Raw genomic sequence first — 72089 nt, 5'->3', positions numbered from 1 at the left:
TTTCTCCCTTTTTTGCTGGGGAGCTGAGGCTCCAAAAACGTGAAGCAGCTTTTCTGGAGCTTACAGCTGGTCAGCAAAGGAGTTAGAGCTAGAGTACTAGTTTCCCTACCTGGTCCCAGCCCTGTAATGAATCTTCTGTCCCATCTGGTTAAACAGATGTGATTTACTAAGTCCATGCTTGCTACACCACTGGTTTGAAAAACATATCTCAGCCTTCTCTGATGAGTCACATGTGCTGAATTCTCTCCCTTCAGTTAAGATGCTTGAGGTTAGAGACCTTGCTTATATTATTATATCCTTATGCCTTTTTCTCAGGACACAATAGTTTATGGTCATTTAATTTGATTAGGTTGAACGTGTGAAAGAATGTTCATAAGGAATGTCCATGTCCTGTACTCTAGTTGAGAGGAGGATAAATGGAGACAGATGGAAACATTTCCATCAGGCCAAGGTGCGCACACAACACCTGCACACACAAACTGCCCCCTTAGAAGCCCCTCAGCTACACACACCCTCCATTCCTGGACACACAGATGTGTGCATGTTCACCTGTGACTATTCTACTATTTTTCAGCTTGTGAAGAAATATGGGAATGTTATTAGCCTGGATTTCGGTGGATTTTCTTCAGTTATTGTAACTGGATTGCCCTTAATTAAAGAAGCCCTTGTCCACCAGGGCCAAAACTTTGTGAACCGCCCCACAATTCCTATCCATGAGCGTGTCTTGAACAAAAACGGTAAGTTTCTTGACTAATGTAAGAGGTATGTGTTTGGTTTTCTCGTAGTCTCTGAAAGGTGCCTTTGTGACTGTAATTCTCCAGCACTCCCAGGGACCAGGCCCATCGTAAATGTCCTGCCCTTGCAGGAAGCTGAGTGCCCGCACTTCCCTGGAAGGCACCCACTCAGGGAACCTGGTGGCCCTAACGTCAGGGGTTTGGCAGATGCGGCATCCCCTGCATGAACTCACTCTGGCTGCTTTAATAAATAAGCGTCCTCCGCATTCAGGGACGTAACATGTCTTTTAAGCAGGGGAAAGGCGACGTGTTCCCTGGCTCTCCTTCTGCTTTTCCACTCCGGTCTCTCCCCTAGGAAGGTGGATGTGGACCTGCCTCCTCCCGCTGGTTGTGGGATCCCTTCTCGCCTCTAGTCCCTGATGCTCTGTTGTTAAGGCTGTGCCCCACAAGTTATCTCTAGCCTTCCCTCTCTGTTAGAAGAGTTTGGCATGAATACTTAACATGATCATTCAATAAACTTACACATTTAAAAATCTAAATGAAATACTCAAATATATTCTTCTACCAAAGTGCCATTTTTTAGATGCTTCTCAATTCCTCTTTGAAGTATTTCATCCTGTAACTCTAAAGCCATTCACTCTATTTATTATCTGCCATGTGAGGCCTGGTGCTAGGCACCAGGGACAGAACAGTGAGTAGGATGACAAATCCTTGTTTTTCTGTAACTTACATTCCATTTAGGAAAACAGAATCAATTACCCTAATAATTTAAGGCCTTAGTGTTATGAAGATAAAAGCAGGGTGCACTCCTTAGGGCTGTCTAATCTAATCCGGAGACTCAGAAAAAGCTAATGTAAGTGACAAATGGGAAGAAGCAATCAGTCAGAGGGAATAGTATATGAAATTCTCTGAGGTGGGAGGAAGAACAGTGACCTGAGGAACTGAAAGGTGGCCAGTGTGGCCAGCACAGGGATTAAATAGAAATAATTACATGGAGATGAAGGTGCTGAGTTTGGCCAGGAACAGTTCATGCATCTTCTTGTTAAGGATGTTGCTTTTTATCCTAACAACAATGGAAACTCTTGAATGGTTTCAGTACAGAAAGGAATCATTATACTTACAGGGTACATTTTAAAGACTTCTCTAAGCTGCAATGTTGGGAATGGAATAAAAGGAGCAAGAGACTATGGCAGCATTTTAAGTTAGAGAAGGTGGTGGCTTGGACTAGGGAGGTGGCCAGAAATGACCATCCAGCAGGTTAGACAAGGAGAGTGGCCGTGAAGATACGTGGATTTAAGATGTTCAGGAGGCAAAGCCAGTAAGACATGGTGACCTAGACAGAGGGAGAATGAGGCATTGGGGTCGACACCCAATGGGCAGCTAAAGGAAAGAAGGAACATTTGGAGGAGGACAAGGTGCTGGCCGGCCCAGCTGGGGAGCTGTATGGAGCAAACCATGACTTCAGTCATAGATATGCTGAGGCTGAAATGCCTCTAAGTCAGCAGAGTCACGGGGACGCTTGTATGTATGTCTGGAGCTGAGGGACAGGAATAGATGTTCACTATCAGTAGATGTCATTTAAAGTTTTAGCTGATGAGACTTTCTCAAAAATGGAGCATAGATTAAGAGAGAAGAGGCTTGCAAAACTTGAATGAAGAACTGGATTGTTTCAAAATTTAATAGAAGATGAATTAGCAAAAGATATGGGAAGTTCTGTGCAGTCAGAGAATTAGGAGGAAAATTGGAGAGTGTGGTGTCCTGGGCACCAATGGAAGAGAGTGTTTCAGGAAAGAAGCATCTCCTGCTGCTGACACATCAAGATGAGGTTGGAAAGGATCCTGGTATGGACAGCAGGGAAGGCCATGTCCTTGAGGTGATGGAGGCCAAAGGCAGGTATTAGAAGGAGTTGAAGAGTGTGCTGGGAGTGAAGAAGTGAAAGCAGTGTGACCTCACCTGTGCTATGAAATAAATGATGGTCTATTGAACATATGAAGATTTTTTTTTCCTTTGCCTGTGTTGTTTTTTCTACACAGATTGTTCACACTTTCTTGTTCTTGAGTGACTTATTTAAGATCATCTTAGATTAAAGCCTTTTCTCCTTATGACTATGGATTGTCTCTAATCCATAAATGCATTCTTAGTATGTAGCATAATAAATACTTAAATGTAACTTATTGTGTGACACGTCATCAAAGCATGGGCTTTGGACTCAGGCAAACTTCAATTTGAATGCCTGTTCAGCTGCTTACTAACTCTATGACCTTGCAAAGTTTCCTTTTATCTGTTATGCCTTACTTTCCTCAGCAACAAAACCTTGGCGGGGGGAGGTGGGGGACAGATATGATAGCATCTACCTTGGAGAGGTTCTGCTAGTACTCAAATACATAATGCATTAAAAATGTATCTGGCGGTCACTAGATGCTAAATTTTAGAGCCGTTGCTTTGGGATTATTTCTCTGAATAGTTTTCAAGTGCCTTAAAGCCCTTCTCCTTCCTTCCATCTGATACATTATCCCCCATGGGTTACTTGGCTTTGTTCTCATCATGTTGGCTTTCTTTTCCCCAGGCTTGATCATGTCCAATGGCCATATATGGAAGGAACAAAGAAGGTTCACCCTGACAACACTGAGGAACTTTGGACTAGGAAGGAAGAGCTTGGAGGAACGCATTCAGAACGAGGCCCACTTCCTCATCCAGGCAATTGGAGAGGAGAATGGTAAGCATGTTGTCGACTTAAAAAAAATGCACAACGTGAGAGTTACGAGTTAAGTTTTATTTGTGGCAAAATGTGGACTGCAGCCCAGGAGACAGCATCTCAGATAGCTCTGAGAAACTGTTCCAAAGAGGTAGGGGGGAAGGTCATTATATATGTAATCTTGGTGAAGGAGGAGCACATGCAATCAAACATATATTTTTGTAGAGGGTTTCTGCTAGTCACTAGGTGCAGACGTCACCACGAAGGGATTTAGTGCTTTTCTAGATATGAGGAGATGCAAGGATTGGTTCACAAAATCAGCTCCTGAAAACATCTAACTATCTGAAGGCATGACCAGCCCATTTTTCCAAAGCACAGAGTGCCTCATTTCTGATCTCCACTTTGAATTCCCTTCAGGGGATGTTACAGGTCAGCAGCAGGAGCACGTGTGATGTAATCCTTGTAGGGGTGGATGGCAAGTGTCCATCACAAGTGCCAATTTGTAGTTCACAGGGTCATAGGACAGGTGCAGGGACTGTGGCTCATTCATTCACTAACCAGGTGATTAATAAGAGCCTATGTGCCTGTCCAGCTCCCAGCACTGTGTAGAGCACTGAGGGGGTAACAGTGAACAGCTAACCATGACCTGCCCTCATGGAGCTCAAGAATTAAGTATAAGAAGATGGGTATTCACCATATTATTGGTTTTAAATCCTGGTCAGCAGTTTGACTTCCCAGGCATTGACTGAGTACTTGCTGTGTGTCAGACACTGTATAAGGTGCTGTGGGCACGGTCTCAGAGGTGGTTCTGTAGTCTGTATGTCCTATGTCATATAGAGTAGATTCTCAGTGGAAAAATAGAAAGTAACCAACCTGAATTATCTATCTCTTCTTCTGCCTCCAGGACAGCCTTTTGACCCTCACTTCAAAATCAACAATGCAATTTCCAATATTATTTGCTCCATCACATTTGGGGAACGCTTTGACTACCAAGATGAGCAGTTCCAGGAGCTACTGAGGCTGCTGGATGAGGTCTTGATTCTGCAGACATCAGTGTCGTGCCAAGTAAGGCAGTTCTCACCTCCTGTCTTGGATAAGGATACTGAGCTGATGCCAGACACAGATGACATGGGGTCTTCTATTCCTTTTTAGCTAAAATGTAGCCTTTTGTAATTGACTTCAACACAAACATGTTTGAAGTCAATCAGTTGACTTTCAGTGTTTTAGATAATATTGTTCAATATTTATTATAGACAAAGAACATTTCTAACAGTCAGGTAAAGTACAAAACTTTACATAATGTGCGTCAATAGACCTATGTTCTTTTTTTTATAAATTGCCATCACCTTTGAGTCTCTCATCCCCATGTCCCTCCGTGGCTCCCCATCTCCATCCTCCCTCAGAAGTACTCTTCTGTGCCTGACTCTCCCTCGGCACATTGTTTTCAGATTCATCTGGGTTAGTTGCTCTTTTTATACCTGCAGAGTTTCCCGAGTGTGAATATGCCACTGTTTGTTATTCCATTCTCCATTGATGAACCTGTGGGGGATTGCCAGTTTGGGGATCTGGAATGAACATTCTTGGTCAGTCCTTCATGTGGACAGATCCACTCATTTCTCTTGCATAAACACCAGGACATAAGAATACTTACACGTTTCCAAGTGGTCTCACTACTTACATGCCCTTCCACACTTGATATTATCAGTCTTCTAAATATGTAGGATGTGGATTTAAGGGATTCAAACCTCACTACTTCCTTGGTGGGCCCCGCCCTCCGCTTGTCCTGCCAGGGCTATGAGTCTGTCAAAGCCTCCGCTCAGCTACTTGGTCTCTCAGCCATTTTTCTGGATTTGGAAGACACTGGTAGGGGAAAATCAGCCCCAAGAGTTGAAGTAAATCCTTGGGTATCTAGAGGAGGATTTACTTTTATTCATTTTTAGCAAGCAACATTGCCTGGAGATTTATGGACTCATCTCACCAAAACTGATCAAACAGTTAGCATGCTTCCTGGCACTGTAAAGGGGCAGAGTGAATGGGAGCTACTATGATTATTCTTGTCAACAATAGTTTTGAATAGCATTCCTTACTCTTAGTTGTAAACATGGTAATCCCGCATTCAGTAATCCGTTGTATTCCCTCCTTTTAAGACAGAACCTAAGAAGTCTGGGACCTCAGTGGGTACCTAGCTGACTCTTCCCAAGGAAAAGAAATTCCTGGATGGCGCAGTGGGTCAGGGACAATAAGCATTTCTTAGAGACCCACATAGATCAGGCACTTTGATGGACAATTGCACATACTTTATCTCAGTTCATTTTTACAGTAATTTTTTAAAGATGAAATGAAGCATCCTGGTGTGTGCAAGTAGATATGGGAATGTGTAAGCGTATCCACACAGCGATCCACTGGCTCTGTGTTAAGTGGGGTGTGGATCTCATGTGATTCAATCATGAAAATAACCCTGGTGCCCCACTGGCAGCAGGTTAAACTAAATAGTAAGAAACTACATCATCTTCATCGTCATCATTATTATTAATGTTATTGATACCTAAGTCTTATAGCTAGAAAGCAGCAAAGCTGGTAGTCAAACCCCATCTGTTTCATTTTAAGCCTAGATAATTTTCCATTATGTTGTGCCATCTATTTTCTACCAAATATTCTTAGAGAAACTATATCCAAAAGCCACTTAATTTTATTAAAAATGTCTTACCCACATGGAGATTACATCATAGTGGGCAGATAAACAAATATATATCTATGTTTAACATAGCTAGCTGGATAGATAGACAGACAGTCATGTTCTACACATGCACAAAAATATATACACACACATGTAATAGTGATAATCACCAAGAGAAAGAAATAAAACAAAATTTCGGAATGGAAACGTGTGCCAGAGGGGCTGCTAATTATAGAATCATCAGGTAAGACAGGTCCAAGTAAGTGCCATTTGAGCAACACCTTAATGAAGGCGATATACGGATTTCAAAGGAAGAGCATTCTAGCTGGAAGGAACAGCAAATGCAAAGTTCTAAACAAGAACATTGTTGATGTTATCATAGAGACCAATATTGAGAGATGAAAAGTAAAATGATCTGATTAAACTGTTAAATGATCCCTCTGGCAGCTCAGTGAAAAATAGACTGGGAATGGGGTTTGTTAAGGAGAGAATCAGGAAACCTGTTGGAGGCTTTACAGCATCCAGGTAAGAAATGTTGGTGGGTTATACTAGGAAGACAAAGCAGTTGGAATGGTGAGAAGTGGTCTGAGACTGGTTATATTTTGGATGGAGAGCTGAAATGCTTTGCCAGAGGGGAAAGAAGAGGGTTGAGAGGGAGAAGAAGAGTCAAGGGTGACTCCAAGGGTTAAGTGTAAGCACATAGAAGAGATGGAAAGAGAAGATGGTTCTATATCTACAAAAGTGGAAAACTGGCACCCCCTTGTCTCCATGCCTGTTTTGGTTTCTCCATCAGCTCTACAATCTCTTTCCAAGCATAATGACTTACCTTCCTGGACAACACCAAACTCTCTTTAGTAAATGGGAGAAACTGAAAGTGTTTGTTGCCCGTGTGATTGAAAACCACAAGAGGGATTGGAATCCTGCTGAAGCAAGAGACTTCATTGATGCTTACCTCAAGGAAATGGAAAAGGTGAGGAAACCAGAGCTCTTTCCTGAGTTTTGCTCTTAAAGAGCATATGAGAGGATTCGGGTTTCTTATAGCTGCTGTACCAAATCACCAAAAACGTGGGGGCTTAAAACAGCACACATTTATCCTCTTACAGTTCGAGAGGTCAGGAAGCTGAAACCAGTTTCACTGGGCTGAAGTCAAGATGTGGGCAGAGCTGGTTCTTTCTAGAGGCTGTAGGACAGAAGCCATTGATGACTTTTCCAGTGTCTAAATGCTGCCTGTACTCCTTGACCCAGGGCCCCTTCCTCCATCTTCAAAGCCATTCATGTAGCATCTTCTCTGCCACCATCCTCATGTTTTTTCTTTATGCCCTTCTTGCCTCCCTCTTATAAAGACTCTTCTGATTATATTGGGCCCACTGGGATAATCCAGGATAATCTTCCCATATCAAGATCTTTAAGTTAATTATATCTACAAAGTTCTGACTGCCATATAACATTCATGGGTTCCAGAGGTTAGGACGTGGACATCTTTGTGGGTCACCAAATTCAACCTACCACAGGGGAGGAAAAATAGAGGCAATATTTCATAGGGTGTAGGAATAAACATTAACTCAGAATTGCTAAGACAGAAGTACAGATAGATGTTTAACAATATTTGATTTGAAATCTTTGGAGACCCCAAATACTTCCTTTTCATAGTCTATTCTCTATCCTCTACATATCAACAGGACAAATAAGTATTGTTTCACTATTACTTGGACCAATGCCCAGTTTCCTACCCCTTCCCCCAGCTCCCCAGTGCAGAGCACAAGTAAAGCTGAGTCAGATGCCAGAGTTTAGCCTCAAGTGGAAGGAACTTTGGCCTTCCTCCCTCATCTCCATGTCGTGCACTTTCCAAAATTATAGGAAAGAAACAAGAAAAAAGCCAAAATTGACTGAGTATCCTGTAACATAGTAACCCCTCCAGTTAACACACATCACTGCATTGATGTTATCATCTTTGACACGTCAGATTTTTGGTCCCTTCTCCTAGAGTTGCCAGAATGCTACATTACCTTCCAACTCCTCTCATTTCACCTTATTGGCATAACATTACTAGAAGCATTGATTACTCCTCAGAGGAGGAGATTTCACTTGCTATAAGATGTGCAGGTGTGGGACCATAGAGGGGGGAATGTTCACACATTGAAACTTCTGGAGGTAGGGGCACAAGTCATATAGACAGTGAATGGTGTGGGTGTGGTTAATATTGGAACCCAAGGCTGTATTTCCAGTGTACTAATAGATTCTCCAAAATTATGGGTGTAAAAAAATGACTCGTTTTGATTTTCATCCACCAAAGCTCACAAAAGCTCCCAGCGCTTGGGGGCAGAGGACGCTAATGATGCTGCAGTAAGGAGTCCCTGCCTCCTGCGATGGCCAGAGGGGAAGCGTCTCTCCTGGGCTCGCTCTGCCAAGGTCTCTCAAGGATGAAGCCCCCTGTGCTGTGGAAACCAAGAACCATCTGAATAAGCCAATGATCATTGTGTTTTCTAGCATAAGGGCAATGCCACTTCGAGTTTCCAAGAAGAAAACCTCATCAGCAGCACCCTGGACCTCTTCTTTGCTGGAACAGAGACAACTTCAACGACCCTGCGCTGGGGCCTGCTCTACATGGCCCTGTACCCCGAAATCCAAGGTGAGCACGTCAGTGGTGGGCATGGGCCAGGTCAGAATGGGATTCCCTGGCACACACTGCCCTGAGGTGGGGCCGGAAGACAGCATGGTAGGATGGAGAGAGAAGTAGGACAGTCACAGGACCAGGTGGACTGAGAACAGGCAACTTCTGCAGTTTTTCTGTCAGGATTGTGATGGGTCCTCATAACACAAATATAACAGAGAGTCCTGCCCTCAGGGAACTCGCAGCCCAGTGGGGAAAACAGTGAAGTTCTCTGACATTGTGGTGAGTTCTGGGAAAGAGCTCCATTCCACTTGCATATGAAATCTGGTGGTGGTCTTCCCTTCTTTTAAGCACTGTCCTCCATTGCCCTGTGGACAATGCCCACACTCCTGAGTCTGGTACATCATGCCCTCTGCTGTGCCTCTTTCTGCCTGTCCAACCTCTACTCTACCCACCCTGCATGGGGGCCTCACTAAATCCCATGTGATTTAACGTCACTGTCATTGTCTGTGCCTCTGGGACATCACACCTGCTCTTCCCTAGGAGGATAATACCACAGTGTATTTCCCTAATTTCTCTCCATGGTAAACCACTAGCTATGCCGAAGAATCTACTGAAACACAACCTCCTCAAAGTGTGTCCCCAACTTCTGGGAAAATACTGACATTTCCTTCCTTAAGAGATGACCTAATGCACGTTCATTTGCTTATCACACATTGTGTACCTTCTGCACAGACTGTAGTCCTTTCAAGGACAGTGACTGTTACAATCAGTTTTCTTTCTCCAGGTCCCAGAACAGTTTGAGCACATGAAGTGCTTTTAGGATACAGTTTCTCAAACTGTGGGTAGAAGTTCATTATCAGGACATAATATCTATTTAGCAGATCAAACCAACTTTTTTTCCTAAAATAAAAATAGATTAGAAAGGAACAGACCTCTTCCTGTGCTACTAAGGATAAGTTTTTTATCATGAAACTTTACTTCTTTCCCTATAAGTAAATATCTATGTCATATATGAATCTATGTTTCATACATGTCTATATTTATGTTTACGTGTCCTGAGTCTTGATGTAAAAAGCATTTTTAACTGTGAATTACGGTGGGTTTTTTTTTTAGCTTAGAAACACTTAGTATATAGATTTGGTTTCTATAACAGAGGCTCCAAAATAACAATGGCTAAAAATGACAGAAGAGGTGGAAACAAGTCAAGTGTCTATCAATGGATGAATGGATAAACAGAACGTGAAATGCAACAGAATATTATTTAACCTAACAAGGCAACATTCGGACACATGCTACACCATGAATGAACCTTGAGGACGTTATGCTAAGTTAAATAATCTAGTCATCAAAAAAAGCCATATACTGTATGATTCTATGTATATGAGGTAGCTGGAGTGGTTGAATGCATAGAAACAGAAAGTGAAAAGGTGGTTGTCCGATACTAGGGGCAAAGGAAAATAGGGAGTTATGGTTCAATGGATGTAGAGTTTCAGTTTTCCAAGATAAATATATTCTGGAGATTGGTTATACACAACAATGCAAATATACTTAACGATATTAAACTGCACACTTAAAATGATTAAGATGTTAAATTTATGTGTATTTTACCAAAATTATTTGTAAAAATTTTAACAGTCATTTATAAGTAAGTAGAAGTTCATTTCTCTCTCAAGTGAGAAACTCTAAGCTAAACTCTGCAGAACTCTTTGAGGTCCAAGCTCCTTCCAGTGTGTTGCTCTACTGTATCTGGAACGGCACCCTTGTTGGTGCTCTCACAGATGGCTCACCTCTAAGACTGTCTTTCCACCAGTAGGAAGGGAAGAAGGAAGCATACACCCTTCCTGCAAGGGCATGTTCCAAGTATCAACCATCCACTCTACTTACATTCTGTTGGCCAGAACTTAGTCATAAGGGAAATTGGGAAATGTAGTCTTTAGCTGTGCAACCAGGTATCCAGCTAAAATATCTATTATTGTAGAAAAAGAGGAAAATAGATATTGGGGCACAATTAAGGGCTTTGTTTTTTTTCATTTGTTGATTGCTTTCCTAAAAGCAGTTCATGTAAATCTCAAAATTCCTAAAGGTGAAAGTTGATTCATCCTCACTAATAAGAAGAGAAAACCGAGGCTCGAAGAGTTTCAGTAACTTGCAGCAGGATTGTTGTAGAGCAAGAGTTTGCCACCAGATCTGTCTCACACCAGGGCCCACTTTCTACTCACATACCCCCCGAGGAGCTAGTCTAGAGAGCCTACTATAACTTTAGCCATTTTGATCCTGGCTATTCCATTCCTTAGCTAACCGGGCTCAAGGAAAGTTATAGAATGATAGAATAACAGAACCTCCTCTGCTTTTCCAGAAAAAGTCCAAGCTGAGATCGACAGAGTGCTTGGCCAGTCACAGCAGCCGAGCATGGCAGCTCGAGAGTGCATGCCCTACACCAACGCTGTCATCCACGAGGTGCAGAGAATGGGAAACATTGTCCCCCTGAATGTGCCCAGGGAGGTGACAGTCGACACCACCCTGGGTGGATACCACCTGCCCAAGGTAATTAGGGGCTCGCTCGCAGCCTCAGATCTCCAAGCTCATGTTGGTGAATGGTGGGGATCTCAACTAGAAAAGTGACGTGTATTCTTGTCCTAGAGAATCACTTAAATGGGGAGAGGGATATATTATACCTGATGTCATATTAGTTTTTGCTCCACGTCTGGTCTTGAGAACATTATTTCGACTAGATATTAATAAGTGTTCTGGATAGAAGAGAGATTCCTAGGTCAACTGTATTTAGGCAAAGCCTGGCTTTTCTTTGCTGTGAGATTGCTCAGTTTTCTTACTGTATGATGTGCGGTGTGAATATTTCTGGGGGTACAGCAAGCAGCAGTTCTCAGTCAGACTTTGCCATGAGGTCCTTTTATTCACCTTGGGAGAGCTTCTCACAGGATGGAGACCTGCCAGGGTTACTTGGGGAAATTCTGCTTCATACTCCTGGGCTTGTAGAATGTTGACATAGGAAGGGACATTTGAATCCTCCTGGGCCAACATCACATTAATGCTGGTGTTTCTAATGTAACATCCCCATAGCTGTATTTCCAGCTGTGACGTACAGCCCCTTGACGGGACTGTCTCACAAGGGAAAGCAATCCAAGCATGCGCAGTATTAAGTATCAGAAAAGGAGGGAAAAGAACCCATGCCTATTAGGCAGTGACTATATACCACGGGCTATATGGGTTCTTCCAAAATGTCTTAATCGGTCCTCAGAATAATTCTGTTATCCTCATGTTACAAATTAGATGTCCAGCCTCAGAGAGGGATTCAGCTTGCTTAAGAATTCTCAACTACAGCGGCTTCCCTGGTAGCACAGGGGTTAAGAATCTGCCTGTCAATGCAGGGGACATAGGTTGGGACCCTGGTCCAGGATTATCCCACATGTCACGGAGCAACTAAGCCCGTGCGCCGCAACTACTGAGCCTGTGCTGTAGAGTCTGTGAGTCACAACTACTGAGCCCATGTGCCACAACTACTGAAGCCCACGCACCTAGAGCCCATGCTCCACAAAAAGAGAAGCCACCTCAATGAGAAGACTGTGCACCGCAACGGAGAATAGCCCCCACTCACCAGAACTACAGAAAGCCCAAGCGCAGCAACGAAGACCCAAGGCAGCCAATAAATTTAAAAAAAAAAAAAATCTCAATTACAAAGTGACAAGAGTTGGGTTCCAGAAACAGACCTGTTCTGATTCCCAGGTTCACCTTTTTTGCACTACACCATGTTCTTTCCACAACAGTTGCTTTACTTTGACTTTAGAACAGTTTCCCTGCAGTTGTTCTCAGTGGGTCCCTGTTAAATTCCCTGTCCCCTCAAAGGAAATTCTGCTCTCACTCTGCCCACCACTCTTAGGGTCTCAGCAGACACCTTTCCTGTGCCCCCTAGTGTCCTTTCTCCACACTGCACATTTACAGTGCCTTTGCTTTCTAGCGGCCTTGGTGGGCATCTGTGGATCCACTTCAGTTTGTGTAAGTTCCTCTGTGTTTGTTGTACCTGGGGATGATCTCAAGAGGCAGGACCAGGGGAGCTTCCCCATTGGAAGGACATTCCATGCAAGGTGAATAGGATATAAAAAGGCATGGAAATGAGTGGGAACATGAGGCATGTTTGAGAAACTGAAAGAAGCTTGAGGTAGTGGGAGTGCAGGCAGAAGGAGGGTGGCTCAGACAGGGAGCAGGTGATGTTTCCTTAATCTAAAAGTGATGGGAGCTATTGAAAGGTATCTACCAAGTTCCAGGTGTGGTGGGTGGATGGGTGTGGAATGATTAAATCTTGTTCAAAGCTAACGCTGCTTTTCAGTGTTTGGAGCACATTGAAAGGAAAGAGAGCATATGGGCGAAGTTAGGGCTACTGTAGGAGTATAGACCACCAAGCTAGCAACTAGAACAGGTGGCAATAGTGGACATAAAATGGAGGTGACAGAATCAAGAGAAATTTCAAGTAAAATTGACAGGCCTGGCAAAGGATTGGATGAAGGCAGAATGAGGGAAAGGGAAGCACTAAGGAGGACTCCTGGGTGTCTTGCTATGTATCTGGAAGGATAGTGGTTCCTTCCACTGTGTGATCTGATTCTATTATTAAACCTTCTGTAGAATTTACTAGATAATGTAGGGAAGAGAATGGGAGGAACTTAAGTGAAAGAGTCTTTTTTTACCTCGGCAGAGCTGCCATAGTTATCACTTCACTGAGCAGCTGAGTTGATTTTGGTACAGAACTGACTGGCCACTGTCACGTTATTCTCTCATTGATGCATAAACACTCCCTCCCAAGTTCTACACTGAAAAGTCCCTGCAGAGATCCATTCTGCAGTCAAGAGTAGTCACACTTCCCCAGTGAAATTCCCAGCAGACAGTTCCAGTCCACCATTATAAGCTGTCTCATGGCAAAGAGCAGAGTCCTAAGGGTTGGGCTCAGAGGGGGTGGGGTGGGGAGGCTGAGGGAGTTCAGGATGCTGTCCACCTTGGTGTGGGAGCCCGGGGACTGCTGCCCCTCTGCACGTGTGTTGTGTGGGTCAAGCCTTGCCTGAGTCTTTGCTGCCTTCTCCAGGGGTGCATGGTCGTGACCAACCTGACTGCCCTGCACAGGGACCCCGCAGAGTGGGCCACCCCCGACACGTTCAATCCGGAGCATTTTCTGGAGGATGGACAGTTTAAGAAAAGGGAAGCCTTTCTGCCTTTCTCAGTAGGTGAGTAGCAAGAAAGGGCAGTGTGGGAACCCAGAGTCCCTCTCTCAGCCCTTCCCTCCTCTTCTCCTTGTCATGCTTTGCTTTCCCATAGCCCCGCCCAGGGTGGCTCCCTCTTGCTGTTGGCTGCAGCTCAGGACTCCCTGGGCGGAGCATCACCAGCACTCATGCTCTTACTTCCTAAGCCCTGGCTTGACTCTGATGGAGATTTCAGCTTCACGTTGCTCTGTCCCCCAGAACACTGGGGACAGAAGCTGAGCCTCGGCCTGTTACCCTTAAAGAAGGTTGGACGCTTGCCATGTTTATAGAGTTTTCAATGTTCCAAGATCTTTTAAGGGCCCCCTATTCACATAGAACTAGAGCCAATTCCTAAGAAGGGGGTGGGGGGCAAGGGACTTGGCTGCTTCCTTGTCACTATGGGCATGACGAATGAATGTAAGTGCCACAGGCTTCACAAGATGGGATTCTACCCTACAAGTGCCTCCTGAAGATGTCCTTTTGTCTTTTTAAATCCAATGACCCCTTTAAAATCTAGTCAATGCATTTACCTGGTGCACAACTTGAAAAGTATGAAAGAGGATGCAGTGAAAACTCTCTCATGTTTTCAAGCCAGTCAGTTCCAAAAGGGTGTTTTAATTCATAACGTTGTAAAATGAGTGAGAAAATTTCTTAGTATATTCCAGTTATTCAGTTAGGTGTGTTGCAGAATCATTTCAAGTAATTTCCCCAATTCCTTAATGCTATAAATATTTCCTGATCACTGATTATGTGTTGAGCATTCAGCCCTCAGGATATGACAGTGAACTCAGTAGCAAAAACAAAACATCTCTCATGGAGCATGTGTTCTAGTGTAACCTTACAAGGTCCAAATTCCTATCACCACGTTGGCTAAGGAAGCTGAGGCTTAGCGGGGTGAATTATGGCATCAATAGTTAGAAAGCTCACGTGGCAGAGCTAGAACGCAGTGTTAACCAGGTTTACTGAACACTACAGCCTGTGTCCTTCGTAGAAGTATCTCCTAAGACAAGTAAGTAAACACTGCACTGAGTTGACACTCAGAAATCATGATAGTTTCTTACCATTAGTTTAAATTAAATATAGATGGATTTGCTGGGACAGTGTCATTTTGCTGATGTTGCCACTAAAGCACAGAAAGGGCGGGACTGGAATTTGAAACCATGTAGGTGTGATCCAGGGCCCAGGCTTTCCTGCTGTAGGACATGGTCCTGCGTGTATCTGACCTGCCTCTGACTCAGTCTTCTTTGTCTTTCTTCCTCTGGTTCTTTGCTCACAAGTCACTTGCTAACATGAAACCAGACTTGAGATATAGGAATACCTTCCACTCTTTCGTCTACAAGAGCTTCAGTTTTCCTATTATAGTACAATGGTTCAGCTGTTTATTTTAAATATTATAATTATTCTTGCCTCACTGGATGTTTTGTTGTTGTTGTTGAGAATATAAAACACCCTTTTAATTACAGACTTTATTTGCAAGCAAATTATCTCATTTAATCCTTACAACAACCGAGTTATTAACAGGTAGACAGGAAATGGAGCAGTATCTCCTTTCTTAATGTAAGGAAACTAAGAATAAGAGAGAGTTGTTTCTTATCCACATCATGTGCCAATTAAGAATTGGCAGAACAGTGCCTAAGACTCAGGTTTGCCTAATTCTCATCTAGTGCTCTCTCTAGCACAATTAGAATGTAAATCATTTTCCCACTTAAAGGCCCTTCCACTTTAAGACTCACTGAGTTCATATTGAGGTAGGAGGTAGATGGGCTCCAGGCTATGCATTTACAACTGGCCTCTTCACACCTCTGGGGTGAGAAGAAGATGAGCTCCAGGCCAGACATCCATTACCAGCTCCCTGTTTATATTTCCTAAGGCAAGAGACAACTGGGCTCCAGATTACATATTTGTGACTGGACTCCTGTCTATATTTTGAGATCTGCACCTCGATATAAGAAACAGCCACAGAAATAGGATAAATAACTGGACATTTGGACACTATTATGGCAGGGACAGAGAGGAGCTAAACCCTGTTAAGAGATCAAGAGGCCATACACTCCCCATCCTTGGGACAAGGGAGACACTACACATGCGCAAAAGCCTTCATGGGGTCAAAAAGGCAGGGGATGCCAGGCCATAATAAGGCCTGCTATCTCCCTCCCAGAGGCCTTTGCGATAGGATCCATCTTAATTGAGGGGTGCGTGCACACCCAGGGGAGGGTCCAGAGGCAAATTAACCCTGGGGTCAAAGCAACATGATTGGCCAAGAAGAAGACAGAGAACCAGAAGATTACCCCTTTATAAACAATTTAAACTCCCCAAAGGCGCAACTCTGGGGACTCTCTCCCTGACCTCACCTGTGCGTCTCTCCACATGTACATTGTTTTTCCTAAAAGATTTTTTACTTTTCTCTTTACCTTCTGCCTCCTCGTCTTAATTCATTCTTGACAAGGCAGGCAAGAACTAGGGACCCAGGCCCTAGCCACTGGCCCCTGTGGTCCAGTGGTTAGGATTCCCGGTCTGGGAACTAAGAATTAAGATCTTGCTTCCAGCTATTGCTCACTGCTGCTTGCTGCAAGCTGCCGCTTACTGCTGCCTGCATCCAAAATCAATGTCACGTGGCTCAGTTATGATATTGCTGCATAATAAGCAGTCCAAAACTCAGTAACTTAAAACAATATATACTGTTACAAGTCTGATCTTAGCTGGGCTCTCTTGCCTGTTTGGAAGGTCAGCTGGCTGCAGGCTGATCTAGGATGACCTCAGCTGGGACAATGGGGCTTTTTTGCAAGTTCTCTCGCATCCTCCAGCAAGCTAGCCCAGATGTGGAAGATAAGACCCAAAGAGAGAGAACGGAAGCACACAGTGCCTCCTCAGGGCCAGGCTGGGCACGGGCAACCATCACTCCCACTGCATTCTATTGCCCACGTAAGTCATAAGCTGAGCCCCAGTTCAAGGGGAAGAGAAAATGCTACAGTTTTTATGGGAAGGGTTTAGAAGTCCCACTGTTAATGATGTAGTACAGGCAGACGGGGGAGACTGGAGCCATTGCTACAGCCAGGTCTTCTCACTCTTTGGCTTCCTGCCTGAGAAGAAGGAAATTCAGAGAAGGCAAGCAATGTGGGGACGCCCTCAGCTGTGACAGAATGAGGCCTAGCTAAGCAGAACAGGAAATAGAAAAATGAAAAATGCACTGAGTTAAAAAGTCTGCTTTTCCCCCACCACACTCCCACCTTTGGTGCACAGTTGCTTTGCCTCATTCTTGATCCAGCACTTTGTAAAGACAGCTTCCTTGAAGGAATGGAATGTGGACAGGTCCTCCCATCTCTTGGAAAAGATGATCAGGTGTGCACCTAGGACACCTGCACAACCAGGGCAGATGACAAAGGTATTATTGCAAATTGATATTTTCTTTTCTTTAACTTTCTCCCATTTGATCCACCAGTGATGCACACAGCTTCATGAAAGGCAAGAGGATGAGTCCTCAATTTTCAAAAAATCACTGGTTCATAGGAGATTAGATTAGGAGGATACTTTCCCCAAAATCGTAGGTCAGTGCTCTCATTTTACTAATGAGGTAATGGACTTGGTTAGTTAGTGATGGTCAGTTAGTGAAAGCACCAAGGAGAAGGTCCATGTTTCCCTTAATCCAGGATAAAGCTTTGAAATCAAGTAGCCCTCATTTTCATGATTTTAAAAGCAAAATCAGGGAATTCTCTGGCAGTCCAGTGCTTAGGACTCCAAGCTCTCACTGCTGAGGGCCCGGGTTTGATCTGTGTACAGGAAACTAAAATCCCACAACCCACACAGTACAGCCAAAAATAAATAAATAAATAAATAAATAAACTTAAAAAAAATCAAATTCATATCTCCTGCTTTACTGGTATCATTGCCCAGCCACATAACTTAGCTAGAAGAGAGATTATTTCACAAGTGAGAATTGTTTAGGTCTGTGAGAATAAAAAGTTTACTCATAGCCCAGAGCTGCTTACTAATGGAGTCACTACTTTAACCCTGTCTAATTAGTTCCCAGACAACTGGTTGCAGGCAGAGGACAAAATGGAGGCGTGCATACATTAACGATTTTCCAGGAATATTTCATGACACGGGGAAATATAAAGTAGCAATAGCAGCGCATAGAATGAACAACAGAGTAGTCCCAGTGACGGTGTGCAGGAGAATCTTTACAATGACAGTGAGGAATTATGTGGAAATGCTAACAGCAGTTTTGTCTGGATTGTGGGATTACAAACAGCTTGTATTGTCTTTATACTTTACGGATATTTTTTTTTTCATGTTTCCCATGAACATCATTCCTTAGGGAGAAAGTAAGGTATTAACACACACCAAACAGAGATGGTGGCAGAGACCAGCGAGGGGTGTTGTACCCAATGGGGCGAGGAGGGCATCACGAAGGGGAGGGGGGAGCCTGGGGGAGGGGAAGCACAGGTGGGATGAGGTGGGGTCTGCCCTGCTTGGGTAGCCACGGCAGGGGGATTGCCAGTCATTAAGGAGGGAAACCCAACATAGAGAAAAGATACTTGAGAAACCACATTCTGAAGTCTACTTGCTTATACTTTTCGACAATTTTCTTTTAAATTTTGAAAAAAAGTAAGCACAGAGTTTTGGTTTTTGTCTGTTGTTGTTATTACCATTTCCTAATGGATTTTTGAAAGATACCATTTTCTCAGTCAAGCCAGGCCTCTGACTTCTCTCATCTACACCCTGAACCTTCACACCTGTGCCTCACCTGCCTGACCCCTGAAGGCACTGGAGTGTGTGATTGTGTGTTTAGCTCATGGGCTTTGGTTAACCCAGGTGATCATGATCAAATAAGCCAAGGACATAAAGCCCCAGGGCCCTGCAGGCCCTCCCTCTGCTCAGGTTTCACAAGACATTGGAGAAGGTTTCAGTCCTTTCAGGGCACTGACAGCACCTGAGCAGGTAACTCATCTTATATTTTTCTTTCAGGTAAGCGGATGTGCCTTGGAGAGCAGTTGGCCAGGACTGAGCTGTTTCTTTTCTTCACTTCCCTTGTGCAAAAGTTTACCTTCAGGCCTCCAAACAGTGAGAAGCTGAGCCTGAACTTCAGAATGGGCATGACTCTCTCCCCAGTCAGTCACCGCCTCTGTGCTGTTCCTCGGGCATGAAGGGGTCGGGGAGGGGGAGGGGAGGAAAGCAGGAGGAATGGGCACGTCCCCCCAAGGCAGGGGTGCTGCTCGGAAGTGAGGGGACAGCATGCAGTGCCTCTGAGGACAGGGCCTAGGAACTGGCCTCAGGGGAAACTGGATCCAAACCCCAGCTTTGCCATCTCCAGTGGAGCCTTGAGCAAATAGGCATGTTGTGAGTGACTTGCCTTTTCATCCAGGAAATGTAAAGAGGACAGTGATTCCTTGTTTAAAAAAAGAATTGGTATAAAAATCAGAGCAAATAAAGGGCTTTAAGTGGCTTGGAAACCATAAAGCACGTCATGAAAGTCAGCTGTGGTCTGCCTGCTTCCTTCCTTAGATGGGGACTTGCTTCTGACCTGTTGAGAAGGCCTGGGTCAAAATGGTGCCAAATGGTGGATAAGAGTTAGAAGTTGGGCCCCAGGGCAGCCACAGAGGTCGGCCAGAAAGGCCCTCACACTTGGTAGCACTGGGCAAGCTTATCCTGCTTCTGCCTCCAAATGGCCCCTGGGAAGTCAGCAGGGCAGGTAGGATTCCTGATTTATAGGCAGGTTTCTATGGAGAAATTTTCTCTGGTTTACCTAAGGAAACACTACCTTGGCTATGGACCGGGGACCAAGAAGAATGTGGCTAAATTAACCAAACCTGGAAGGCAGGTATGGGGAAACAGACCTGGAAATATTTATGTCTGTAAGGTACCTCCTTACCTTAAATCCCCGCTCAGGCATTCATTCCAAGCCCCTTATTGGTGTTAGTATGTGTTTTTTTGTAAGGGGATCAAGTCATGTCTCCAGGCATAGTATTTAATATATTTGGTTTGATATTTAAATATTTATAAATATAAACTTATATTATCATCTATTATACTTAAATAATACAGTATATAAACATTTTACTATTGTATAATTATACATATAAAACACATCTGTATTAAACCAAGTAACAGTGTACTTGGCATATAATAGATTAAAGAGAAGTTGTAATGCGGTTAAGGCTATTCAGACAAAGCCTCTACATATTTCTGCACCTTTTTTCCTAGGCTATTTGATCTTTTCCTCAGTGGGTGCACACAGCAATTCCTCTCCTCCCTACTGGCCACAGGATTGTTACAAATCCTTTATCAGGGTGCCCCACGATGAACCCCCAGGAAGCCCTCACTGGGGTCTAGGTGAACAGCGCCCTCGGGAGGTGGACCGTGTACAGCCCTGTGTGTGTCTGCTCCTTTGCTGGGCACGTGGTAGGCTTTGTGATCTGACACCTGCTCACCTCTTCAGTCACATCTCTTAGTACTTCTCATGCCAAACTGCTGGCCTCCTATCAGTTCCCTCGTGGTCAGGTCCTTTATCCTATTCTTGTCTTTCTATATTTTTCTGTAAGAAATGTCTAATTACATCCGGCAGTCCCTGCTTAAATGCCAAGTCTTCAGTGACGTGTTCTGGAATCTCTCCGCCAGTGAGTTGATCCCTCCTCCATTCTCTGAGAACTTCATTCAGAAGTTTCAATTTCCTGTTTCCATCTGATCTCCCAGCTGTACTGAGCTGTTCAGAGGTGACAGTGCCTTGCTCCCTTAGGCTCAGTAACCTAAGTAGTGCATAACAGACATTCACCAATCTTTGCAGAACCTATTGGGGGTGGGGTGGGGGTGGGGGAGTAGCCCAGTGACTGGGGCAGAGCAGACAGATGAGTGCTGCAGTGAGTCGGAGATCTCTGCTCTGTGTAGCAGGCCTTTTACCCTTCACGTCACACTCTGAAAAATGTGGATCTCAAAGCCTGCTTGCTAAGATCTCTTCTGTTTCCAAAAATGTGACTCGTGGTGAGAAGAACTTCTGAAATGGCAAAGATTCAGAAAGCCACTCCTCCATAAAAACACTAAGAAAACTTGTAACAGTTGTCAAGAGCCACATTTCCAGATTCTGGACATTAACCAGAGTTTGTGCAAAACCCCAGTTATTGCAAACAAAGTCTTGGAACAACCTGAGCTTCTGTTTAAGGAAAAACAAAAAGACACACAATAAGAGAGCTGAATCCCAGCCAGAATAGTGAGCTCTGTGGCATGTAACATGCCCTGCTCCAGTGTTTCTCTCTCCAGCTCAGCAATCTTCTTGAAAAGCAACAGTCAGGCAACTGTGATAGCCAAGAACACCAGTCCTATGCAGCCACCACAGGGAGCTCCCCAAATGCCCGGAGCCCAGACAAGGGCCACTGGTCTATCTGGCTGATCCCTGCAAAGCCCCACTTGCAGAGCTTGTCTTTACTTGACCTGCCTCCAAGTCCAGCCTGTGTGAACCACACTGCAAGGCACGTGTTCAAAAATATCAAGGACAGTTGGACAGCAATGTAGTAACCCGAGGGGCCAATACCAGGCATGCTACCAAGAGGATTAAGAGGGAAGACTGGGGAAGGAGGTGTCCACTGGGGCTTCAGCAAGCTCGGCTGTATTCCTGGGAATCTAGAAGGCTACACACCTGCGAGGGCCCTGTGTGTGCCCAGGAGGGACCCGGGAAGCACTAATCTCATCTCTGGCTGACCTGGAGGCTCTGCCCAAGCAGGCAATTAAGCCTCAGGTAGAGTGTGAACTACCTGCTTGAGTGTTGAAGGTGTAACCCAACTCCCATGCAGAGCCCTGAGAGACCTTAAGGTTCAAGGCATGTGAGGAGCCCTCTGGGCACACATCAACTGAAGGCAAGGCTGACAGCACGGCATTCAGCAGCCTCGCGTGATGAAGAACAGGGATTTTACAGAATTAGTCCAAAAGTCACGAAACAAGAAGCAAAAGAGCAATGGCAGTAACAATAACAGACCTGGGGAGGTTCCTGATGTCCAGGGTTTCCACGCTGTATCATTTCAAAGGTCAGATTTCCAAAATAGTTATGAACCATGGAAAGAAACAAGAAACTAAGGCCCACACACAGGTAAAAAGCAATCAGGAGAAATGGTCTCTGAAAAACCCAGACCCTGGAATTACTAAACAAATACTTCGAATTAGCAATTTTTAACTACATTCACTGTTAATAAATGTTCATTAAGATTTAAATTATTTCAACTTAAAAGACTTTAAATTGAGATATTTTTGTATATTTTTAAGGAGTATAACTTGATATTTGTATATGTTAAGTACCTAATGTGAAAGATCACCACAATCAAGCTACATAACTTTTCCATCATCTCTATAGTTACCCTTGTATGAGTGTGCATGAGTGTGTGTGTGTGTGAGTGTGTGTGTGGTGAGATTTCATCTAAGATCTATCCTCTTAGAAAATTTCAAGTGTACAGTGCAGCACTCACTGTTGTCATCATGCAGTACATTAGATCTCCAGAACTTCCCCCACACACTGAGCCCTCGCATCCATTGATGAATATCTCCCCACTTCCCCCACCCTCCAGCCACTGGCAAACATGGTTCACCTCTCTGTTTTTATGAGTTTGGCATTTTTTAGATTCCACATTTAAGTGAGATAATAGAGTGTTTGTCTTTCTCTGTCTGGCTTTATTTTATTGAGCACAGTGTCTTTTAGGTTCATCCTCTTTGCAAATGGCAGAATTTCATGCTTTCTAAGGCTAAAAATATCCTGGTTAGTGTGTGTGTGTGTGTGCGTGCACGCGCGTGCGTGTGTGATGGGATAATGTGTCTGTATATATACATATACATACACACATTTTATATCTTCTTAACTCACCCATTGACTGACATGTAAGTTGTTTTTTGCATATCTTGTCTTTTATGAATAATGCTGCGATATACATGGAAGTGCAGATATCTCTTCAATACACTAATTTCCTTTCTTTGCATATTTACCCAGAAGAGGGATTACTGGATCATATGGTAGATGTATTTTAAGGAACTTCTCTACTGTTTTCCGTAATGGCAGTACCAATTTACTACCCCAGCAACAGTGTATCAGGATTCCCTTTATCCACATACTCTCCAAGACTTGATATTTTTTGTCTTTTTGATAATAGCCATTCCAACATTTGTGAGGTGACATCTCACTGTGATTTTGATTTACATTTCCCTAATGATAAGTAATGTTGAGCAGTAACTTTTTGGCCATGTGTGTGCCTTCTTTTGAGAAATGTCTGTTCAATTCTTTTGCCCAGTTTTTGATTGAGTTATTTGGAGTTTTGTTGCTATTGACTTTGAGATATGAGTTCTTCATATCGCTATATACTATATGGTAACACTTTATCAGATATATACATATATATGCTTTGCAAATATTGTCTCCCTTTCTACAGGTTGTCTTTTTCACTCCGTTTCCTTTGCTGTGCAAAAGCTCTTGAGTTTGTTGTATTCCCATTTGTCTCTTTTGGCATTTGGTATCTATGCTTTTGGTGTCATGACCAAAATATTGTTACTAACGCTGATGTCAAGAACTTTTCCCCCTCTATTTTCTTCTTATATTTTTGCTGTTTTGACTCTTAAGTATTTAATCCATTTTGAGTTGGTTTTTGTATATGGTGTGAGCTGAGGGTTCAAATTCATTCTTCTGAAAGTGGATTCCAGTTTTGCCAATACCACTTATTGAAGAGACTGTCCTTTCCCATTGTGTGTTCTTGGGTCTGTGGCTGAAGAGCAGTTGACTGTAATGTGTGGATTTATTTCTGGGTTCTCTATTTTATTACCCTGGTCTCTATGTCTGTTTGGATTACTATAGCTTTGTAATACAGTTTGAAATCAGAAAGTGTGATGCCTCCAGCTTTGTTCTTCTTATTCAAGATTACTCTAGCTGTTCAGAGCCTTTTGTGTTTCCATACGAATTTTATATTTTTTTTTCCTATTTCTGCAAAGAATGCCATTGGGATTTGGATAAGGATTACATTCAATATGTAGATGACTGTAGGTAGTATGGACATTTTACAAATATGAATTCTTTCAATCCATGAACATGGAATGTCTTCTGATCTATCTATGTCTTCTTTAATTTCCTGTCTTTTGTAATTCTCAATGTTTAAGTCTTTTGCCTCTTTGATTAACTTTATTCACAAGTATTTTCATTCTTTATGTTGCTGTTGTAAATGGGATTGTTTTCTTACTTTCCTTTTTGGATAGTTCATTGTTAGTGTATAACACACTGATTTGGGTTGTTGTTTTTTTTAACTTTTTATTTTATATTGGAGTATAGTTGACCAACAATGTTGTGATAGCTTCAGGTGTACCTGAACCAACCCCACCACACATATACATGTATCTATTCCCTTTTCAAATTCATTTCCCATTTAGGTAGTCACACAACACTGAACAGAGTTCCCTGTGCTATACAGTAAGTGGGTCCTTGTTGGTTATCCATTTTAAATACAGCAGTGTGTACATCTCAGTCCCAAACTCCCTAACTATCCCTTCCCCCCACCCTTTCTCTCTGGTAACCATAAGTTCATTCTCTAAGTCTGTGAGTCTGCCTTTGTTTTGTAAATAGATTCCTTCTATCATTTCTTTTTAGATTCTGTATATAAGCAATGGCATATGATATTTCTCTTCCTCTGTCTGAGTTACTTACAATATGACAATCTCTAGGTCCATCCATGTTGCTGTAAATGGCATTATTTCATTCTTTTTAATGGCTGAGTAATATTCCACTGCATAATTGTACCACATCTTCTTTGTCCATTCCTCTATTGATGGACATGTAGGTTGCTTCCACGTCTTGGCTATTGTAAACAGTGCTGCAGTGAACACTGGAGTGCATGTATCCTTTCAGACTGTTTTTCTCTGGATATATGCCCAGGAGTGGGATTGCAAGATCATGTGGTAGCTCTATTTGTATTGTTTTAAGGAACCTCCATATTCTTCTCCATGGTGGCTGTACCAATTACATTCCCACCAACAGTGTAGGAGGGTTCCCTTCTCTCCACACCCTCTTCAGCATTTATTATTTGTGGAGTTTTTGATGGTAGAGATTTTAACTGGTATGAGGTGATATCTCACTGTACTTTTGATTTCATTTCTCTAATAAGTAGTGATGTTGAACATCTTTTCATGTTCCTCTTGGTCATCTGTATGTCTTCTTTGGAGAAATGTCTATTTAGAGCTTCCAACCATTTTTTGATTCTGTTGTTTGTTTTGATGATATTAAACTCCATGAGCTATTTGATAATTTTGGAGACTAATCTTTGTCAGTTAAATCATTTGTAAGTATTTTCTCCAAATCTGTGGGTTGTCTTTTCATTGTGTTTATGGTTTCCTTTGTTGTGCCAAAGCTTTTGAGTTTAATTAGATCCCATTTGTTTAATTTTGTTTTTATTTCCATTACTCTGGGAGATGCTTCAAAAAAGATATTGCTGCAATTTATGTCAGAGAGTGTTCTGCCTATGGTTATCCAATATGCTGGCATATAATTATTAATAATAGCCTTTTGGATCCTTTTTATTTCTGAAGCATTTATTGTAATGTTTCCTCTTTCATTTCTGATTTTGTTTGAGTCATCTTTCTTTGTTCTTAGCAGTCTATGAAAGGCTTTGCTAATTTTGTTTATCTTTACCAAACAAACAAACAAAAAACAGAACCATCTCTTAGGTTTGTTGATTTTTTTTCTGTCATTCTTCTATGCTATATTTGGTGTATTTCACTTCTAATATTTAGCCAACTTAGGATGAATTTTTTTCTTTTTCTGGTTTTTTTGTTTCTCTTTTGTCTTATTTGGTTTTTGTTGTTCTTTGAGGTGTAAGATTATTTGAGATCTTTCTTATTTTCTTCATACATAGACTTTTACAACTAGCATAGAAATCAATTGGTGGTTAATTTTTAACTTCATTATGAAATTGATAACTGGCCATATATTCCCAAAGTTAGGCTTTGATCAGCTTGATACTCACTAGTCAGGTGACAAACACTTTAAGGATTGGTTCTAGAGATCACTCCACAAGGGAAAAATTGATATCAGTCCTCAAACACTCAGTCTTTGAATTGACCTTTGATGTTTGGGCAAAATTACAGTATTTATTCCAGGTAGAAGGACTGGAAAACAACAACCATAACTAGTAGGGTAGAGCAAGGTACAAAATACAGAGAGTCAAGGAGGAGGTAGGACTTAAATTGGGCCTTGAAAGATATCTATGATAATTACAAGGACCAGACAGGGCACTCCAGGCAGGTGGTATAAGGCAAGCATGTCCAAAGGTGAAAATAAACATAGTTTATTCAGAGGAAGGTGTGATGTCAGGCCTGCCTAGAACCAAAATGCACCTTTAAAAATAGAGATTCAATCACATAAATTAGGCTGGGATGGAAGGAAGCTGGAATGAATTTTGAGGCTTTAGAAAGTAAACAGGTGTGTTCATAAGTGACACAGGGAAAAGAAATGCACTGCTGATTTACGGTTGAGGAAAACAGCACTAATTCTGCTCTTGAGTAGAGCAGGGTTTGAGTGTTTGTTTTGCTAAACTCACTGGCAATTTGAACTTGAACCAAGTGATTTCACATTTATAAACTGCAGTGTCCTAATCTGCAAAATGGAGACAACAGCACCTACATTTCAAGACTCTCGGAAGGATTAAGTGAAATAATACATGTAGAATGTTTCAGTACTGGTGCCATTTAGGAAACAAGAAGATTGAAATTCCTATCTTGGGTATAAGAAGAGATTTTATTCTGTTTGGAAGTGAAGTTTCTCCCACTGAAGATTTGAGAATTCAAGGGCATGGTGTACCCTTGTAGTCCACTCCCAAGAGTGGAGTCGCCAAGTTTCTTTTGCAAAGATGTTCATCATTCTCAGATGTTAGCTCACATCTTCCAAGTGAGAAGTGCAGGAGCCAAGGTGACCAACCAGAATCTGAAGAAATTATGTGAGGACTGCCAAGGGGACAGACACTGGCGATGATAAGGACAATAAAATGATTCAAAGTAGGGAAAAAAACTAGATCTAAAACCATCTAAATCTTTCCTGGAACTCTGGTTCCTGAGTGAGGGCAGGAAGAATTCATCTTGATTCAAAAGCATGTATTAGACAATCCAGGGTCTTATAAATCAGGGTAGAGCTTTAACCCTGGGTGAGGGATAATGCCTGGAAAGAGGCACAAGGCAGATTGCTGGCAATATTCTATTTTCTGTTCTGTGCATTAGTCATACAGGATATATTGAATTTATGCATTCACTGAGCTGTGTCCTTACAATATATGCACTTTTCTGTGTGTATGATATACTTCAGTAAGTATTTTAAATCCTTTTTACACTGTAATCACAGGGCAAAAGGGTGTACTTGTCATAGATGTGCATAGATTTTATTGTGCCTTTGCTGTAGAAAAAGAGCAGGTTTGTTTCTGAATTTAAAAAAAAGTTGAACTTGAATCCATTAGAAAGTGTGGGTAAATTAAGGGCATCATGGAACATTGGATGGCTGGATCTTTAAAGAAATTGTAGCTACTCGTTGTTTGCAAAGAAAAGACAATAAAAACAATTTATTGGCTCCACTCAAGACGGCAGATTGGAGGTCGTGGAGCTTATCTCCTCCCACAAATCCATCAAACATATAGTTACTGCGGAGAAATTAATGCAGAATTCCTATTGAATGCTGGCAGAAGACCTGAGAAACCTGAAAGTGCAAGAAAGATCTCTGTGTGACTGGGTAGGTTGAAAAAAACAAAACAAAACCAAAAAAGGAAGTGGGACAAGACCTGTCCCTCAGGGAGGAAGCTGTGAAAGAGGAAGTGTTACTGCACTCTGGGAAGCCCCCTCACTAGCTGGGAGATCAGCCAGGATCACAGGCTCACAGGAGAGCTCAACAACTTGATTGTGGCAGGCAGAACAGAGAGAGACATGCACAGACAGCTTGTTCCACTGCCCTGCACACCCCAGCCTGAGACACATACCCACTAGTGCAGGCATGGGCTGGGTACTGAAACTTGGGCTTTAGAGGACAAACCCTGAGAGAGGACTGGGATTGGCTGCACAGAGACAGCCTGAAGAGGCTTGAGTGTGGTACAGGGGCAACCGGCGGTGTACTGGGAAGAAGCCCTGGTCCGCCATAGAAGTGAAGTGCTGTTGTTAAGGGGCACTCAAAAGAGGCAGCGGGGACTGCCATAGCAGCCTCTTTCTCTGCTATGTCTCAGCCTCACAGCACTGCCTCTGCGAGGTCTGGGAGCATGCTAGCACCACCAGTTTGCCCACACACAGAGGTGAGGTTGAAATCAGAGCTAAGCATGGATTTATACCACCACAGCTGGCTTTGTAAACTCAGCACTGGCAGGGAAACCAAGTGGACAGTGAGTGCTCCTGCAGCTGGGATGTGTCTGGCCTTAGCAGCTGTGGCCTTTGTGGGCACGAGCCCATGAAGGCTGGGACAGGCCAGGGTCTGGGGTGAGTCCATAACTCCCACAGTGGGTCCCTGAGTGGGCTACTCTGGTCCTGGTACCTGATTTCAAGTGATCTGTGCTGGTGGCTTTGTGAAAATATCACCTGAGGGACACCAGGGCTGACTGCCAGCATACCAATGTTGAGGCAGGGCCTAGGGTAGTACCAACAGTAGTGTATTTTGTGAACCCACACAGCAGGTGCCAGGTGATACAACAGAGCACACTCCACAGTATACAGACCCAGCGGAGGAATACTCAGTGGCTCCTCTCCCAGTGGGAGCACTCCAATCGCACCTACATTACACTGTAGGTCAGTAATGGATCTGGGGCTTTCTACTCTAACATCTAGGGGGCAGACCATGCCCCCAACAAGTATATGGTAAAGAACAAAGAGAGAGTCCCACTCAGCATCCAGTGCAGGCTCTAGTAACTGAACACCAGTCATACTACCTATCAAGGGGCTAATGGCCAGCACACACTGAGGAAAGAAGCAGCAGTCATCCATACTAAAAACAGCCCTCACAACAAAACTATTAAACCCACCCAGGCTATACAGGGAAACACTCATATAAAAATTATAAAAATAGCCCTCCAAGAACACAGTAGATAATTTTTCCCCTAAAGTCAGAATAAGAGAAAAATAAGTAAAATGAGAAGGACAGGAACCACTCCCAATGAAAAGATCAAGAGAAGTCTCCTAATAGACACTGAGTTCCAAAAGGAGATAATGAATATCCTGAATGATTTAAGGAAGGCTATCAAAAAGGCAGATTACTGGCAAAAGAACTAGACACTATGAGGAGGAGCAAGAAGAATGAGAAAACTCATTTGCTGAATTGAAAGCTGAGCTAAAGGCAATGAATAGCAGATTGAACAAGTAAGGGATATGGAAGACAGAATAATGGAAATCACCCAATCAGAACAGAAGATATACAAATGAAAAAGAAAAAACAAATTTAAAAAGGAGGCAATATGAAAGACCCTATAAAGCATGTCAATCAATGCCTAATTAGGATTCCAGAGGAGAAGAAAGAGAAAAGGGGATCAAAAAGGTATATGGAGTAATTATGGCTAAAAACTTCCCAAACCTAAAGAAGGAAATAGGTATCCACGTACAGGAAGCATAGAGGGTTCCAAACAAGATGAACCCAAACAGACCTATACCAAGACATGTATAATTACAAGGGCAAAAGTTAAAGAGAGGATTCTAAAGGCAGCAAGAGAAAAACAAAGTGTTAATTAAAAAGGAACCACCTTAAGGCAATCAGCTGATTTCCCAGCAGAAACTTTGCAAGCCAGAAGGGAGTGGCAGGATATTCAAAGTCCTGACAGGGAAAATCTGTAACCTAGGATACTCTACTCAGGAAGATTATCATTTAGAATAGAAGGAGAGAGAAAAAAATCTCTCAGACAAACAAAAAATAAAAGAATACAGAAATACTAAACCTATCCTAGAAGAAATATTGAGAAGTCTCCTCTAAATATAAAAGAAGTAAGAATCTAAAGAAACAGAAAATCACAGTTGGAAAGTAAGTCACTTAAATAAGCCAATATACAGATAACAACAAAAAAATTTTGTGAACGTGATGATGACCACAATGAACAGCAAGGGGATGAACATGCAGATATAAAAGGGGACAACAGCGTTGTGCCATGTGTGGGGTGGGGATAAGAAAATGTAGGGAGTTTTCTGGTTTGTTTTGTTTGTTTTTTAGAATGTGTTTGAGCCTATATTACTACCAGTCTAAAGCAAGTAGATATAGGAAGGGGTTAACATATTTTAAAGACAAGGTAATCATAAGTCAAAATATACATTAGACTCACAGAAACTAAAAAAAAGAAGAGTACAAGCATAAAACAAAAAATCATCACAGCACAAAAGAAAAAACAAAACAGAAATGAAAGAATCAAATAGGAAATACAAAACCAATGGGAAAACTAGGTTTCAACTGCAATAAATACATATTGAATGTCTATCAATAATTACCACAAATGTCAATGGGCTAAGTGTTCTAATCAAAAGACATAAATTGTCAGATTGGATAAAAAAAAAAAAAAAACAAGAGCCTACAATAGGCTGCCTACTAGAGACGCACTTTAGTGCAAATGACACTCATATATTGAAAATGAGGGGATGGGAAAAGATATTTCATGCAAAGAGAAATGAAAAATGATCAGAGGTAGCAATACTCATATCAAACAAATTAGACTTTAAAATAAAGGCTAAAAAGAGATAAAGAAGGACACCATATAATGATAAAGGGTCAATACCCTCACCAATATTATGCACCAGTACAGGAACCCCAAAATACATAAAACAAATGCTAACAGACATAGAGAAAGTGATGGGAATACAATAATAGGAGAATTTGACACCCCACTCACAGATCTTCTAGACAGAAAATCAATAAGGCAGTAGAGATCCTAAAAGACACAATAGAACAGTTAGACTTAATTGATATATTCAGGACAATATATCCCTCCCCCACCCAGCCAACCCCCAGTGCCAAAACAGAATACACATTCTTTTCAAGTGCATGTGGAACAATCTCTAGAACTGACCACATACTAAAGAACAAAATAAGCCTCAACAAATTTAATAATATAGAAATTATTTCAAGTGTCTTTTCTGACTAGAAAAGAATGCTTTCTGCCACTAGAAATCATTCACAGAAAAGGAAGTGAGAAAAAAAAAATTACATGGAGACTAAATGACATGCTACTAAAAAACCAATGGGTCAATGATAAAATCAAAGAGGAAGTTAAAGAATTCTTGAGACAAATGGCAATGATACCACAACCATAGAAAGTCTATGGGATGCAGCAAAAGCAGTTCTTAGAAGGAAGTTCATAGTGATACAGGCCTTCTTTAAGAAACAAGTAAAACCTCATTAAACAACGTAACCCACTACCTAAAATAAGTTGAAAAAAAAAAAAAACAGAAACTAATATCAGCAGAAGAAAGGAAATAAAGTTCAGAGGGGAAATAAATAAAATAGGGATCAAATAATAATAGAAGAAAAATCAATAAAACCAAGAGCTGGTTCTTTGAAAGGGTAAACAAAGTTGACCAACCTGTGGCCAGGGTCACCAAGAAGAAGAGCGAGGGCACCCAAATAAACAACATGAGAAGTGAAAAGAAAGAGCAACCATTACCACAGAAATACAAAAAACCACAAGAGAATACTACGAATGATTATATGCCAACAAATTCAACAACATATAAGAAATGAACAAGTTCCTAAAAACATACAGCCCACCAAAACCATCAAGAATAAACAGAGAGGGACTTCCTAGGTGGCACAGTGGGTAAGATTCCACCTGCCAATGCAGGGGACATGTGTTCAATCCCTGCTTCAGGAAGACCCCACGTGCCGTGGAGCAACTAAGCCCATGTGCCACAACTATTGAGCCTGTGCTCTGGAGCCTGTGAGCCACAACTATTAAGCCCATGTGCCACAATTACTGAAGCCCACACCCCTAGAGCGCATACTCCAAAACAACAGAAGCCACCGCAATAAAAAGCCCGTGCACCACAATGAAGAGTAGCCCCCTGCTCACCACAACTAGAGAAAGCCTGTATGCAGCAACAAAGACCCAACACAGCCAATAAATAAATTAATTAAAAATTTGCCTACCTACTTCCAATGTTGCATTTAAAAATAAAGACTAATTGAACAGGCCAATCACTAGAAGTGAAATAGAAACTATAATTTAAAAACAAATAAACAAAAACCTCCCCACAAACAAAAGTCCAGGACCAGATGGCTTCACAGGCAAATTCTACCAAACACACAAAGAACAGCATATACCAATCCTTCTAAAACTCTTCCAAGACTGAAGAGGAGGGAACGTGTCCAAAGACATTCTATGAAGCCATCACCCTGATACTAAAACCAAACAAAGACGCTACCAAACAATAAAATTACAGGCCAATATCTTTGATGAATATGGATGCAAAAATTCTCAACAAAATATTGGCAAACGGGATCCTACAACACATAAAAATGATCATACACCACAACCAATTTGGATTCGTAAGGATGGTTCAACATGCACAAATCAATGTGATATACCAAATCAACCAAAGAAAAGACAAAAACCACATGATCATCTCAATAGATGCCAAAAAAGCATTGATAAAATTCAACATTCATTCATGATAAAAACTTATCAAAATGGGATTGGAGTGAACAAATGTCAACATAAGAAAAGCTATTTATAACAAACTCACAGCCAATATACTACTTAATGGTGAAAAGCTAAAAGCCTTCCCACTAAAATCTGCAACCTGACAAGAATGGCTACTCTCATCATTTCTTTTTCTTTTTATATTGGATTACAGCTGAATAACAATGCTGTGTTAGTTTCAGGTGTACAGCAAAGTGATTCAGTTATTCATATACTTGTATCTATTCTTTTTCAAACTCTTTTCCCACTTAGGTTAGTACAGAATACTGAGCAGAGTACCCTGTGCTATACAGTGGATCCTTGTTGGTTATCTATTTTAAGTATGGCAGTATGTGTATGTCAAACCATATTGGAAGTCCTAGCCACAGCAATTAGATAAGAAAAAGAAATAAAATCTATCCAATTGAAAGGGATGAGAAAAAAATGTCATTATAGGCATATGACATGATACTATATATAAAAAACCCTAAAGATTCTATGCAAAATCTACTAGAACTGACAAACAAATTCATCAAGATAGCAGCATACAAGATTAACAAACAGAAATAAGTAGCATTTCTTTACACTAACAATGAACTACCAGAAAAGAATGTATAAAAGCAATCCCTTTTAAAATCACATGCAAAAGAAAAATAAAAGACTTAGGAATAAAGCTCACCAAGGAGGTGAAAGACATACACTGAGAACAATAAGACATTAATAAAGGAAAATGAAGATGATTTGAAGAAATAGAATGATATCTCATGCTCTTGGATTGGAAGAATTAACACTGTTAAAATGGCCATGCTACCCAAAGCAGTCTACAGATTTAATGTAATCCCTACCAAATTACCCATGACATTTTTTCACAGAACAGAAACAAATAATCCTAAACTTATATGGGATCATAAAAGACCCAGAATTGCCAAAGTAATCCTGAAGAAAAAGAACAAAGCAGAAGGCACAACTCTCCCAGGCTTCAGAAAATATGACAAAGCTACAGTAATCAAAGCAGTGTGGTAATGGCACAAAAACAGACATATGGATCAATGGACAGAATAGGGAGCCCAGAAATAAGCCCACACACATATGGTCATATGCTGAATTAATCTTCAACAAAGGGGGCAAGAACATACAGTGAAGAAAAGACAGTGTCAACCAGAAGTGATGTTGGGAATGTTGGAAGCCACATGCAAATTAGTGAAGTTAGAACACTCCTTTACATCATGCATATACAAATAGAACTCAAAATGGCTTAAACACTTAATTATAAGGCATGACACCATAACACCACTAGAAGAGAACCTAGGGAAAACATTCTCTGACACCAATCATACCAATGTTTTCTGAAGTCAATCTCCCAATGCAATAAAAATTAAAGCAAAAATAAACAAGTGGGACCTAATTAAACTTATAAGCTTTCGCACAGCAAAGGAAACCATAAAATGAAAAGACAGCCTACGGAATAGGAGAAATATTTCCAAATGATGTGACTGACCAAAGGGCTTAATTTCCAAAATATACACAGAGCTCATCCAACTCAACACCAACAAAAAACAAACAGCTCAACTGAAAAATGGGCAGAAGACCTAAATAGACTTTTCTCTGAAGAAGACTTACAAATGGCCAAAAGGCACATGAAAAGATGCTCAACATCAACAATTATTAGAGAAATGCAAAGCAAAACTACAGTGAGGTACCACTTCACAGTCATCATTTAAATATCTACAAATAACATATGCTGGTGAGGGTGTGGAGAAAAGGAAACCCTCCTACACTGTGGAAATGTAAATTGGTGCAGCCACTGTGCAAAACAGTATGGAGGTCCCTTAAAAACAAAATTAGTGTTGCCACATGATCCAGGAATTCCATTCCTGGGCATATATCTGGACAAAACTATAATTCAAAAAGATATATGCACCCCTATTTTCATTGCAGCACTATTCACAATAGTCCAGATATAGAATGCATAAAGAAGATGTGGTATATATATACAATGGAATACTACCTAGACATAAAAAAGAATGCCATTTGCAGCAACATGGATGGACCTAGAGATTATCATACTCAGTTATGTAAGTTAGAAAAAAAGACAAATAATATACGATATCACATATGTGGAATCTAAAACATATCACAAATAAACTTATCTATGAAACAGAGACTCACAGACATAAAGAACAATCTTATGGTTGCCAAAGGAGGAGAGGGGAGATATGGAGTGGGAGTTTGGGATTAGTAGATGCAAACTATTATATATAGAATGGATAAACAACAAAGTCCTACTGTATACCACAGGAAACTGTATTTATGTCTTGTGATAAACCATAATGGAATAGAATATGTAAATGTATATATGTATATGTATAACTGAATCACTTTGTTGTTTAGCAAAAATTAACACATTGTAAATCAGCTATACTTCAATAAAATAATTTTTTAAAGAGAACAATTTATTAAGTGGTATGTATTATGGGTCCATCTTTATTCACCTAACTGTGTTTTCTCTGAGGACCCATGGGATCATAGACTTTCACAGTTGGAGAATCTTAATGCCCTTCTAATCCTGCACTCCTCCTCACATATAAATTTCCTCCACAGCAATCCTATTCTAATTCTCTTTGAATGTCTCCAGTGACAATTCATTAGCACCCTGTTCTATCGCTGCTATACTCTATTTTCTTATGTCATATTTGAAAATAATAAACACAGGTCTGAATAAAAAACTAGGGTTCTTATTTTGACTATGTCACTTATTCTGCCTTTGTGAACTTTGGCAAAACACTTCACTCTGAACTTGTTGGATCATCTGTATAATGAGAATGATCATTTCAATTCATAAAGAGGGTTGTAAAAATTAAGTCAGATTCAGGCAAACATTCTGAGATGTCTGATATCTACCAGGTTTTCAGCAAGAGTAAGGAATCTTACCTATTTTGATCAGTCTCCTCTGGACACACTCCAGTAGAAATTCTTAAACACAGTAGTCTGAACAGCTACTCTCTGAGACAAATATGGCATGCCCTTCCCTAATTCTCAAAGTGCACTTTCAGATAAGTATGAAGCTTTTAATTTTTGAGTTCAACTTTTTTTTTTCTTGGGTGGAATATGCTTTTGGCATTGTATCTGAAAAGTCATTGCGAAGTCCAGGGTCATCTAGATATTTTACTATGTTATCTTCTAGGAGTTTTATAGTTTTGAGTTGTACATTTTGATCTGTGATCCATTTTGAGCTAACTTTTGTGAAAAATGTAAAATCTGTGACCACGCTCATGTTTTACCATGGGGATATTCAGGTGTTCGAGCACCACTTCTGCAAAAGACTATCCTTTCTCCGTTGAATAGCTTTTGCTCCTTTGTCAAAGACCAGTTGACTGTATTTGTGACTCTTTTTCTGGAGTTTCTCTTCTTTTCTAATCATCTGTTTGTATATTCTTTCACCAATACCACACGTTCTGATTGTGCACCTTTATAGTGAGTCTTGAAGTCAGATGGTGTCAGTCCTCCAACTTTGTTCTCCTTCAATAATGTGTTTGCTATTCTGAGTCTTTTGCCTTTCTTTATAAACTTGAGAATCAGTTTGTAGATTTTGTTTTAGAGTTACGGGAAATTTGAGTGGAGAGTAAAGAGAGTTCCATATACTCATCCACTACCCTCCCCATTTTCTCATATTACTAACATCTTGCATTTGTTATAATTGATGAGTCAATATTGATACATTATTACTAAAATACATCTTTTATATTAGTCTTGATTCTTGCTGTTGTACATTCCAAGGGCCTTTTGTCTTTCCATAATCTTTAGAATCAATTTGTCAATAGCATCAAAATCACTTGCTGGGATTTTGTCTAGGATTTCATTAAATTATATATACATCTACATATTTTTTTCATCTGTGTATACATTTGGGAAGAACTGACATCTTGATAATATTCTTCTTCCTACCTATGTCCATAGGATCTCTCTCCATTTACTTGCTTTTTCTTTGGTTTCTTTCATTATAGTTTTGTAGTTTTCCTCATGTACATATTTTGTTAGATATACAACTAAGTATATCATTCTTTTCTGCTTTTGTGCTAATGTAAATGATTTGAGTTTTTAATTTCAACCTCCAATTGTTCATTGCAGTAATTAAGAAATTAACTTTTCTATATTGATCCTTTTTTACTAATACTATTATAATACAATCCAAGAATCTTAGTTGTGTATCTAACCTGGACAATTTAAAAATACTGTCTTCCTGTTTGTGAACATGGGGTATCTTCCCGTTTACTTGCGTCTTCTTAAATTTTGTTCAACAATACTTTATCATTTTCAATGTATAAGTCATTTGTCTACTTGGTTAAGCTTATTCCTAAGTATTTTGTTGATTCAGTGCTGAGATAAATCTATCTCTGTCAGTGACATTAGCTTATATCATGTTCACTACTGTGTTCTCTTCATTGCTCTTGATTTTTGTTTCTTTTCTGTCTTCCACTCTTTTACTGTCTTCTCTGGTTTTAATTGAGTATTTTGTATAATTCCCTTTTCTCTTCTGTCTAAGCAAATCCAACATACTTCTTTTTTAAAACTTCAGTGATTTCCCAACAGTTCACACTATATATTTCCAACTAATTCAAGTCTACTTTCAAATAGCATTAAACTGCTTGATTGGTACTGCAAGTACCTTATAACAGTTTTCCCAATTCCTTCTTTCTGCCCCTTCCAACATTGCAACCTTCATATCACTTATCTATAAGCTATAATCACTGAATAAATTATTGCTGTTTTCATTTTGAACAGACTCTGATCTATCATATCAATTATGAAAAAGAAAATAAGAAATTTAATACACCTTTATTTTTTCTCAAATGGTCTTTATTTAGATCTGTGTTTCTGACCTATATATTTTTCCTACTTTCTGAAGAACTTTAACTTTTCTTGTAAGGCAGGTGTACTAGGAACAAATTCCCTCAAATTTTGCTTGAGAAAAACTTTACTCTTCTTTAACTACTAGATGGAACTAAGAACGGCATCTGCATAATTTTGCCATTGAAGCAATTTATGTGAAGAGGCGAGTGTCGTGCCTGGCATGTAGTAACGACAAGAAATGTCAGGTGCTGCTGTTTTCCTGATTGTTCACCAGGCTAGGTTCCAATCATTTGGTAAAATGGTGATTGAAAAACACAAAGCCCAATTGTCTACTGTGCTCTCTGAGATGCATTGAAACCATGAACCTTACAGACCCCTTCGTCTCAGAGAAACACACACACACACACACACACACACACATACACACACACACACACACGTGCCCTAGCCTCTTGGCCTTTTCCTAGACCCAAGCGAGTTCTCCCAGGAATCCCCTGTCTGACATCTAGTGAGCAGTAGTCAGGCTGGGTGGTGGCAGAGCGAAGGAGGGGAGCCGATAAGGGCGCGTTGGGAAGAGGGCGGGGCAGGGAGGGCAGCAGGAGGCGGGCCCTGAGGAAGAGCCAGGACGGGTCCGGCGGCTGACCACGGGGAGCTAGGCGGGGCAGGCGAGGGGCGCTCAGGAGTGGGGGACTGGGAGTGGGGAGGGGGAGGGGCCGGGGGCGGAGCCTGGCAACGGGGCGGGGAAGACGGGCGGTGCTGAGAGCAAAGAGGAAGAGACCCGCGGGGACCTTCCTTGGCTCCGACCGCGGAAGAGGGACCAGACGTCGCAGCCATGCTGGAGGCGATGGGCTCCCTGGCGGCGGCCCTCGCGACCGCGCTCGGTCCCCGCACTCTCCTGCTGGGGGCCGTCGCCTTTCTCTTCTTTGCTGATTTCCTCAAAAGGCGGCGCCAAAAGAACTACCCGCCGGGCCCCCCGCGCCTGCCCTTCGTAGGCAACTTCTTCCATCTGGACTTTAAGCAGTTGCACCTGTCGCTGCAGCGGGTAGGAGCGGGCGAAGGTGCCGGGGCCGCGTCCTGATGCTTACCTGCAGGACAAGGGCCATTCCGGGTACCGAGGGCGGGAGGATGGGGGGCTCTGAGGCTACAGCGGGCACCCGGGTGCACCCTCCTTTGAGCCTCGCTCTCCTCACCAGCAACTGGCTTGATTCCACCTGCCCTTTCCAGGGATGAAATATTGTTCACTGTTTACTATTTAAGTGTGCGAGACACCATACGTTCTTTAAGTCATTTGTGTGTCTTGTTATATATTATTGGGACATTCTATTTATAATATGATCACCTTGTCTGTTTAATATTATTATCCTTGGGGGCAGGGAACGCTATACGTGCCCTCTTGGAGGCTCCGTGTCCCATGTGTAAAATGATCATACCACTACCTAAATCCTCACCATTTTTCATCAGAATTGCTCCCATCCCCACAAGGACTGAGCCTCTCATCTTCCGGCTCCTTGACCTGCAATTCACGCTCACTAAAGTAATCATTTTAAAATGTCTTTCATCTGCTTAGATGTTCCTAGCGTTTCCTGTTCCTTCCCACTCTTCACTCTCCTAAGGAGCCACCTGGAAACCTTCTTGTAGCCTCTTTCCTCTTCTTTATAATCATCTCCCATCAGGGCTCCCTAACTGTGGCTGCTCTGAATTCCTTGAAATTCCCTCCAACCTCCAACACTTTCTCAAGCATCTCAGCTGCTTCCCTGGCTCTCAGCACAGGTATCTTGCTGACAGATAGCACTGGGATATGTGGTTGTGATGACTAAATAAAGCACTGAATGTTCAGTGTTAACATAGCTTACAGTTAGTGCTCAACAAATAATAGTTCCCCTTTCTCTAGAAATGCCTGGAGTGCTTTAAATACAAGCAAGCCTATAATATAAACTCAAATTCACGTGGAGAAGGCTTCATCACTTTCTGGGAGAAACACTCAATCGGTAGCACTAAGTGACAGGATTAGTGTATGGAATTTGAAAGCTAAGATCCTAAACCTGTTCTCTTGTTTAAGAAATGTGTTGTTTAATTTCCAAGTGTTGGGAGAGTTTCCTTTCTTTCTGTTATTGATTCCGTTGCACTCCATTATGATCAGAGGACATATACTGGATGATTTCAATTTTGAAAAAAATATGTGAAAGTTGACCCCAGATACAGTCCATGCATACTTGGCAGCTTTTTTATTTGGCACACACATATTAAAATTGTTACGTCATCTTGGTGAATTGGCCCTTTAATTATTCCATAATGTCCCTCATTATGGCTGATGATTGTCTTTGCCTGAACTTTATTTCATCTGATAAGAGAGAGTCATGCCATCTGGCTTTTGATTAGTGTTTGTATAGCATATGCTTCTCCATTCTGTCACTTTTAACCTACTTATATGGTGATATTTGAAATGAGATTTTACCCATAACATATAGGTGGGTCATTTTTTCATTCTGCCAATATCTCTCTTTAAGTTGGTGCATTTAGATCATTTATATTTAGCATAATTTTTGATATGAGAACACTTCAGTCTGCCATTTTACTATTTATTTTCTATTTTTCCACTTTGTTTTTTATTTCTCTATTTCTCCTTTCTGGTCTTCCTCTGTGTCACTTGAACATTTTGTAAGAAATCCATTTTAATTTATATATACTCTTTTTGAGTGTATCTCTTTGTATGGTGCTAATTTAAGTGCTTGCTGTAAAGATCACATGCTATACATACATAGCTAATCTTGTTTCCATTTTAAGGCTGAGGAAACTGACTGAAAACTGTCAAGTGATTTGCCTAAGTTATTCAGAATTGACAATGGCCAAACAAGGACTTGAACCCAGAACTATTGGAATCCTGCACCCAGTCTCTACTTATGCTACCTGACTTTTCATCATGTAGTCAGAAAATAATTGACTTATTCAGGGGTTCATTTCTCCAACAGACATTTATGAACGGCTTGTCATATGACAGACACAGCTCAAGACAGTGTATGATGAAATGTGTGGTATATACTTTTGGTAACCAAATAAGATATCATCACGTGGGATCACTGTGAATGGGAAACCATGGGAATGAGCTGTATAGTATGTTGATATAAACTTGGCTGACGTTGAACAGAATGGTAGGCAAGTGGCTATGTAGAGTAAGGTGGACAGGAGATTTTTAGCTAGGGGAAAGTGGCAAGAGCAAAAACAAGAGGACAGTGCAGAAACTGGCCTATGTGTACGGCATAATGGGAACATTTCCCCCCATTTTCTAAACTTTCTCTACCAGAGCTATATGGCTTATAGGAACATTTATGTAAATAAGAAAAAAATCTTATTGGGCTAAGGTGGGGAAATGATAAATAAGGTGGATAAATATATTCACAAGGACATATATTGAGCTCCTTGTAACAAAAAGATCCCAAAATATAGTGGTGTAAAATACACTGAAATTGATTTCTCTCTCACAAATCAGTTGAGATGTAGGCAGGAAGACCAGGATAGGAAGGCTGATCTGTACCACAAAGTCACCCAAAACCTGTAGTGCTTCTATCCTTTTGCCCTGGTCCTGCAACACTATCATATGTGGGTTCTGGACCATGAAAAGGGGCAACTGGGAGGAGGTGAGAAGCAACTTTCCATTAAGGACATGTCCCAGAAGATGCACATGTCACCAGTCCTCACATCCCATTGGCCACATCAGAAAGGTGGCTTTTGATTGGGAAGTCATGTGGCCAGTTAATTCTTAGGGAGTTCCTTCACTTAGAAGAAGAGAGAGAGAATATCTTCATGCTTTCAGTTAAGGATGAGACACACAGAGTCAGTTAAAAAGAGCGCTACTTTGTGCCCATCAGCTACGCACTATATCTCTCTGTCTGTTTTTCTGAAAACAAAGAATACATTATAGGTTACTGTAAAAACCAAATAAGTTCATAAATATCAGTTTACTGCCAGAGTGCCCAGCACCTAGTTGATGCTTCTTTCTGTATCTACCACCCTTCCACTCTCTTCAAAAATTTATAGTAATAAACTCAAGGAAAGGCAGTTGTAGGTTGCATACCAGGCATCATGTGACTGGCCCTTTCTTAGAATAAGACATGTACTTTAGAGGCAGATCAGCATGAGATAGAACCTTGGCTCTGCTCTAACAAGATAGGACTTACTGAGCTAGTGATGAACAAACATGGATGGAGGACTCTAGACCAACAAGACAATGGAAGGATAGTGTACAAGCTCAGTCTTTAATGTGGGAGCAGGGTGGTGGGATGAGACTAAATCCATGATATTTGCTCTGACGGGCTCACACAGTCCAGGGAGCTTGAGGTGACATGGGAGAGCATAAGTGCTTGGCAGTTGGGGAGGTGGGGCCACAGACACCTGGAAAAATGAGTGCTTCTGTTTGATACCACAGCCTTAGCAAGACACAGCCTGCAGACTGGAGGCGGGGGCAGGGGCTAGCTAGAGTTCTCTCTTGAATAAACATGTCAGGTAGACTTGGATTAATGACCATTGACAGCCAGCTAATCCTTACTTCACATAGCTGCACCTTTGTGTACACGCGTGACACACCCACACACTCTTCCTCTCTCTCTCTCCCCCTCTCCCTGGCCCCCTTAATCTCATTCTCACGTTCACTTTGTCACGCCTACTAAACTCTAAGGTCCTAGTGCCATCTCAGGTTCATGTCTTTGCCCTCAAATCTTACCTAATGCCTGCCAGATTCCCTCCAACCCCCAATAGCTTTGTCACCTTGGCTAAGTTACTTCTGCGGTGACTCATTTTCCTTGAGAGAGATGCTGACCTTCATGACTCCTATAGGGTGGTGGTGAGGTTAAGCGCGATGAAACGTGAAAGGTGCTTATCATGGCACCCAGTGCATGTGGTTGTCTGTGACCACGAGTGCCTTTCTCCCGCACATCATCCCGGTGCGCTCGCCTGTCACCAAGAGCACAAGCATCCACGTCCGTTTGCACACGGAGGCCGTTCGTTCCTCAGCGTCTCGAGTGGATGTCTGCTGTCCAGAGAACAACCTTTCACCTTGCTACTCTCATTCTTCCTCATGGAGCCTTTGCGGAAGGAATATTTTTCTCCCTTTATTGCTGGGGAGCTGAGGCTCCAAACAAGTGAAGCAGCTTTCCAGGAGCTCACAGGTGGTCAGCAAAGGAGTTAGAGCTAGAGTACTAGTCTCCCTACCTGGTCCCAGCCTTGTAATGAATTTTCTGTCTTCTGGAACTTCTCGAGGAAAGGGTTGTTCTCACCTGGTTAAACAGATATAATTTACTAAGAAGTCCATGCATGCTACACCACTGGTTTGAAAAACATATCTCAGCCTTCTCTGATGAGTCACATGTGCTGAATTCTCTCCTTCATGAGGCCCTAAGATGCTTGAGGTTAGAGGCTTGTTTATTTTATTATGTCTTTATGCCTTATTCTCAGGACACAGTGATTTTTGCTCACTGCATTCATGTAGGTTGAGCACATGAATGAATGTTTATAAGGAATGTCCATGTCCTGTACTCTAGTTGAGAGAAGGATAAATGGAGACAGATGGAAACATTTCCATCAGGCCAAGGTGTGCATACAACACCTGCACACACAGACTGCCCTCCACAAAAGCCCTCTCAGCTACACACACCCTCCATTCTTGGACACACAGATATCACAGACACGTACATATTCACCTGTGACCATCCTACTATTTTTCAGGTTGCAAAGAAATATGGGAACATGATTCGCTTGGAAATGGGTCAATATTCTACTGTTCTTATAACAGGATTGCCCTTAATCAAAGAGGCTTTTGTCCACCAGGGCCAAAACTTTGTGAACCGCCCCGTAATGCCTATCCACGAGCGTGTCTTTAACAAAAACGGTAAGTTTCTTGACTAATGTAAGAGGTGTGTGTTTGGTATTCTCATAGTCTCTGAAAGGTGCCTTTGTGACTGTAATTCTCCAGCACTCCCAGGGACCAGGCCCATCGTAAACGTCCTGCCCCTGCAGGAAGCTGAGTGCCCGCACTTCCCTGGAAGGCACCCACTCAGGGAACCTGGTGGCCCTAACGTCAGGGGTTTGGCAGATGCGGCATCCCCTGCATGAACGCACTCTGGCTGCTTTAATAAATAAGCCTCCTCCGCATTCAGGGACACGACGTGTCTTTTAAGCATAGGAAAGGCGACGTGTTCCCTGGCTCTCCTTCTGCTTTTCCACTCTGGTCTCTCCCCTAGGAAGGTGGATGTGGACCTGCCTCCTCCTGCTGGTTGTGGGATCCCTTCTCGCCTCTAGTCCCTGATGCTCTGCTGTTAAGGCTGTGCCCACGAGGTATCTCTAGCCTTCCCTCTCTGTTAGAAGAGTTTGGCATGAATACTTAAGATGATCATTCAATAAACTTACACATTTAAAAATCTAAATGAAATACTCAAATATATTCTTCTACCAAAGTGCCATTTTTTAGGTGCTTCTCAATTCCTCTTTGAAATATTTCATCCATTCACTCTAAAATCATTCACTCTATTTATAATCTGCCAAGTGAAGCCCAGTGCTAGGCACCAGGGACAGAACAGTGAGTAGGATGACAAATCCTTGTTTTTCTGTAACTTACATTCCATTTAGGAAAATGTATCAATTACCCTAATAATTTAAGTTCTCTGTGTTATGAAGATAAGAGCAGGGTGTACTTCTTAGGGGTATCTAATCTAATCCTGAGTCTCAGGAAAAGCTAATATAAGTGACAGTTAATTCAATAAAGTGAAGAAACTATCAGGCAGAGGGAATAGAGTATGAAAATCTCTGAGGTGGGAGGAAGAACAGTGACCTGAGGAACTGAAAGGTGGCCAGTGTGACCAGCACAGGGATTAAACAGAGGTGATTACATGGGGATGAAGGTGCTGAGTTTGGCCAGGAACAGTTCATGCAAGTTCTTATTAAAGATGTTGCTTTTTACCCTAACAACAATAGAAGCTCTTGAATGGTTTCAGTAGAGAAAGAGGTCATCATACATACATGGTGCATTTTAAGGACTTCTCTAGGCTGCAATGTCAAGAATGGAGTAAAGGGAGCAAGAGATTATGGCAGCATTTTAGGTTAGAGAAGGTGGTGGCTTGGACTAGGGAGGTGGCAAGAAATGACCGTCCAGCAGGTTAGACCAGGAGAGTGGCCATGAAGATACGTGGATTTAAGATGTTCTGGAGGCAAAGCCGGTAAGACATGGTGACCTAGACAGAGGGAGAATGAGGCATTGGGGTCGACACCCAATGGGCAGCTAAAGGAAAGAAGGAACATTTGGAGGAGGACAAGGTGCTGGCCGGCCCGGCTGGGGAGCTGTATGGAGCAAACCATGACTTCAGTCATAGATATGCTGAGGCTGAAATGCCTCTAAGTCAGCAGAGTCACGCAGACGCTTGTATGTATGTCTGGAGCTGAGGGACAGGAATAGATGTTCACTATCAGTAGATGTCATTTAAAGTTTTAGGAGCTGATGAGACTTTCTCAAAAATGGAGCATAGATAAAGAGAAAAGAGGCTTGCAAAACTTGAATGAAGAACTGGATCGTTTCAAAATTTAATAGAAGATGAATTAGCAAAAGAAGTTCTGTGCAGTCAGAGAATTAGGAGGAAAATTGGAGAGTGTGGTGTCCTGGGCACCAATGGAAGAGAGTGTTTCAGGAAAGAAGCCTCTCCTGCTGCTGACACGTCAAGATGAGGTTGGAAAGGATCCTGGTATGGACAGCAGGGAAGGCCATGTCCTTGAGGTGGTGAAGGCCAAAGGCAGGTATTAGAAGGAGTTGAAGGGTGTGCTGGGAGTGTAGAAATGAAAGAAGTGTGACCTCACCTGTGCTATGAAATAAATGATGATCTATTGAACATACGAAGATTTTTTTTTTCCTTTGCCTGTGTTGTTTTTTTCTACACAGATTGTTCACACTTTCTTGTTCTTGGCTGATTTAAGATCATCTTAGGTTAAAGCCTTTTCTCCTTATGAGTATGGATTTTCTCTAATCCATAAATGCATTCTTAGAATGTAGCATAATAAACACAAATATAACTTATCATGTGACAAGTCACCAAAGCATGGACTTTGGAATCAGGCAGACTTCAATTTGAATGCCTGTTCAGCTGCTTGCTAACTCTGTGACCTTGCAAAGTTTCCTTTTATCCCTTGTGCCTTACTTTTCTCAGCAACAAAACCTTGGTCACGGAGGAGGGGCACAGATATGTTAGCACCTACCTCAGAGAGGTTCTGCGAGTATTCAAGTACATAATGCAGTAAAAAGGCTAATGTGTCCAGCATTACAAGCAGTCAGTAGATGCTAGGCTATAGCAATTGCTTCTGGGATTATTTCTCTGAATAGTTTTCAAGCGCCATAAAGCCCTTCTCTTTCCTTCCATCTGATACATTATCCCCCATGTGTCTTCTTGGCTTTGTTTTCATGATGTTGGCTTTCTTTTTCCCAGGCTTGATCATGTCCAATGGCCAGATATGGAAGGAACAAAGAAGGTTTGCCCTCACAACACTGAAGAACTTTGGATTAGGAAGGAAGAGCTTAGAGGAACGCATTCAAAATGAGGCCCACTTCCTCATCCAGGCAATTGGAGAGGAGAACGGTGAGTGTCATAGGACAGGTGTCAGGACAGTGGCTAATAGGAACTTACGTGCCTGTCCTGCACCCAACACTGTGTAGGGCACTGAGGAGGTAAAAGTGAACAGCTAACCATAACCTGCCATCATGGAGCTCAAGAATTAAAAGTGAGAAAATGGGTATTCAGCATATTATTGGTTTTAAACCCTGGTCAGCAGCTTGGTTTCCCAGGCATTGACTGAGTACTTGCTGTGTGTCAGACCCTGTGAAGGGTCCTGTGGACACAGTCTCAGAGTTGGTTCTATGGTCATTATGTCCTATGTCATGTAGAGTAGATTCTCAGTGGAAAATAGAAACAAACCAGGCTGAAGGATCCCTCTCTTTTTCTGCCTCCAGGACAGCCTTTTGACCCTCACTTCAAAATCAACAATGCAGTTTCCAATATCATTTGTTCCATCACATTTGGGGAGCGCTTTGACTACCAGGACGATCAGTTCCAGGAGCTGCTGAGGCTGCTGGATGAGGCCATGTGTCTGCAGACATCAGTGTGGTGCCATGTAAGGCAGTTCTCACTTCCTGTCTTGGATAAAGATACTGGGCTGATGCCAGACACAGATGACATGGGGTCTTCTATTCCTATTTAGCTAAAATGTAACCTTATGAAATTGACTTCAACACAAATATGTTTTAAGTCAATCTCTTGCATTTAGTGTTTTAGATAATATTGTTCAATATTTATTATAGACAAAGAACATTTCTAACATTCATGTAAAGTCAAAACTTTACATGATGTGTGCCAATGGATCTATGTTCTTTTCTTTAAAAAGCACAATATCGCCATCAACTTTGAATCTCTCATCCCCATGTCCCTCCATGGCTCCCCATCTCCATCCTCCCTCAGAAGTACTCTTCTGTGCCTGACTCTCCCTCGACACATTGTTTTCAGATTCATCTGGGTTAGTTGCTCTTTTTGTACCTGCAGAGTTTCCCGAGTGTGAATATGCCACTGTTTGTTATTCCATTCTCCGTTGGTGAACCTGTGGGGGATTGCCAGTTTGGGGATCTGGAATGAACATTCTTGTTCAATCCTTCATGTGGACACATCCACTCATTTCTCTTGAATATACACCAGGACGTAAGAATACTAAAAGGTTTCCAAGTGGTCGCACTACTTACATGCCCATCCACACTTAATATTATCAGTCTTCTAAATATGTAGGATGTGGATTTAAGGGATTCAAACCTCACTGCTTCCTTGGTGGGCCCCGCCTTTCACTGTCCTGCCAGGGCTGTGAGTCTGTCAAAGCTTCTGCTCAGCTACTTGGTCTCTCAGCCATTTTCTTGGATTTGGAAGACACTTCTAGGGGAAATCAGCCCCAAGTGTTGAAGTAAATCCTGGGGTATCTAGAGGAGGATTTAGTTTTATTCATTTTTAAAAGGCAACATCGCCTGGAGATTTATGGACTCATCTCACCAAAACTGACCAAGCAGTTAGCATGCTTCCTGGCACCGTAAAGGGGCAGAGTGAATGGGAGCTACTATGATTATTCTTGTCAACAGTAGTTTTGAATAGCATTCCTTACTGTTAGTTCTCAACATGGTAGTCCCGCATTCAGTAATCCGTTGTATTCCCTCCTGTTAACACAGAACCTAGGATGTCTGGGACCTCAGTGGGTACCTAGCTGACTATTCCTGCAGAAAAGAAATTCCTGAGAAAGTCGGGTGGGGCATTAGAGCAGGGGCAATAAGCATTTCTTAGAGACCCACATAGATCTTTGATGGACGCTTTGATGGACAATGCACATACTTCATCTCAGTTAATTTTTACAATAACTTTTTAAAGATGAAGTGAAGCATCCTGGTGTGTACAAGTAGATATGGGAATGTGTACGCACATCCACTCAGTGATCCACTGGCTCTGTGTTAAGTAGGGTGTGGATCTCATGTGATTCGGTCATGAAAGTAACCCTGGTGCCCCACTGGCAGTGGGTTAAAGAAACAGTGACAAATTACATCATCCTCATCATCATCTTCGTCATCATTATTAGTGATATTATTGTTACCAAAGCCTCACAGGCAGAAAGCAGCACACTATGTAGTCAAACCCACATCTATTGCATTTTAAGCCTAGGCAATTTTCCATTCTGTTGTGCCGTCTATTTTCTATCAGATATTCTTAGAGAAACTATATCCAAAAGCCACTTAATTTTGTTGAAAATGTCTTACCCACATGGAGCTTACCTTATAGTGGGCAGATAAATCTATATCTATGTTTAACATAGCTAGTTCGCTGGCTACATAGACAGACAGACATGTTTTACACGTACACAGAGATATACACACACACACATAGTAGTGACAATCACCAAGAAAAAGAAATAAAACAAAGTAAGGGAATGGAAACGTGTGCCAGGGGGGCTGCTAATTATAGGTCATCAGGTAAGACAGGTCCATTTAAGTGACATTTGAGCAGCACCTTAATGAAGTAAAGGGCTGGAGTTATACAGATTTCAGAGGAAGAGCATTCTAGCTGGAAGGAACAGTGAATGCAGTGTTCTAACAGGAACATCCTTGATGTTATCATAGAGACGAGTGGGGCTGGACTAGAAAGAGTAAGAGAGAGTAAGATGGCAGGGAGTGATAGCAGAGGAGGTGACAGGAGGGCGAGGGGCCAGCTCATGTAGAGCAGCAGGCCAGGAGAATGATGTCGAATTTGTCTAATTGTCATGGAAAGTCGCTGGAAGATTGAGAGATAAAAAGTGAAATGACCTCATTAAACAGTTAAATGATCCCTCTGGTGCTCAGTGGAAAATAGACTGGGAATGGGATTTGTTAAGGAGAGAATCGGGAAACCTGGGGGAGGGTTACAGCATCCAGGTAAGAAATGTTGGTGGTTTGTGCTTGGAAGACAAAACAGTTGGAATGGTGAGAAGTGGTCTGAGACTGGTTATATTTTGGATGGAGAGCTGAAATGCTTTGCCAGAGGGGAAAGAAGAGGGTTGAGAGGGAGAAGAAGAGTCAAGGGTGACTCCAGGGGTTAAGTGTAAGCACATAGAAGAGATGAAAAGAGAAGATGGTTCTATATCTTCAAAAGTGGAAAACTGCCACCCCCTTGTCTCCATGCCTGTTTTGGTTTCTCCATCAGCTCTACAATCTCTTTCCAAGGATAATGACTTACCTTCCTGGACAACACCAAACTCTCTTTAGTAAATGGGAGAAATTAAAAGTGTTTGTTGCCCGTGTGATTGAAAACCACAAGAGGGATTGGAATCCTGCTGAAGCAAGAGACTTCATTGATGCTTACCTCAAGGAAATGGAAAAGGTGAGGAAACCAGAGCTCTTTCCTGAGTTTTGCTCTTAAAGAGCATATGAGAGGATTCGGGTTTCTTATTGCTGCTGTACCAAATCACCAAAAACACGGGGGCTTAAAACAGCACACATTTATCCTCCTACAGTTCGAGAGGCCAGAAGGCTGAAACCACTTTCACTAGGCTGAAGTCAAGGTGTGTGCAGGGCTGGCTCCTTTCAGAGGCTCTAGGACAGAATCTATTGATGACTTTTCCAGTGTCTAAATGCTGCCTGCACTCCTTGACTCAGGGCCCCTTCCTCCATCTTCAAAGCCATCCATGTAGCATCTTCTGTGCCACCATCCTCACATCTTCTCTTTATGACTTTGTTGCCTCCCTCTTATAAAGCCTCATTATTATATTGAGCCCACTGGGATAATCCGGGATAACCTTCTGATATCAAGATCTTTAAGTTAATTATATCTACAAAGTTCTGTCTGGCATATAACATTCATGGGTTCTAGAGATTAGGACATGGACATATTTGTGGGTCATTATTCAGCCTACCACAAGGGAGGAAACACAGAGGCAATATTTGATAGAGTGTAGGAATAAACATTAACTCAGAATTGTTGAGACAGTTAGGAATAAAGATAGAGGTTTAGCATTATTCAACTTGAAGCCTTTGGAAAGCCCAAATGCTGCCTTTTCAAAGTCTATTCTCTATCCTCTGCATATATTAAAATGAAGAGTAAGTATTGTTTCATTATTACTTGGACCAATGCCCACTCTCCGACCCCTTCCCTCTCCCCTGTGGAGCACAAGTAAGCCTGAGTCAGATGCCAGAGTTTATGCTCGAGTGGAAGGAACTTTTGCCTTCCTCCCTCATCCCCATGTCATGCACTTCCCAAAATTATAGGAAAGAAGCAAGAAAAAAGCCAAAATTGGATGTGTATCCTGTAACATAGTAACACCTCTGGTTCATACATATTGCTGCATTGATGTCATCATCTTTGACACAACAGGTTGTTGGTCCCTTCTCCTCGAGTTGGCAGAATGGTACATTAGTTTCCAGCTCCTCTCTTATTTCACCTTATTGGTGTAACATTAGTAGAAGCACTGATTACTCCTCAAAGGAGGAGACATCACTTGCTATAAGATGTGCAGGTGTGGTACCACAGGGGGGGAATGTTGACACATTGAAGCTTCTGGAGGAAGGTGTTCAAGTCATACAGATAGGGAATGGTATGGGTGTGGTTAATATTGGAACCCAAGGCTGTTGATAATATGAGGGTGAGTCAAAAATTATCTGCACTCCGGTTATATTAATACTTATGTTCGCCACACTGTCTTATCAGCACTTTCAGTTCAAGGCTACTGTCTCCCCAGTCACTGCTGTGCAAGTGTGAATGTGTTACATCAGTTCATTTGTAATTGTGCTGCAAGCAAAGTGGATGCCCCACTTGTGATTTGCATGCAAGAAGAGCAGCATGCAGTGATTTGTTTTTTGTGGCCTGAGGGTGTACCTGGTGCCGTTATTTATCGAAGACTTTGTGCGCAGTATGAAGAAAGTGTTTTGTCACGAAGAAGTGTGTGTGAATGGATAGAGATGCCTATCGAAGAGCTGAATCCTAAACTTTGGATTAAACACAGAGGACTGCTATCCAAGGGTGTTGTGATCTTGCATTGCAATGCACGTCCACACACTTCTGCCCACACTGTCTACTCTCTGAAAAACGTTGTTTTGAGGTGTTAAAACATCCTCCCTATAGTCCTGATCTTGCTCCATTGGACTTTCACCTGTTTGGTCCCCTGAAAGCAGCCCCACGAGGTGGAAGATTGACTTCTGATGAAGAAGTGAAGACAGTGGTTCATTCGTGGCTCACAGCTCAGCCTGAAACATTTTTTAATAAGGGAATATGAAAGCTTGTTGACTGATGAACAAAGTGTATTAAAAAGCAAGGAGACTGTGTCAAAAACTGATGTGTCTTTTCTAAAAGTTAATTAAAATAACTTCTACAACCAGAGTGCGAATAATTTTTGACTCACCCTCATAGATTCTCCCAAATTATGGATATAAAAAAAATGACTCGTTTTGATTTTCATCCACCAAAGCTCACAAAAGCTCCCAGCGCTTGGGGCGGAGGACGCTAATGATGCTGCAGTAAGGAGCCCCTGCCTCCTGCGATGGCCAGAGGGGAAGCATCTCTCCTGGGCTCGCTCTGCCAAGGTCTCTCAAGGATGAAGCCCCCTGTGTTGTGGCAAACAAGAGCCATTACAATTAACCAATGATCATTGTGTTTTCTAGCATAAGGGAAATGCTACTTCAAGTTTCCAAGAAGAAAACCTCATCAGCAGCACCCTGGACCTCTTCATTGCTGGAACAGAGACAACTTCGACGACCCTGCGCTGGGGCCTGCTCTACATGGCCCTGTACCCCGAAATCCAAGGTGAGCACGTCAGTGGTGGGCATGGGCCAGGTCAGAATGGGATTCCCTGGCACACACTGCCCCGAGGTGGGGCCGGAAGACAGCATGGTAGGATGGAGAGAGAGGTAGGACAGTCACAGGACCAGGTGGACTGAGAACAGGCAACTTCTGCAGTTTTTCTGTCAGGATTGTGATGGGTCCTCATAACACAAATATAACAGAGAGTCCTGCCCTCAGGGAACTCGCAGCCCAGTGGGGAAAACAGTGAAGTTCTCTGACATTGTGGTGAGTTCTGGGAAAGAGCTCCATTCCACTCGCATATGAAATCTGGTGGTGGTCTTCCCTCCTTTTAAGCGCTGTCCTCCATTGCCCTGTGGACAGTGCCCACACTCCTGAGTCTGGTACATCATGCCCTCTGCTGTGCCTCTTTCTGCCTGTCCAGCCTCTACTCTACCCGCCCTGCATGGGGGCCTCACTAAATCCCATGTGATTTAACGTCACTGTCATTGTCTGTGCCTCTGGGATATCACACCTGCTCTTCCCTAGAAGGATAATACCGCAGTGTATTTCCCTAATTTCTCTCCATGGTAAACCACTAGCTACGCTGAAGAATCTACTCAAACGCAACCCCCTCTAAGATGTTTCCCCACATTTCTGGGAAAATATGGGCATTTCCTTCCTTAGGAGATAACCTAATGCACCTTCATATGCTCATCACATATCCTGTACCTTCCACACAGACTCTAGGCCTCTGGAGGACAGTGACTGTTACAATCAGTTTTCTTTCTCCAGGTCCCAGAACAGTTTTAGCACATAAACTGCTTTTAGGAGAGTTGCTCAAACTGTGGGTAGCAGTTTATTATCAAGACATAATGTCAGTTTAGTGGTCTTTTCCTAAAATAAAAATAGATTTACAAAGAACAGGCTTCTTCTTGTGGTACTAATGGTAAGTTTTTTGTCATTAGACTTTACTTCTTTCCCTATAAGTAAATATCTATGTTTTATATATAAATGTATGTTTTATACGTGTGTATATTTATGTTTATGTGTCCTGAGTCTTAATGTAAAAAACATTTTTAACTGTGAATTACAGTTTTCTTTTAGCTTAAAAACAGTTGGTATATAGATTTGGTTTCTGAAATAGGGGCTCCAAAATAACAATGGCTGAAAATGACATAACAGGTGGAAACAAGCCAGGTGTCTATCAGTGGATGAATGAATAAAAGCGTGAAATGCAATGGAATATTATTCAGCCTTAAAAAGGAAACATTCTGACACATGCTACACCATGAATGAACCTTGAGGATGTTATTTATGCTAAGTTAAATAATCTAGTCATGAGAGGAGACATACACTGTATGAATCTGTGTATATGCGGTAGCCGGAGTGGTTGAATGCATAGAAACAAAGTGAAAAGGTGGCTGACAGAGACTGGGGGCAAAGGAAAATAGGGAGTTCTGGTTCAATGGATGTAGAATTTCAGTTTTCCAAGATAAAAATATTCTGGAGATTGGTTATACACAACAATGCAAATATACTTAACGTTATTAAACTGCACATTTAAAATGATTAAGATGTTAAATTTATGTGTATTTTACCAAAATTATTTGTAAAAATTTTAACAGTCATTTATAAGTAAGTAGAAGTTCATTTCTCTCTCAAGTGAGAAACTCTAAGCTGGACTCTGCAGAACTCTTTGAGGTCCAAGCTCCTTCCAGTGTGTTGCTCTACTGTATCTGGAACGGCACCCTTGTTGGTGCTCTCACTGATGGCTCACCTCTAAGACTGTCTTTCCACCAGTAGGAAGGGAAGAAGGAAGCATACACCCTTCCTGTAAGGGCATGTTCCAATTATTAACCATCCACTCTACTTACATTCTGTTGGCCAGAACTTAGTCATAAGGGAATCTGGGAAATGTAGTCTTTAGCTGTGCAACCAGGTATCCAGCTAAAATATTTATTATTGTAGAAAAAGAGGAAAATAGATATTGGGGCACAATTAAGGGCTTTGTTTTTTTTCATTTGTTGGTTGCTTTCCTAAAAGCAGTTCATGTAAATCTCAAAATTCCTAAAGGTGAAAGTTGATTCATCCTCACTAATAAGAAGAGAAAACTGAGGCTCGAAGAGTTTCAGTAACTTGCGGCAAGAATGTTGTAGAGCAACAGTTTGCCACCAAAGTTGTCTCAGACCAGGGCCCACTTTCCACTCACATAGCTTCCTGAGGAGCTAATCTAGAGAGCCTCTGATAACTTTAGCCATTTTGATCCTGGTTACTCCATTCCTTAGCTAACCGGGCTCAAGGAAAGTTATGGAATAATGGAATAATAGAACATTCTCTGCTTTTCCAGAAAAAGTCCAAGCTGAGATCGACAGAGTGCTTGGCCAATCACAGCAGCTGAGCATGGCAGCTCGAGAGTGCATGCCCTACACCAACGCTGTCATCCACGAGGTGCAGAGAATGGGAAACATCGTCCCCCTGAATGTGCCCAGGGAGGTGACAGTCGACACCACCCTGGGTGGATACCACCTGCCCAAGGTAATTAGGGGCTCACTCACAGCCTCAGATCTCCAAGCTCATGTTGGTGAATGGTGGGGATCTCAACTGGAAAAGTGACATGTATTCTGTCCTCGAGAATCACTTAAATGGGGAGAGAGATATATTATACCTGATGTCATATTAGTTTTTTCCCCACATATGGTCTTGAGAACATTATTTTGTCTAGATATTAATAGGTGTTCGGGATAGAAGCGGGATTCCTAGGTCAACTACATTTAGAAAAGCCTGGCTTTTCTTTGCTGTGAGATTGCTCAGTTTTCTTACTGTATGATGTGTGGTGTGAATATTTCTGGGGGTACAGCAAGCAGCAGTTCTCAGATTTTGCCATGAGGTCCTTTTATTCACCTTGGGAGAGCTTCTCACAGGATGGAGACCTGCCAGGGTTACTTGGGGAAATTCTGCTTCATACTCCTGGGCTTGTAGAATGCTGACATAGGAAGGGACACTTGAATCCTCCTGGGCCAACATCACATTAATGCTGCTGTTTCTAATGTAACATCCCCACAGCTGTATTTCCAGCTGTGACGTACAGCCCCTTGACGGGACTGCCTCACAAGGGAAAGCAATCCAAGCATGCGCAGTATTAAGTATCAGAAAAGGAGGGAAAAGAACCCATGCCTATTAGGCAGTGACTATATACCACGGGCTATATGGGTTCTTCCAAAATGTCTTAATCGGTCCTCAGAATAATTCTGTTATCCTCATGTTACAAATTAGAAGTCCAGCCTCAGAGAGGGATTTAGCTTGTTTAAGAATTCTCAATTAGAAAATGACAAGAGTTGGTTTCCAGAAACAGACCTGTTCTGATTCCCAGGTTCACCCATGTTCTCTCCACAGAAGTTGCTTTACTTCGACTTTAGAAGAGTCTCCCTGCAGTTGTTCTCTGTGGGTCCCTGTTAAATTCCCTGACCCCACAAAAGAAATTCCGCTCTCACCCTGCCCACCACTCTTTAGGGTCTCAGCAGACAGCTCTCCTGTGCCCCCTAGTGTCCTCTCTGCACACTGCATGTTTACAGTTCTTTCCTTTCTCACCACCTTGGTGGGCATCTGTGGGTCCACTCCAGTTTCTCTAAGTCCCTCTATGTGTGTTGTACCTGGGGATTATCTCAAGAGGCAGAACCAGGCGAGCTTCCCCATTGTACACTCCTTAGTCACCATCCCTGCAGAGCCAGGAAATGCAGCTTTTCCTGCAGCATTTGCATTTACTATTTTCTTGCTGATTGATCATCTTGTGAGTGAAGGCTGAGGTGCAAATGATTTCTCAGGTGATCTTTGCATTTTTATAGCAATCCACTTAGCTTCAGGGAACCATCCCAGCTCAACAGACTCATTCTAACACTGATTTTAATATCAATTTGAATAGTCATCCTGGGAACTGACAGGTCTGTTGACTTCATGTTGTAGAGCCCAGGAACCCTAGCTTTGATGTCCAATGACTAGTTCAAATCATGGTTCTACTTCCTCTCCCTCTGTGGCTCTGGGCACCATATTCACTCTCTCAGAGCTCTAATTTCTTTGCCTGTAAAAATGCATTTAAACTTACATCACTGGACTTATATTTGAGGTCATGTATGTAAAACATTTTACCTTGTGTTTAGCATAGAAAGTGCTCAAAATAGCAGTTGTTATTCTTTATTAATTCATCAGATGTTCATTAAGCACCTAAAATGTTCAGGCCTTGGAAAACAACTCTGAGTAAAATAATCCTTCAAGTTTATAAGTACAAACCATGGGAACTGCCCAAAGGATAAAACTCACTGCATTCCAGAAAGCTGCAGGCTGGCTGCAATGAGGAGTGGGAGCAGAAGCAGGCAGGGAGGGCGTCCCAAAGGAAGTGATGATTGATTAAGGATGATTCAGAGTGAACTCGGTGACAGAGTGGGGAGGAAGGACATTCCAGGCAAGGTGAATAGGATGTAAAAAGGCATGGAAGTGAGTGGAAACATGAGGCATGTTTGAGAAACTGAAAGAAGCTTGAGGTAGTGGGAGTGCAGGCAGAAGGAGGGTGGCTCAGACAGGGAGCAGGTGATGTGTCCTTAATCTAAAAGTGATGGGAGCTATTGAAAGGTATCTACCAAGTTCCAGGTGTGGTGGGTGGATGGGTGTGGAATGATTAAATCTTGTTCAAAGCTAACGCTGCTTTTCAGTGTTTGGAGCACATTGAAGGGGAAGAGAGCATATGGGTGAAGTTAGGGCTACTGTAGGAGTATAGACCACAAAGGTAGCAACTAGAACAGGTGGCAATAGTGGACATAAAATGGAGGTGACAGAATCAAGAGAAATTTCAAGTAAAATTGACAGGCCTGGCAAAGGATTGGATGAAGGCAGAATGAGGGAAAGGGAAGCACTAAGGAGGACTCCTGGGTGTCTTGCTATGTATCTGGAAGGATAGTGGTTCCTTCCACTGTGTGATCTGATTCTATTATTAAACCTTCTGTAGAATTTACTAGATAATGTAGGGAAGAGAATGGGAGGAGTTTAGATGAAAGAGTCTTTTTTTACCTGGGCAGAGCTGCCATAGTTATCACTTCACTGAGCAGCTGAGTTGATTTTGGTACAGAACTGACTGGCCACTGTCACGTTATTCTCTCATTGATGCATAAACACTCCCTCCCAAGTTCTACACTGAAAAGTCCCTGCAGAGATCCATTCTGCAGCCAAGAGTAGTCACACTTCCCCAGTGAAATTCCCAGCAGACAGTTCCAGTCCACCATTATAAGCTGTCTCATGGCAAAGAGCAGGGTCCTAAGGGCTGGGCTCAGAGGGGGTGGGGTGGGGAGGCTGAGGGAGTTCAGGATGCTGTCAGCCTTGGTGTGGGAGCCCGGGGACTGCTGCCCCTCTGCACGTGTGTTGTGTGGGTCAAGCCTTGCCTGAGTCTTTGCTGCCTTCTCCAGGGGTGCATGGTCCTGACCAACCTGACTGCCCTGCACAGGGACCCCGCAGAGTGGGCCACCCCCGACACGTTCAATCCGGAGCATTTTCTGGAGGATGGACAGTTTAAGAAAAGGGAAGCCTTTCTGCCTTTCTCAGTAGGTGAGTAGCAAGAAAGGGCAGTGTGGGAACCCAGAGTCCCTCTCTCAGCCCTTCCCTCCTCTTCTCCTTGTCATGCTTTGCTTTCCCATAGCCCCGCCCAGGGTGGCTCCCTCTTGCTGTTGGCTGCAGCTCAGGACTCCCTGGGCGGAGCATCACCAGCACTCATGCTCTTACTTCCTAAGCCCTGGCTTGACTCTGATGGAGATTTCAGCTTCACGTTGCTCTGTCCCCCAGAACACTGGGGACAGAAGCTGAGCCTCAGCCTGTTACCCTTAAAGAAGGTTGGACACTTGCCATCTTTATAGTTTTAAATGTTCCACGATTTTTTTTAGGGCCCCCTACTCACATACAACTAGAGCCAATTTCTAAGAAGGGGTGGGGGAGGGGCAAGGGACTTGGCTGCTTCCTTATCACTATGTGCATGAAGAATGAATGTAAGTGCCACAAGCTTAACAGGATGGGATTCTACCCTATAAGTGCTTCCTAAAGATGTCCTTTTGTCTTTTTAAATCCACTGACCCCTTTAAAATCTAGTCAATGCATTTACCTGGTGCACAACTTGAAAGGTAAGAAAGAGGATGCAGTGAATACTCTCTCATGTTTCTAAGCCAGCCAGTTCCAAAAGGGTGTTTTAACCCATAACCTTGTAAAATGAGTGAGAAAATTTCTTAGTGTATTCCAGTTATTCAGTTAGGTGTGTTGCAGAATCATTTCAAGTAATTTCCCCAATTCCTTAATGCTATAAATGTTTCCTGAGCACCTATTACGTGTCAAGCATTCAGCCCTGAGGATATGAAAATGAATTTAATAGGGAAAAAAACATCTCCCATGGAGCATGTGTTCTATTGTAACCTTACAAAGTTCGAATTCCTATCACCATTTCGGATAAGGAAACTGAAGCTTAGCAGGGTCATCTATGGCATCTATAGTCATAAAGCTCACATGGCAGAGCTAGAACTCAGTGTTAACCAGGTTTACCAAACACTACAGCCTGTGTCCGTTGTAGGAGTATCTCCTAAGAAAAGTAACTAAATGCTGCACTGAGTGGATACTCAGAAATTCATTATAATTTTCTTATTAATTTAATTTAAATATAGATGTATTTGCTGAGATAGTATCATTTTGCTGATGTTGCCACTAAGGCACATAAAGGGCGGGACTGAAATTTGAAACTATGTAGGCGTGATCCAGAGCCCAGGCTTTCCTGCTGTAGGACAGGGTCCTGCGTGTATCTGACCTGCCTCTGACTCAGTCTTCTTTGTCTTTCTTCTTCTGGTTCTTTGCTCACATTGGGCAAGTCACTTCCTAACATGAAACCAGACTTGAAATATGGGAATACCTTCCAGTCTTTCTTCTACAAGAGCTTCAGTTTTCCTATTATAGTACAATGGTTCAGCTGTTTAAGTATTGTAATTTTTCTTGCCTCTCTGGGGTTTTTTGTTGTTGTTATTGAGAGTGTAAAACATCCTTTTAATTACAGACTTCATTTGCAAGCAAATTATCTCATTTAATCCTTGCAGCAACCCAGTTATTAATAGATAGACAGGAAATGGATCAGTATCTCCTTTCTTAATGTAAGGAAACTAAGAAAAGAGAGAGCTGTTTCTTATCCAAATCATGTGCCAATCAAGAATTGGCAGAACAGTGCCTAAGACAGGTTTGCCTGGTGCTCATCTAGTGCTCTCTCTAGCACAATTAGAACGTAACTCATTTTCCCACTTAAAGGCCCTTCCACTTTGAGATTCATTGAGTTCATAGCATATGGCTCAGTTATGATACACTGCATAATAAACAGTCCAAAACTCAGTAACTTGAAACAATATGTGTTATTACAAGTCTGATCTTAGCTGGGCTCTCTTGCCTGTTTGGGAGGTCAGCTGGCTGCAGGCTGATCTGGGATGACCTCAGCTGGGACAGTGGGTCTCTTTTCCAAGTTCTCTCATCCTCCAGCAAGCTAGCCCAGCTGGTGTACATGTGGAAGATAAGACCCCAAGAAGGAGAATGGAAGCGCACAGTGCCTCCTCAGGGCCAGGCTGGGCACGGGCAACCATCACTCCCACTGCATTCTGTTGCCCACGTAAGTCATAAGCTGAGCCCCAGTTCAAGGGGAAGAGAAAATGCTACAGTTTTTATGGGAAGGGTTTAGAAGTCCCACTGTCAATGATGTAGTACAGGCAGACGGGGGAGACTGGAGCCATTGCTGCAGCCAGGTCTTCTCACTCTTTGGCTTCCTGCCTAAGAAGGAAATTCAGAGAAGGCAAGCAATGCGGGGACGCCCTCAGCTGTGACAGAATGAGGCCTAGCTAAAAAGTTTTCAAGAGATAGAAAGCTGAAAAATGCCCTGTCTTAAAAAGTCAACACCACTGTCCGGTTCCACCCCATCCCCCCAGCCCCCCCGACACACACACTCCCACCTTTGGTGCACAGTTGCTTTGCCTCATTCTTGATCCAGCACTTTGTAAAGAGAGCTTCCTTGAAGGAATGTGGACAGGTCCTCCCATCTCTTGGAAAAGACAATCAGGTAAGGACCTAGGACACCTGCACAACCAGGGCAGATGACAAAGGTATTATTGCAAACTGATATTTTCTTTTCTTCACTTAAGTTTCTCCCACTTTATCCAGCAGAGATGCACACAGCTTCATGAAAGGCAAGAGGATGAGTCCTCATTTTTCAAAAAACTCACTGGTTCATAGGAGATAAAGTTAGGAAGATACTTCCCCCCAAAAAACCCTACATCAGTGCTCTCCTTTTACTGGTGAGGTAATGGACTTGGTTAATTAGTAATGGCCCATTAGTGAAAGCGCCAAGGAGAAGGTCCGTGTTTCCTGTGATCCAGGATGAAGCTTTGAAATCAAGTAGCCCTCATTTTCATGATTTTAAAAGCAAAATCAGGGAATTCTCTGGCAGTCCAGTGGTTAGGACTACAAGCTCTCACTGCTGAGGGCCCAGGTTTGATCCCTGAACAGGAAACTAAAATCCCACAACCCACACAGTACGGCCCTAAACAAACAAACAAACAAACTTAAAAAGAAATCAAATTCATATCTCCTGTCTTACTGGTATCCTTGCCCAGCCACATAACTTAGCTAGGAGAGAGATTATCTCACAAGTTTGACAAGTGAGAATTGTTTAGGTCTGTGAGAATAAACGGTTTACTCATAGCCCAGAGCTGGTTACTGATGGAATCAGTACATTAACCCTGGTTCCTGACTCTCTGGGCCCAGTTTTGTCACAATATCTGGATTCTTCTAGGAGAAACTTGAGTATTTACAATACAGCTGGTTTGTTGCCGTTATACCCATTTCCTCATTGTCCTATTTGTGCTGAGTGAAGAGATCGGAATGAGGGGAACAGAGATGATCAGACACATGCTGGTGGGAAACACAGGCACCAAATTATATAAGAACAGCATAATTCTAAAGCATCTTTCAATTTATTAAGCACTTTTGCAGATATTCTGTAGTTTTTCAACAACTGGTTGCAGGCAAAGGACAAAATGGAGGCATGCATACTTTAACGATTTTCCAGAAATATTTCATGACACAGGGAAATATAAAGTAGCAAAAGCAGTGCACAGAATGAACTACGGAGAAATCCCAGTGACAGTGGGCAGGAGAATCTTCACAAAGACAGTGAGGAAATATGCCAAAATACTAACAACGGTTTTGTCTGGATTGTGGGATTACAAACAGCTTGTATTGTCTTTATACTTTACGGATATTTTTTTTTTCATGTTTCCCATGAACATCATTCCTTAGGGAGAAAGTAAGGTATTAACACACACCCAAGAGAGATGGTGGCAGAGACCAGCGTGGGGTGTTGTACCCAATGGGGCGAGGAGGGCATCACGAAGGGGAGGGGGGAGCCTGGGGGAGGGGAAGCACAGGTGGGATGAGATGGGGTCTGCCCTGCTCGGGTAGCCACGGCAGGGGGATTGCCAGTCATTAAGAAGGGAAACCCAACATAGAGAAAAGATACTTGAGAAACCGCGTTCTGAAGTCTACTTGCTTATACTTTTCGACAATTTTCTTTTAAATTTTGAAAAAAAGTAAGCACAGAGTTTTGGTTTTTGTCTGTTGTTGTTATTACCATTTCCTAATGGATTTTTGAAAGATACCATTTTCTCAGTCAAGCCAGGCCTCTGACTTCTCTCATCTACACCCTGAACCTTCACACCTGTGCCTCACCTGCCTGACCCCTGAAGGCACTGGAGTGTGTGATTGTGTGTCTAGCTCATGGGCTTTGGTTAACCCAGGTGGTCGTGATCAAATAAGCCCAGGACATAAAGCGCCAGGGCCCGGCAGGCCCTCCCTCTGCTCAGGTTTCACAAGACATTGGAGAAGGTTTCAGTCCTTGCAGGGCACAGACAGCACCTGAGCAGGTAACTCTTCTTATATTTTTGTCTTTCAGGTAAGCGGAATTGCCTTGGAGAACAGTTGGCCAGGACTGAGCTGTTTCTTTTCTTCACTTCCCTTGTGCAAAAGTTTACCTTCAGGCCTCCAAACAGTGAGAAGCTGAGCCTGAACTTCAGAATGAGCCTGACCCTCTCCCCAGTCAGTCACTGCCTCTGTGCTGTTCCTCGGACATGAAGGGGTCGGGGAGGGGGAGGGGAGGAAAGCAGGAGGAATGGGCACGTCCCCCCAAGGCAGGGGCGCTACTGGGAAGTGAGGGGACAGCATGCAGTGCCTCTGCGGACAGGGCCTAGGAACTGGCCTCAGGGGAAACTGGATCCAAACCCCAGCTCTGCCATCTCCAGTGGAGCCTTGAGCAAATAGGCATGTTGTGAGTGATGTGCCTCTCCAGCCAGGAAATGAAAAGAGAATAATGATTCCTTTTCTAAAGGAACAATTGCTATAAAAAACAGAGTGATTTGGAAACCATAAAGCACATCATAAAAGTCAGCTGTGTTCTGACTTTTCTTTTCTGCTTCCTTCCTTACATGGGGACATGCTTCTGGCCTGTTGAGAAGAGCTGGGCCAAAGTGGTGCCAAATGGTGGATAAGAGTTAGAAATCGGGCCCCAGGGCAGCCACATAGGTCGTCCCTAACACTTGGTAGCACTGGGCAAGCTAATCCTGCTTCTGCCTCCGAATGGCCCCTGGAAAGTCAGCAGGGGAGGCAGGATTCCTGATTTATAGGCAGGTTTCTATAAAGAAATGGTTATTCTGATTTACCTAAGGAAACCTACCTTGGCCTTGGATCCCAGGACCAAGGAGAATGTGACGGCAATTAAGCAAACCTGAAAGGCAGGTTTGGGGGAAACAAATGTGGAAATATTTTGTCTTTAAGGTGCTTTCTTGCCTTAAATCACCCCTGAGGTATTATTTATTTCCAAGCAATTTCATATTGGATTTGACAATGTGGTGGATGTGATCTTTTCTCAAAAATTGATTGTTGCCTCTTTTTTGTCAACTTTTTTTTTAATTTTTAATTTTTTTAAAGATTTTTTTTTTTATTTTTTATTTTTGGCTGCAGTAGGTCTTCGTTGCTGTGCACGGGCTTTCTCTAGTTGTGGCGAGTTGAGGCTGCTCTTCATTGTGGTGCATGTTCTTCTCATTGCGGTGGCTTCTCTTGTTACTGAGCACAGGCTCCAGGCGCAGGCTTCAGTAGTAGCGGTGCATGGGCTCATGAGTTGTGGATCATGGGCTCTGGAGCACAGGCTCAGTAGTTGTGGCGCACGTGTTGGGGCTTCCCGGCCCAGGGGTGGAACCCATGTTCCCTGCATTGGCAGTGGATTCTTAACCACGGCACCACCAGGGAAGTCCTGATTATTGGCTTTTGATTGACAAATATTCCTGACGTAAATTTAATTGAGCCATAGTAATGTATTTTATAGCAAGAACCAGAAATGCCAGAATCCTGCTTAATGCTCCTACATGTGGTCACTGAGGTGAGAGAATGGCACCAACTGGAAGGCCAGGTACCACTGATAGTCCATGGGGTTTTGATACCAACTCCCATGCAGCAAACAAACAAACCTGGTAAACTGGACTAACCCATGTAGAAGATCTCTTTTTCTTTTCTGGGTTTTTTTTTTTTTTTTTAAGCTCTTTATTGGAATATAATTGCTTTACACTGTTGTGCCAGTTTTTGCTGTACAACAAAGTGAATCAGCTGTATTTATACATATATCCCCATATCCCCTTCCTCCAGTGACACCTTCCCACCCTCCCTATCCCAGCCCTCTAAGTCATCACCCATCATTGAGTTGATCTCCCTGTTATACAACAGCTTCCCACTAGCTATCTATTTTACATTTGGTAGTGTATATATGTCAATTCTACTCTCTTACTTCATCCCATTTTCCCCTTTGCCCCCCCACCCCATGTCCTCAAGTCAGTTCTCTACATCTGCATCTTTATTCTCGCCCCATCACTGGGTTCATCAGCACCATTTTTTTAGGTTCCATATATGTGAGTTAGCATACAGTGTTTGTTTTTCTCTTTCTGGCTTACTTCGCTTTGTATGACAGACTCTAGGTCCATCCACCTCACTACAAATAGCTCAGTTTCATTCCTTTTTATGGCTGCGTAATATTCCATTGTATATATGTGCCACATCTTCTTTATCCATTCATCTGTTGATGGGCATTTAGGTTGCTTCCATGTCCTGACTATTGTAAATAATGCTGCAATGAACATTGTGGTACATGTTTCTTTTTGGACTATGGTTTTCTCTGGATATATATGCCCAGGACTGGGATTGCTGGGTCATGTGGTAGTTCCATTTTTAGTTTTTTAAGGAACCTCCATACTGTTTTCCATAGTAGATGTATCAATTTACATTCCCACCAAGAGTGCAGGAGGGTTCCCTTTTCTCCACAGCCACTTCAACATTTATTGTTCCTAGATTTTTTGATGATGGCCATTCTGACTGGTGTGAGGTGATACCTCAGTGTGGTTTTGATTTGCATTTCTTTAACAGTTAGTGACGTTGAGCATCTTTTCATGTGCCTCTTGGCCATCTGTACATCTTCTTTGGAGAAATGTCTGCTTAGGTCTTCTGCCCATTTTTGGATTGGATTGTTTGTTTTTTTGATATTGAGCTGCAAGAGCTGCTTGTACATTTTTGAGATTAATCCTCTGTCAGTTGCTTCATTTGCAAACATTATCTCCCATTCTGTGGGTTGTCTTTTTGTCTTGTTTATGGTTTTCTTTGCTGTGCAAAAACTTTTAAGTTTCATTAGGTCCCATTTGTTTTTGTTCTTATTTCCATTAGTCTAAGAGATGGTTCAAAAAGGATCTTGCTTTGATTTATGTCATAGAGTGTTCTGCCTATGTTTTCCTCTAAGTTTTATAGTGTCTGTCCTTACATTTAGCTCTTTAATCCATTTTGAGTTTATTTTTGTGTATGGTGTTAGGAAGTGTTCTAATTTCATTCTTTTACATGTAGCTGTACAGTTTTCCCAACATCACTTACTGAAGAGGCTATATTTCTCCATTTTATATTCTTGCCTCTTTTACCAAAGATAAGGTGACCATATGTGCATGGGTTTATCTCTGGGCTTTCTATCCTGTTCCATTGATCTATCTGTTTTTGTGCCTGTACCATACTGTCTTGATTACTGTAGCTTTGTAGTATAGTCTGAAGTCAGGGAAGCTGATTCCTCCAGCTCTGTTTTTCTTTCTCAAGATTGCTTTGGCTATTCGGGGTCTTTTGTGTTTCCATATAAATTGTATAATTTTTTGTTCTGATTCTGTGAAAAATGCCATTGGTAATTTGATAGGGATTGCATTGAATCTGTAGATTGCTTTGGATATATAGTCATTTTGACAGTGTTGATTCTTCCAATCCAAGAACATGATATATCTCTCCATCTGTTTGTATCATCTTTGATTTTTTTCATCAGTGTTTTATAGTTTTCTGCATACAGGTCTTTTGCCTCCTTAGTTAGGTTTATCCCTAGGTATTTTATTCTTTTGTTGTGATGGTAAATCAGAATGTTTCCTTAATTTCTCTTTCTGATTCTTCATTGTTAGTGTATAGGAATGCAAGAGATTTATGTACATTAATTTTGTATCCTGGTACTTTACCAAATTCTTTGGTTAGCTCTAGTAGTTTTCTCGTAGCATCTTTAGGCTTTTCTATCTATAGTATCATGTCATCTGCAAACAGTGACAGTGTTACTTCCTCTTTTCCAATTTTTATTCCTCTTATTTCTTTTTCTTCTCTGATTGCCATGGCTAGGACTTCCAAAACTATGTTGAATAACAGTGGTGAGCGTGGGCACCCTTGTCTTGTTCCTGTTCTTAGAGGAAATGCTTTCAGTTTTTCACTATTGAGAATGATGTTTCCTGTAGGTTTGTCATATATGGCCCTTATTATGTTGAGGTAGGTTCCCTCTATGCCCACTTTCTGGAGAGTCTTTATGATAAATGGGTGTTGAATTTTGTCAAAAGCTTTTTCTGCATCTATTCAGATTATCATATGTTTTTTATCATTTAATTTGTAAATGTGGTGTATCACAGTGATTGATTTGTGTATATTGAAGAATCCTTGCATTCCAGGGATGAACCCCACTTGATCTTGTTGTATGTTCCTTTTAATGTGCTATTGGATTCTGCATATTTGGTTGAGGATTTTTGCATTTATGTTCATCAGTGATATTGGCCTGTAATTTTCTTGTGACATCTTTGTCTGGTTTTTGTATCAGGGTGATGGTGGCCTCATAGAATGAGTTTGGGAGTGTTCCTCCCTCTGCTATATTTTGGAAGAGTTTGAAGAGGATAGGTGTTGGCTTTTCTCTAAATGCTTGATAGAATTCACCTGTGGATCTATCTGGTCCTGGACTTTTGTTTGTTGCAAGATTTTTAATCACAAGGGAAAAGGCTGAAGTCAACAGAACTGGAGATGAAAAAGGATAAGTAGCAACTGACACTGTAGAAGTACAAAGGATCATAAGAAATTACTACAAACAACTATATGCCAGTAAAATGGACAACCTGGAAGAAATGGACAAATTCTTAGAAAAGTACACTTTCCAAGACTGAACCAGGAGGAAATAGAAAACATGAACAGAAACAGACCAATCATGAGCACTGAAATTGAAACTATGATTAAAAATCTTCCAACAAACAAGTTTGTTTTTTATACCTGTGAGTCTATTTCTGTTTTGTAAATAAGTTCATTTGTATCATATTTTAGATTCTACATATAAGTGATATGATATTTGTTTTCTCTGACTTCACATAATATGATAATCACTAGGTCCATCCATGTTGCTGCAAATGGCATTATTTCATTCTTTTTATGGTTCAGTAATATTGCATTATACACACACACACACGTATCTTTTTTATGCATTAATCTGTTGATGGACATTTAGGTTGCTTCCATGTCTTGGCTATTGTAAATAGTGCTGCTATGAACATTGGGGTGCATATATCTTTTCAGATTATAGTTTTGTCTGAATATATGCCCAGGAGTGGCATATATTACATATATTGCTGGATCATATGGTAATTGTATTTTTAGATTTTTTGCGAAGCTCCATACTGTTCCACATAATGTATGCACCAAATTACAGTCCCACCAACAGTGTGGGAAGGTTCCTTTTTCACCACACCTTCTCCAACACTTATTTGTAGACTTTTTTTTAACTTATTTTTTTATTGGCGTATAGTTGCTTTACAATGTTGTGTTAGTTTCTGCTGTACAATGAAATGAATCAGCTATATGTATACATATATCCCCTCACTCTTGGACCTCTCTCTCACCCCACCCACCAATCCTACCCTTCTAGATCATCACAGAGTACCTAGTTGAGCTCCCTGTGCTATATAGCAGGTTCCCACAAGGTATCTATTTTACATATGGTAGTGTATATATGTCGATCCTAATCTCCCAGTTGTTCCCACTCCCCCTCCCCCCATGTCCACATGTCTGTTCTCTACATCTGCATTGCTATTCCTGCCCTGCAAATAAACTCATCTGTACCATTTTTCTAGATTCCACATATATGCGTTAGTACACAATATTTGTTTTTCTCTGACTTACTTCACTCTGTATGAAAGACTCTAGGTCCATCCACATCTCTACAAATGACCCAATTTTTTTCATTTTTATTGATTGCCATTCTGACTTTTATGTGTTGATACCTCATTGTAGTTTTGATTTGCATTTCTCTAATAGTTAGTGATATTGAGCATGTTTTCATATCCCTGATGGCCATCTGTATGTCTTCTTTAGAGAAATGACTATTTAAGGCCTCTGCCAATTGAGTTTTCTATTTTTGTGATGTTAAGCTATGTGAACTTTTTGTATATTTTGGAAATTAAGCCTTTGTCAGTTGCATTTTTTTGCAAATATTTTCTCCCATTCTGTAGGTTGATTTTCATTTTGTTTATGGTTTACTTTGCAGAAGCTTTTATATTTAATTGTCTCATATGTTTAGTTTTGTTTTTATTTCCATTACTCTAGGAGCCGGATCCAAAAAAATATTGCTGTAATGTATGTCAAAGTGTGTCCTTCCTATGTTTTCCTCCTGGAGTTTTATAGTACCCAGTCTTACATTTAGGCCCTTAATACATTTTGAGTTTATTTTTGTATATGGTGTTAGAAAATGTTTCCAGCACCACTTATTGAAATGACTGTCTTTTCTCCATTGTGAGTTCTTGCCTCTTTTGTCATAGATTAATGGATCATAAGTGTGTGGGTTTAGTTCTGGGTGTTCTATCCTATTCCATTGATCTATATGCCTGGTTTTGTGCCAGTACCATACTGTTTTTTGTTTGTTTGTTTTAAATTTTATTTATTTATTGGCTCCACTGGGTCTTCGTTGCTGCACACAGCCTTTCTTAAAGGCTTCATTTAGTTGTGGTGAGCAGGGGCTGCTCTTCACTGTGGTGTTTTTTTTAATTTTATTTATTTATTTATTTATTTATTTATTTATTGGCTTACTGTACTGTTTTGATTACTGTAACTTTATAATCTGAATTTAGGGAGCCTTTTCCTTCCAGCTCCGTTTTTCTTTCTTGAGATTGTTTTGGCTATTCAGGGTCTTTTGTGTCTCAAGCGAATTAAAAATTTTTTTTCTGGATGTGTGAAAAATGCCAATTTTAATTTAATAGGGATTGCATTAAATCTGTAGATTACCTTGGTTAGTATATTCATTTTAACAATATTGATTCTCTGAATGCAAAAACATGGTATGTCTTTAAATCTGTTTTTGTCGTCTTCAGTTTCTTTCATCAGTGTCTTATAGTTTTCAGAGTATAGGTCTTTTGTCTTCTTAGGTAGATTTATTTCTGGGTATTTTATTCTTTTTGATGTGATGGCACATTGGCTTGTTTCCTGGATTTCTTTTTCTTCTATTTTGTTGTTAGTGTATAGAAATGCAACAGATTTATGTGTATTAATTTTGTATCCTGCAACTTTATCAAATTTATTGATAAGCTCTAGAAGTGTCTTAGTAGCATCTTTAGGATTTTCTATGTATAGTATCATGTCATCTGCAAACAGTGATAGTTTTACTTCTTTTCCAATTTGGATTCCTTTTATTTCTTTTTCTTCTCTGATTGCCAAGGGTAGGGCTTCCAAAACTATGTTGAATAAAAGTGGTGAGAGTTTTTTAAAAGTGTGCATCCTTGTTTTGTTCCTGATCATAGAGGAAATACTTTCAACTTTCCACTACTGAGTATGATGTTAGCTGTGGATTCGTCATATATGGCATTTATTATGTTGATGTATGTACCCTCTATGCCCACTATCAGGGGAATTTTTATTATAAATGGATGTTAAATTTTATCAAAATTTTTTCTGCATCTATTGAGATGATCATATGGTTTTTATTTTTCAAGTTTTTGATGTGTTGTATCACACTGATTGATTTAGAGATACTGAAAAATCCTTGGATCCCTGGGATAAATCCCACTTGATCATGGTGTAGGATCCTTTTAATGTATTGTTGGATTTCTTTTGCTAGCATTTTGTTGAGGATTTTTGTATCTATGTTCGTCAGTGCTATTGCCATATAATTTTCTTTTTTGTGTGTGGTATCTTTGTCTGGTTTTGGTATCGGGGTAATGGTAATCTCATAGAATGAGTTTGGGAGTGTTCCTTCCTCTGCAAATTTTTGAAATAGTTTCAGAAGGATGGATGTTAATTATTCTTTAAATGTTCAGTATAATTCACCTGTGAAGCCACCTGTTCCTGGACTTTTGTTTGCTGGATGTATTTAAATTACTTACTCAATTTCAGTACTGGTAATTGGTCTGTTCATATTTTCTATTTCTTTCTGGTTCATTCTTGGGAGATTACACCTTTCTAAGAACCTGTCCATTTCTAGGCTGTCCATTTTATTGGCATATATTTTTTCATAGTAGTCTCTTATGATCATTTATGTTTCTGTGGTGTCTATTGTAACTTCTTTTTCATTTCTAATTTTATTGATTTGCATCCTCTTCCTTTTTTTTTTCTTGATGAGCCTGGCTAAATGTTTATCAATTTTTTAATCTTTTCAAAAAATCAGCTTTTAGTTTCATCAATCTTTTCTACTGTTTTCTTTGTGTCTGTTTCATTTACATCTGCTCTGATCCTTGTGATTTCTTTATCTCTACTAACTTTGGGTTTTGTTCTCTCTCTAGTTGACTTAGGTGTAAGGCTTGTTTGAGATTTTTCTTGTTTCCTGGGGTAGGATTATATTGCTATAAACTTCTCTCTTAGAACTATGTTTTCTGCATCCTATAGGTTTTGGATCATTGTCTTTTCATTTTCATTTGTCTCTAGGTATTTCTTGATTTCCTTTTTGATTTATTCAGTGATCCATTTGTTGTTTAGTAGCATATTGTTTGGCCTCCATGTGTTTGTGTTTTTTTACAGTTTGTTTTTTTCTTGTAGTTGCTTTCTAACCACATACCACTGTGGTCGGAAAAGATGCTTGATATGATTTCAATGCTCTTAAATTTGAGGCTTGCTTTGCGGCCCAGCATGTTATCCATTCTGGAGAATGTTCCATGTGCACTTGAAGAATGTGTATTCTGCTGATTTTGAATAGACTGCTCTATAAATACCAGTTAAGACCATCTGGTCTAATGTGTAATTTAAGGCCTGTGTTTCTAATAGATTTTATGTCTGGATGTCTATTGATGAAGGTTGGGTGTTAATATCCCCCACTATTATTGTGTTACTGTTGATTTCTCCTTTTGTAGCTATGAGGTGCTTCTTTGTTGGGTGCACATATTTTTACAATTGTTATATCTTCTTCTTGGATTGATTCCCTTGATTATTATATAGTATCCTTCTTTGTCTCTTGTAACAGTCTTTGAAGACTATTTTTATCTGATATGAGTATTGCTACTCCAGCTTTCTTTTGATTTCCATTTGCATGGAATGCCTTTTTTCATCCCCTCAATTTCAGTCTGTACATATCCCTAGATCTGAAGTGGGCCTCCTGTGGACAGCATATATAAGGGCCTTGTTTTTGTATCTATTCAGGCAGTCTATGTCTTTTGGTTGGAGCATTTGATCCACATACATTTAAGGTAATTATTGATATGTATGTTCTCATTGCCGTTTTGTTAACTTTTTGCAGTTTTTATAGGTCTTTTTTCTTCCTTTCCTCTTTTGTTTCCTTCTCTTGTGATTTGATGACTAACTTTAGTGTTGTGTTTGGATTTCTTTTCCTTTTTCTGTGTATACCTATTGTCGGTTTTTGGTTTGTGCTTACTGCAAGGTTTTGGTATAGCAGTACAGATATAAAAAAGATTGTTTTAAGTTGCTGTTCTTTTAATTCTTTCAAATGCATTTCCAATATCCTGAATTTGCACACTCCTGTTCTCACAATTGCTTTTTGACATCATATTTGTGTGCAGATGGTTTCCTATATTTACCGTATGTTTGCCAGTGAGCTTTTCCATTTGTAATTTTCTTATTTCTAGTTATGGAATTTTCTTTTCAACCTGGAGAACTTCCTTTAGCATTTGTTGCAAAGCTGGTCTGATGGTGCTGAGTTCTCTTAGCTTTTGCTTGTCCTTTAATCTTTTGATTTCTCTGTTGAATCTGAGTGAGAGTCTTGCTGGGTAGAGTCTTCTTGGTTGTAGGATTTTCCTTTTCATTACTTTAAATATATCATGCCACTCCCTTCTGGCCTGCAGAGTTTCTGCTGAGAAATAAGCTGATAACCTTATTTGGAGTTCCCTGGTACACAATTTGTTGCTTTCCTCTTGTTGTTTTTAATATTTTTTCTGTGTCCTTAATTTTTGTCAGTTTGATTACTATGTGTCTTGTGTAATAAACCCCTCCTTGGGTTTATCCTATCTGGTACTCTCTGAACTTCCTGGACTTGGGGGACTGTTTCCTTTCCCATGTTAGGTAAGTTTTCATCTATTATATTTTCTCAGGACTTTTCTCTCTCTCTTCTCCTTCTGGGACCCCTATCCTGTGAATGTTGTTGCTTTTAATGTTGTCCCAGGTGTCTCTTCTACTGTTCTCATTTTTTTTTTCATTCTTTTTTATTTTTCTGTTTGGTGTCAGTGATTCCACCATTCTGTTTTCCAGCTCACTTATCTGATCTTCTGCCTCAGTTATTCTGTTCTTGATTCCTTCTAGTGTACTTTTCATTTCAGTTAATGTATTGTTCATCTCTGTTTTTTTGTTCTTTAGTTGTTCTAGCTTTTTCTTAAACATTTCTTGTGTCTTCTTGCTCTGTGCCTCCATTCTTTTTCCAAGATCTTGGATAGTATTTACTATCATTATTCTGAATTCTTTTTCAGGTAAATTGCCTACCTCCACTTCACTTAGTTGTTCTTATGGGGTTTCTATCTTGTTCCT

General features: G+C 41.5%; 2 protein-coding genes across 3 annotated transcripts in view; both read left to right on the top strand.

Moving 5' to 3' along the window:
* The window catches only part of LOC130840740 (cytochrome P450 2J2-like), a 29569-nt gene extending 10149 nt beyond the window's left edge, over nt 1–19420 (top strand). Inside the window, exons 2-9 of the mRNA XM_057716552.1 lie at nt 575–737; nt 3301–3450; nt 4334–4494; nt 6900–7076; nt 8594–8735; nt 11077–11264; nt 13810–13948; nt 18929–19420. Of these exons, the coding sequence (XP_057572535.1) occupies nt 575–737; nt 3301–3450; nt 4334–4494; nt 6900–7076; nt 8594–8735; nt 11077–11264; nt 13810–13948; nt 18929–19107 (1299 nt within the window). The 3' untranslated portion in view covers nt 19108–19420. The remainder of the gene's footprint in view (nt 1–574; nt 738–3300; nt 3451–4333; nt 4495–6899; nt 7077–8593; nt 8736–11076; nt 11265–13809; nt 13949–18928) is intronic.
* An 18788-nt stretch (nt 19421–38208) lies between these two features.
* On the top strand, nt 38209–62317 carry LOC130858510 (cytochrome P450 2J2-like). 2 transcript variants are annotated; one of them, XM_057745057.1, is made up of 9 exons: nt 38209–38473; nt 43150–43312; nt 45891–46040; nt 46412–46572; nt 49161–49337; nt 51611–51752; nt 54079–54266; nt 57182–57320; nt 61732–62317. In XM_057745057.1, exons 1-9 carry the CDS (start codon nt 38264–38266, stop codon nt 61908–61910), a joined length of 1509 nt encoding a protein of 502 aa, XP_057601040.1. In that variant the 5' UTR covers nt 38209–38263; the 3' UTR covers nt 61911–62317. The 2 variants fall into 2 exon arrangements, with proteins under 2 accessions (XP_057601040.1, XP_057601050.1); XM_057745067.1 differs by lacking the exon at nt 38209–38473 and adding an exon at nt 42758–42833.
* The last annotated feature ends 9772 nt before the right edge of the window (nt 62318–72089 follow it).

Source organism: Hippopotamus amphibius, chromosome 1 (assembly GCF_030028045.1).
Source record: "Hippopotamus amphibius kiboko isolate mHipAmp2 chromosome 1, mHipAmp2.hap2, whole genome shotgun sequence".
NCBI classification, from domain to species: Eukaryota; Metazoa; Chordata; class Mammalia; order Artiodactyla; family Hippopotamidae; genus Hippopotamus; species Hippopotamus amphibius.
Note: the sequence above shows the minus strand (reverse complement) of the source record. Positions and strands in the feature narration are given on the sequence as shown.

Bases quoted from the DNA above. Each gene is read 5' to 3' on its own strand.
- LOC130858510 (XM_057745057.1), top strand. From the start codon at position 38,264: ATGCTGGAGGCGATGGGCTCCCTGGCGGCGGCCCTCGCGACCGCGCTC. The intron at 46,573-49,160 runs GTAAGGCAGTTC...TTTCTCCATCAG, and splicing joins AGACATCAGTGTGGTGCCAT to CTCTACAATCTCTTTCCAAG. The intron at 49,338-51,610 runs GTGAGGAAACCA...TGTGTTTTCTAG, and splicing joins ACCTCAAGGAAATGGAAAAG to CATAAGGGAAATGCTACTTC.